This window comes from Meles meles, chromosome 16, assembly GCF_922984935.1.
Source record: "Meles meles chromosome 16, mMelMel3.1 paternal haplotype, whole genome shotgun sequence".
Lineage (NCBI taxonomy): Eukaryota > Metazoa > Chordata > Mammalia > Carnivora > Mustelidae > Meles > Meles meles.
This window is the reverse complement of record NC_060081.1, coordinates 18,577,671-18,638,618: the sequence shown is the minus strand read 5'-3', so window position 1 is coordinate 18,638,618 and position 60,948 is coordinate 18,577,671. Positions and strand designations below refer to the sequence as shown.

The 60,948-nt window shown below is 44.7% G+C and overlaps 1 protein-coding gene across 2 annotated transcripts; it reads left to right on the top strand.

Annotated features, from left to right (window-relative positions):
• The first annotated feature begins 14,883 nt into the window (after positions 1-14,883).
• IL1RL2 (interleukin 1 receptor like 2) lies at positions 14,884-51,373 on the top strand. Of its 2 annotated transcripts, none has more exons than XM_045981370.1 (11): positions 14,884-14,927; positions 15,669-15,730; positions 17,053-17,287; positions 20,469-20,664; positions 25,769-25,928; positions 28,761-28,835; positions 36,560-36,689; positions 37,459-37,595; positions 39,358-39,501; positions 48,006-48,167; positions 49,898-51,373. In XM_045981370.1, exons 2-11 carry the CDS (start codon positions 15,673-15,675, stop codon positions 50,263-50,265), a joined length of 1,665 nt encoding a protein of 554 aa, XP_045837326.1. In that variant the 5' UTR covers positions 14,884-14,927; positions 15,669-15,672; the 3' UTR covers positions 50,266-51,373. The 2 variants fall into 2 exon arrangements, with proteins under 2 accessions (XP_045837326.1, XP_045837327.1); XM_045981371.1 differs by having other exon boundaries at positions 14,910-15,214.
• The last annotated feature ends 9,575 nt before the right edge of the window (positions 51,374-60,948 follow it).

Sequence of the window (60,948 nt, the reverse complement as noted above, 5' to 3'; positions counted from 1 at the left end):
GAACTCAGAAATGCCTCCCTCGCCCAGAGACTGTTGTTTCACACCTGCCCTCAGGATGAGGCGATGAATCCTTGGAGGAATTCTTTCACTTGAGATAACAAACACAACAACAAAACAAAACAATTGGAAAGAGTCCTTTACCCATGGCTTGTGTCTAAGGGCATAAAACGTCCAAAAATGTTCTCATTGCAAAAATGTCTGCAATTGGGAAAGACTGTGAGGAGGAGGGGTCAGTGGGAGGATGAGAATCAACTGTATCCTCGCTCATCAAGTATCTGTTGCTCTGTAAAAACCTCTGCAAGGAGGTTTTTACAAATGACCTCTCTGTAAAGTGGGTCTAATCATCCCTATTTTATAGATAAGGGGCACCTCTGATGTTTGAATTCCCAGTCAGGAAGAGGCAACGAGATATATTTGTGCCTCCCTTTGAAGGCAACCACCTACTGGAGGCATCAGAGGTAGGACTCAGTGAGCTCTCTGCAAACTGACAAGACAAATAACTGGCCAGCAGCTAGGTGGGTAAAAGGCGACACACACAAGCAATTCGTAGAAAACACATGCATGGCTCATGAACAGAGACAGAGGTGTCCCATATTCCTAGGAATTAGAGAAATGTAAAATAAAGTCACAAAGTCACAAGACAGCTTCTACATCATTGGGCTAACAAAACTGGCAACAAGGCCAAGTCCTTCTGACATTACCAAATGAAAGGACGAAACTCCTATTCTCTAAAGGATGTTAATGTGGAGAAAATGGGGGATTTTTCTAATACAAAGATGCACTTACCCAAAGACACTGCAATTTTACTCCCTAGAGAACCTCTCAAAAATCCACACAAAAGAACATTATAAAAATATTTACACAGCACTGTTTTTTTTTTTTTTTCACCTAGAGGAAAGCGGGAGTCGGGGGGGGGTGTGCATGAGCAGGGAGAGGAAGAGAGAGGGAATCTTAAGCAGGTTCCTTGCTCAGTGCAGAGTCTGTCTTCGGGCTTCATCTCACAACCCTGAGATCATGACCTGAGCCAAAATCAAGAGTCTGACACTTAACTGACTGGCGCCCGACCACAACACTGTTTTTAAGAGCAAATATGAATTTGAAACAATGTCCAAAGGAGACAGATACATAAATCGCAGTACATTCATACAATGGCAAGTCATACAGTAGTGACCTTGCATGAACTAGAATGACTCAAAATATTTACTTATCTTACTTTATATTGCTTAAGGGACACACACACACACACACACACATCAGAATGGTAAGCACTAAATAGGATAATAGGGAGAGACACTTATACAGGAAACTTGGTCACTGTGGTTTCTGAGGCTGGGTCTTGATCACATGACCTAGGACTTGTTTTGAATTACTTAGCTCTTAACTATTGCATGATGCCCATTTAAAAGGAAAATTTTAAATGTGAAAATCAGAGAAGAAGAATCAAGTGATTGAATTCAGGAAGTTCCTGAACACACAAAAAAAACAAAAAACAACCAATTTTCTCAGGGCTGGAACAAAGCCAGTGTCGAAGCTCCATAATTAAATAGTTTGAATTTCTTCCTCCCCCTTTTTCATTAGCAAACAATGTTATCAGACTTCTCCAAACTTTTAAGGTAGTTGAGAGCCTGCAGTCAATATTTTGGTTTTCTATTGTTTTCAATTGTAAAGCTTATAATCCTGCCCACCCCCACCTCGCATCAGCTCTGCCTTCAAAGCCATGTGCTTTGTTCTCCCTGTATCAGGAAACACACTTGGCATAGAAACTGTAAGGTTTTAGAGGCGAGATAAACACGACACCAGGCGAGGTAGGCACAAGGCAAGATTTATTAATGAAGTTTCAGGGCTCAGGAGAAGGGGAGCCAGGAAAGTCACCCCCGGAGGAGGTGGGCATCCTCGGATGAGGTTCTGCGACTCTGGAAAGCGGAGTCAGGGAAGTTGCACTGGGAGGGAGTCAGCGGGGGGTCCTTTATCAGGCCAAGGCAGGGCATGGGCTCACATCCATATATGGTAGGGTATTTGGTGATCAGAGGGTATGGTAGGGTACTTCTGTTTCTGCATAGGTATCGGGTTACCTATGGAGACTGACCAGGGCATACATCCTTTTGGCGGGAGAGTTAAGGGTTGAGGAAGGAGGGGGGAGGGGGCTGGAAGATGGCGGCCCCAGAGGTCATTTCTATTGTTCCTCCTGCACTCCCAGAGCCACCGACCCAACATTCTGACCTTTTTAGTGTAATAGGGGGGCCATTCAGATCTGGCTACTTCCTGCTGGCAAAGGGGCGACGTTATAGGGTCCTTCGGATGTGGGTAGGCGGATATAGAGATGCAGGAGGAGTTGGTTGACAGTGTAAGACCTATTTAGAAACTGTCCCTGCCCCCCCTTCCCCCAGGGGGTTTACTTGGAAACAAGTCCCTGAAACCAGCTCCAGGTAACAAAGCCCAGAAAAAGGGTGGGTCTGGCCAGGTGGAAACATCCGATCAGTCAGGGGTTGCATACTGTCTCCTTAGCTACCAAGGGGTAGGGACCCCCCGCCCTCTGGGAGCCTTTTTGGTGCCAATCCTAATCAAGGTGTAATAGGCTGGGTCAAATGTCTACTAGGGTAAATTGTAATTCAATTGGTCACCTAGCATCACTGTGGAGTTTCCTGTGTGTGTTACATTTTCATTGGCCTCCTGTGCGTGGCCAGGCCCGACCGCATGGCCTTTGCCCTTAAAAGCTAGTCTGTGAAACAGAGAAGGGTCGCCCTCTCTTGTAACGGGTGCGGCCCCGAACGTTCGGTTAGATTCTTGATGTTTGGTGCGAAATAAAGCTTTGCTTGACTTTCGCCTTATATCAGTCTTGCTCCTTTAATCACGGACCCATTATTGGGGTACCCAGTTTTGGGGGGACCCAACATATGGGGGCTCGCCCGGGATTAAACGACGAGAACTGAGCCAGCATCAGAATTTCTGGGAAAAGCCTCGAGGTAAGATCTCACAGATTTTACTCTGTGGGATCCGCGGATCTCCAGGTGCTCTGTGAGATCAGTCGGTCTGTCTGGGTGGAGCTCTGGGTATAGCCCACCGGGGAGAAGCCGGACGCGGCCATGCTCCCCAGGGGTGGAGAGGAGGCGGGGACGCCCCTTCCCTCCACTGGTAGATCGCCAGGGGGTTCGAGTCCCCCTAGACAGTCAGGGGGCTCGAGTCCCCCTAGGCAGTCAGGGGGTTCGAGTACCCCTAGGCGGTCACCTATGCAGTCGGGGGTTCCAGTCCCCCTAGGCAGCCAGGGGGTTCGAGTCCCCCACATGGTCACCAGGGGTTTGAGTCCCCCTGGATGGCCAGAAGATCAAAAATTCCACCGGTGGTAGGTTCTGGGTAAGAACTGCTGGACCTGCAGTTGTCTTGGTCTTGTCTTTTTGTTGTCTGCTGTGCTGTTTGTTGTGTTTAAAGGAATGGGGCAAGCAGAGAGTAAGGGAACTCTGACTCTTAATGGCTATGTAACTGGAGCCAACTGGGGGTAGTCTAACTCGAGACAGAGACTTTAAGGAATATTCCCAAGCAGCTGCTGAAACAACTTTGTTTCGGGGACATTCCTTGCCCTTTCTGGCCCGACAGAGACTGCCTAGCCCTTCCTCCTTGCTGGCGGGAAAGCATGGCGTGTGCTCCTCTCTTGGAGCTGATGAGCCCTAGAACTGGGAACCCTTTCTCTGCATTCTGGTGGCACTTTGTTCTGTTCTTCACTGTCGGGAAACAAGAAGAGCACCCCCTGGACCTAACACCCCACACTCCGGATCTTCCCACGCGGGTCTTAGGTAAACACATTCGAAGTGGAGTGGGCCCAGGTGGAACGTAAATCAGTATTTGAGCTAAGTTAAGTTTTTTGTGTTAATTAGGATAAACGTCTTTTGAGTTAACAGTAGTAAATGTGAAACTTCAGAGATTTTACTTAAGGTCAAAAAAAATCTGTTAAAATCTGTTTGAATCTATTAGCAAAGAGATAACTAAACTGATGGGTAATTAGCTGTCTCGGGGGTTTTAATGGGTAATTGTTAAAGTAGCTTTCAAAGTCTTTGGTAACCTGAAACTTTAAACCGAATGGGATAAAATGCTAGAGTGCTGGTTGCTGGAACTAGGCTTGTGCTTTTGAAATCTGTTGGTAAACATGTTTTGTACTTAACTGATTGATAAATTTGCCACCTAAAGAACTCTGTTGTAACAGTTCGCAATTGGTTAATACTTAGTCTTCAGTAGAGGTTAAGGTATTCCTAAGAGTACAAAATTCTGCTAAGTATAATTAAGACTGACGAAAATAAGGAAAACAGCTCTGTTTGTAAAAGAGTAGGAGATATGTAAAAGGAAAATACCAGATGCCTGATTCTGTTTGAATAAGAAAGAAAAACAGGCCCAGGGCCACTGTCTGAGCTAGATGCATTCATAAAGAATGGAAGGGGAGACCCGGTGGTGGGGGGAGATGCCCAACCTGTTTGAATCTGAAGAGTGCCTGACTGTATGAATGTGTCTGTATGGCTCTACCGCTTCAGCTATGGAGTCTGAGTGGGCTGCACCCTGAGTCTTGCCAGGCGTCATAGGCATAACGGTCATCTACTCCATGGAGTAGCCTGGTCCGGGGTTTAAACGGACAGACCTTAGCTCAGACGCTCCTAAGTTCCCACAAGGGACATGAGCAGGACAGCATCTGGAAGATCCCCCTCCCTTTGTCTGCGGCATCATTCATGATGGGAGGGAAACACAGGAAACTCGTATCTTAAGACGGCACGCTTAGAAATAAAAAAAAAGGAAAGACACTGGTATAGAAAAGCTGGTTTTCTTTCGTTTAAAAGGGCAAAGTTTTCTTCGGTTAATTGAAATGTAAATGGTTTTCTCTTTGCCAGCCCAGAGTTGTAAATGAGATCTCTTTGGCTCAAGAGGCTTCCTTTATATGCTAAGTTAACTCAGGGAGTACTGCTAAACCAATGATAAACCTTGGGTTAGATTTGGGTAAGTGGTGTAATTATTCTAGAGGTTCTATACATTTCCTAGAGTTTCATGTTTTGACAAGGGTCACCACTTGATATTTAACCATATCTATTCTGAGTTTTTGTCATTTGTAATTGTTTTAATTCTCTTGTAAGATGAATTTCGCCCTAAAGGAAATTCATATGGGAAGGCTTTCAGGACAAATACCAGGTCTTTGATATGTTAAAATCCTGGGAACTGGAATGGGTAAAAATTTACAGAAGTAAGGGCTACATTCAGACTAAACCAGAATTAGTAACATGGAACTAGATGAACTGAAAGGTTGTAATGTTGTGTCTCTTATGAAACCTGGAGCTGTAAAGCCCTTTGAAACTATTGGCCTGATACCTTGCTTACAAAGTTCCCAGCAGCCTGACCAGGTGAGTAAAGAATGTCACTCCCTGGCAGGAGGAGGAGCCTCAGGATACTTTGGGCAGGACCTCAGGAAGGGTAATTTGCCCAAGTCGACAGGTATTGCAGCCATGTCTGATGGCAACTACGTGGCTTGGCTTCTGGCCCGGAGAGGCTACTAGAAGTTCAACCTAGAGATTCCTTATAAGAAGTTCCAGCAAAGCAGATTCTAAATCTATATGATCACTTACTGTTCTTGCTGAGCTTATGTAAATAATTAGGCCAAGTTTGTTAAAACTGGACTTGTTTTTCAAATGAATTAGTCCTGATTTGGCTGTCTCTGGAAATGAGGGTTATTTTAGAGAGAAAAATTATGTTTTAATAACATGCCTTTATGGATGTTAAATTCTAGATTAGATTGTTAAATGTTTATTTACCTAAGCTAGACAGCTTAAGGTAAACTTCAGAGAAGTTGCACGATAACTCGTGTAAACGATCTTGCTTTTGCCAGTCAGTCAGTGCCAGATATAAGGAGGAAACTTCAGAAAATTAAAGGATTTAAAAGGAAGAATCTGACTTAGTTAGTGGGAATAGTAGAAATAGCCGCTGAGGACTATGGGTCTTGCTTGCATGGGACGAGAGCTGTCTTACAGACTCTGCAGGGAAAAGGGTATTGGGTGTCAGCAATGAAAACACAGCTTTGTAAGAGCCATGCCACATATTTAGGGTTTGGTCTCCATGAGGGAGTTTCTTGGGACGCTGGGCTACTGCAGGCTGTGGATACCGCGGTTCACGGAAATGGGGCGACCTCTCTACGGACTGGCTAAGGGAGGACTCACTACGGTACAGTGGACAGCTGAGGCAGAAGGAGCATGGCGGGAATTACAAAGAGCCGCACTGAGGGCCCCAGCACTGGCCATCCCAGATGTCACCAAGCCCTTCCACTTGTATGTGGATGGAAAGACGGGAGTAACTGAAGGAGTTTTTACCCAGACTCGGGGGCCTTGGCAAAGGCCAGTAGCCTATCTTAGCAAGAAACTAGATCCAGTAGCGGCTGGGTTCCCCCCTTGCCTCCGCATAATTGCTGCCATGGCCCTCCTGGTCAAGGATGCAAGTATATTTACAGAAATGGGCTATATTAGACTATGAAGGAGATTGGGCTAAGACTAGAAGAAAATTAGTAAGCCAGATTCATCAGGGCACTCACTTGGGGACGGGCAAGCAGTTCTATGTTTCTAAAGTAGGGCGTATGGCTCAAGATGTGGCTGACAGATATGCTCAATATCAGGTGGTAAATGCGGGAAGAACTAGAATGGGAAGAGGGAGGAAAGAGGTTGCTATAGCAGAAATGACTGATCCGTCTGTACTCCAGTCACTGCAGGCATGACAGTCTGTCTGAAAAAGAGCCCATGCAGGGATCCGGACTGCCCACACTGGGACAGAGACCCAGGTGGAACCAATCCTCGCCAACCCAGGGACTTAGTTTGGATGCGCTGCTGCCAAGTGGGAGGCTTGGAGCCTCGCTGGAAGGGACCGTTTCCTGTCATCCTGACCACCCCCACGGCAATCAAAGTAGACGGCATCAGGGCCTGGATTCACGTGGGTCACGTCAAACGAGCCAAGGACAAGAACGCCCCCCAGAGGTGGATGCTGCTGCCAATGGACCCTGCAGATTGTGGACTAAAACTAACTTAAACAATAAGTTCATTAAATTCATTGTTAGCCCTGTTGTTAAGATATAGGTGGGAGGTATAAGCAATTGCGAAGAAAAGGGGGGCTATGGAACTGGCTAAAAAGTCAGATTTGACTAGTCTCCAAAGAAAAGGGGGGAATGCAAGGACCTATTTAGAAACTGTCCCTGCCCCCCCTTCCCGCAGGGGATTTACTTGGAAACAAGTCCCTGAAACCAGCTCCAGGTAACAAAGCCCAGAAAAAGGGTGGGTCTGGCCAGGTGGAGACATCCGATCAGTGGGGGGTTGCATACTGTCTCCTTAGCTACCAAGGGGTAGGGACCCCCGCCCTCTGGGAACCTTTTTGGCACCAATCCTAATCAAGGTGTAATAGGCTGGTTCAAATGTCTACTAAGGTAAATTGTAATTCAATTGGTCACCTAGCATCACTAGAGTTTCCTGTGTGTTACATTTTCATTGGCCACCTGTGCGTGGCCAGGCCCAACCGCATGGCCTTTGCCCTTAAAAGCTAGTCTGTGAAACAGAGAAGGGTCGCCCTCTCTTGTAACGGGTGCGGCCCCGAACGTTCGGTTCGATTCTTGATGCTTGGCACGAAATAAAGCTTTGCTTGACTTTCGCCTTCTCAGTCTCGCTCCTTTAATCACGGACCCATTATTGGGGTACCCAGTTTTGGGGGGACCCAACAGACAGTGACCCTGGAAACCTCGCAGATGCGATCCTGAATGAAGCGGAGAACACAGGGGCGATTAGTGCTAATAGACAGAGGAGAATAGGGGGACTTAGGATCGGAAGGAGCCAGGTCATTAAGGGGGAGAGCCACCATTCAGAGGGGTTTATTTCAGGGTGATGCTGGCCATGAAAGGAGTCACGGATTTTTGTCAGGGCATCGATATTGGTTTCAACTATACTGGATTCATTCATATAATAGCAGCATTCTTCATTGAGGAATAAACAGGTTCCTCCCTTGTCTGCGGTGAGCAGGTCCAGGGCTCGTCGGTTCTGTAGGGCTACCTGGGTCACTGAGGTAATCTGTCGTTGTAGAGATGCCAAGGACTCGGCGGAGGCCTCCACGGCTGTTCAGAACTGTTCGGATAAATCTCAAGTAGCGTCTATGGAGTGAGCTAGGGCCCTGGTGTTCAGTCCAGTGGCCACTAAGGAAGATGCTAAGGAGACCCCAATAACCAGGGGAAGAAACACAGCCCTTTTCTGTTGCAGGAGGGGGTGGAGTGGACGGCCATTTCTGCTAAGGCTGACACTCTCCGGGCTGGCAATCTGACTAGTGACCAGCTGACTAGACCATGTGGAGTCTCCATGGGTCCAAGTTTCCACTAGGAAGAAGTGCCACCTGGACCCAGGGTCACCGGAGGGGCAGCTATTGGGGGGTAGAAGGAGGAAGGTGAGGAGAAGAAGTGCGGGAAATCCGCAACCGCGTGGGCCCCAGGGTTTGGGAAGTCCAGCCATCCTGTGGTGGGCTGGTTTTAGATTGGAGACGTGTACCCACGGATGGCGTCCTAGGAGTTTTACCGCTGTGGGAGTTGTGAGAGTAACAGTATGGGGGCCAGTCCAAATGGGCTGTAAGGACTTTGGGTGAAGTTCTCAGAGGAGAACTTGGTCGCCAGGATTTAGGGCCTGGGGGAAGTCTCTGCCCAGGCTGTTGGGGGCGGGGGGTTTCATCTGCATGAGCCCTTAGGAGGGCTTGTAAGAGGGTCAGATAGGGCAGATAAGATAGGAGGGGTGGAGGAGAGAGGCAGGCAGCTTGTGATTGAGTAGGAAGGGCCTGCTGTACAGGAACTCAAAGGGGCTGAGTCCGGATGGGCCTCGAGGAGAGGCCCTAAGGCGGGTGAGTGCTAGTGGGAGAAGGGTTGGCCAAGAGAGGCAGGTTTCAAAGTGCGTTTGGTGAGTTGTTCCTTGAGGAGGCCATTGGCCCTCTCAACCTTACAGGAGGATTGGGATGATAGGGGATATGGAGTTTCCAGGTGATGTTGAGGCTCTCGGAGATTTGTTGTGTGACGTTGGAAATGAAGGCCGGTCCCTTGTACAATTGTAGGATTCCAGGGAGCCCAAACCTCGGGATAACGTGTTCAATGAGAATCGCGGCGACCACGTCTGCTGTTTCTCTAGCGGTGGGGAATGCCCCGATCCAGCCTGTGAAGGTGTCCACGAGAGTTAGCAGGTGTCGAGGCATGTGAGGGAAGTCAAGCTGCCAGTCCTCGCCCGGCTGATGCCCGTGGAGCTGGTGGGTGGGGCCCGGTCTGCCGAGGCCACCCTGGGCGTTGACCGAAGAACAGGTTCTGCAGGCCTGGTGAACCTCCTTAATGGTCTTTTGGAGGAGTGGGTGGTGAAAGAGAGGTTGGAGAAATTGGCATAGGGCCTTTGGACTGGTGTGGAGAGACTGGTGGGTGTCAGTAATGAGGGAGTGGATTAGGCTGATTCGGAAGGGCAATTTTGTCCTGGACATAATACCATCCCTTGTCACCCAACCTGCCTCCTAATGTTTTGAGGACCTGAGTCTCCTCATCAGTGTATGAGGAGTGTTGAGAAACAGGAGAGGGGCTGGAGAGGAGTTTAAGGCCATCTGTCGGGCAATAGAGTCGGCCTTGTTGTTCCCTAAAGAGATGGGGTCCTTGGAGGCCTGATGGCCATGCCAGTGGACAATAGCCACCTCGGTAGGGTAATCGAGAGCCTCGAGGAGTTTGGCAATAAGAGACTCATTGGCTATGGGGGTTCCCTTGGTCATGAGAAATCCCCTTTCTCTCCAGAGGACAGAGTGTGGGTAATAAGGAAAGCATATTTGGAGTCAGTATAAATAGTGACCCATTGGCCCTCAGATAAGTGAAGGGCCCTGGTGAGAGCCACGAGTTCTGCCTTTAGAGAAGTCGTCCCAATGGGAAGGGGGGCCACTTCTATGACAGTGTCCAGGGTGACCACTGCATAGGCCACGTATGGCCGTCCATCTGGCGCTATGAGGGAGCTCCCATTCACGAACAGAGTGTGATCGGGGTCAGGCAGTGGCCGGTCCGAAAGTTCTGGATGGGAGGGAGAGTTGTTCCAGGAGTTGAGAGCAGGAGTGGGAAGGAGTGGGGGTAGATGAAGGTGTTGGCAAGAGAGTGGCGGGATTTAGGCAAGGGGAGACAGAGAGTGGGACCTGGGGGTTTTCTGTGAACAGCAGGTGGTAGAGTTGGACATGGGAAGGAGTGAGTTGTGGCTGACTAAGTCCATCAGTCAGTGGGGGGAGAAGACCGTGATGGGCTGTCCTAAGGTAAGTTTGAGGGCCTCCTTTGTCAGAGAAGTGGCTGCCGCTAGGGCCCTGAGGCAGGGCTGCCGTCCCTGGGCGGTGACATCTAGTTGCTTGGAGAGTTAATGGGGATAAGGAGACTCTGCTGCAGGAGGTGGTAGATGATGGGCTTTAAGTCCTCGCCGGTGGGTTGCTACTATAGGTTTGGAAATGTCCCATACTTGCGGGTCTACAGAGGGGAGACAGTCTGGGATAGAGGACGAGTCAGAGGGGAGTAGAGGGAGGATGAAGTGAGCAGAAGTCGAGGGAGAGGGAGAGAGACCAATGATGGCCTGAAGTTTGTGGAGGATGTCCCTGCCTAGTAGGGGAACAGGGCAGGAAGGGATAATGAGGAAGGAGTGTAAGAAGGGGAACCCATCCAGGCTGCACATAAGGGGTGGGGTGGCCTTTGGAGTGGAGGAAGTACCATCAATTCCCATAACTGCGATTGGGGAGGGACGAGTAGGACCCGAGTAGGAAGGCGGGACAGAATCGGTAGCCCCCGTGTCCAACAGAAAGGAAATGGACTTACCCGCTACCTGGAGTGTGACCCTGGGCTCGGCATGGGTGAGAGGGTTGTCCGAGTCTGGGCTCCGTCAGTCATCCTCCAATCCGAGAAGTTGGAAAGCAGGACTTATGGTCTCAGGGTCTCCCCTGCGTGGAGGCGCCGGGAATCCCCCGAGACTGGGGCAGTCCGATTTCCAGTGGTCCATCATGCACCATTGAGGGCACGGCCTAGTATGTGCTTTTGGATTGGGGCATTGACGGGCCCAGTGTCCCTAGGCTCCACACTTGAAACAGGCCCCCAGAGGGACGCGGTTAGGTGCTCCCTTCTGTTGACTCCCAGAACCTGCCGGCCTCAGGGCTGCTACCAGGGCTTGGGTCTGCAGTTGGACCTTCTGTTGGAGTCTGGCTTGGTGCTTGAGTTCTGTTGCCTCCTCTCGGGAGTTAAAGACTTTAAATGCCATTTTCACCAGATCAGAAATGGGAGTTTGAGGGCCCTCCTCCGCTTTCTTTAATTTTTTTCCAAATGTCGGCGGCTGACTGAGAAATAAAGTGGGTAGCTAAAACAGTCGCCCCTGCCGGAGAGGCCGGGTCTAGGCGAGTGTATTGAGTCAGCGCCTCAGTAAGTCAGTTAAGGAACATGGCCGGGTTTTCACTGGGTTCCTGAATGATTTCCCTTCACAAATCTCCTACAACTTTCCTTTGCATTCAGGTTTTGTCCCAAGTCATTTCCTTCCAAACAACCACCTCCTTTAGGGCAAAATTACCTTCTTTTACTTTCAACAAAATGTACTCCCATTCCTTAAATCTTTCTTACGTATCTTCTACTTTCCTACATACAGAGTTGCTTTCTTTATTCCCATCAGTCTTACAGTTAGCAGAATTTTGTCCTCTTAGAAACACCTTTAGTTATTAACCAATTGTCGGCTATTAATCAGTTGTGAACGGTTACAACAGAATTCTTTAGATGCCAACGTGTGAATCAGTTAAGCACAAACCATACTTACTAACAGATTTAAGTGTTCTTATTTTCTGTGCTGTAAGAAGTCAAAAGCGCAAACCTATGTTCAGTAATCAATGACTTGGCATTTTATCCTCTTTGGAAAAGACCTAAATGTCCAACAAATTTAATTTCATTTGTTATCCAAGCAAAAGTTTAAACTTTCAGGTTACCAAAGACTTTGAAAGCTGTCTCAGCAATTACCCATTCAAACTTTGAGACAGACAATTAACCATCAGTTTAGTCTTTCTTTGCTAACAGATTTTAACAAATAACAGGAGCTTATTTGACCTTCAGTAAACTTTGATTGAAGTTTCACGTTTATTGCTGATAACTTTGTCAGGAGTTGGGATAGGAGTGGGGAGGGGGAGGGGTAGATGAGGGCGCCGGTTCAGAAATCCTGAACATAAGGGACCTTGGCCCATCTGCCTTGGTGTCTGCCGAGGTTATTTAGGTACACGAAAATCTGATAATTAAACATGCCTTCCGGAGGCTATTGGGAATGATTGTCTAATCGGTCTTGTGGCCAAGAGACAGTACAGTAACTGTAACATCGTTTTCGCAGGTCCTTGTCCAGTTCCCGGGTTTTAAGATTGGCCAACAGGCCTAAAACACCCCAGGGATATTTTAGGGTTGAATTTGGGTTGGGAGGTCCCCATGATTCGTTGTCGGGCAACCCGAGGGCTCGAGGAAGAAGTCCCCTCGTCCACCACTGGGTTGCGGAAAAACTGTGGACTGCCTTAGAGGTTAGGACGTCTCCCAGCCTCTCGGAGTCACGGAGGTCAGCTGGTGACTGGCGGGGTCCGCCCTGACGCGGCCGCGGTTAGGGCAGGGCTTTCCAGAGGGAAGCACGGAATCGGGGGAAACTCGCCACGGCTTCAGAAGTGGCCTTCGGAAAGGCAGGTCCAGGTCTGGCTAGGGAGAGGAGAGAGACTCCCCACCATGGGGTGGTGGGGGGGGAGCGGCTCAATCTCCTCCCAGGTTTTGGGCATCAAATGTAAGGTTTTTTAGGCGAGATAAACACGATACCAGGCGAGGTAGGCCAAGGCAAGATTTATTAAAGGTATTCTCTGGCAAGTTTCAGGGCTCAGGAGAAGGGGAGCCAGGAAAGTTGCGCCAGGAGGAGGTGGGCACCCTCAGGCGAAGTTCAGGGACTCTGGAAAGCAGAGTCAGGGAAGTCGCACTGGGAGGGAGTCAGCAGGGGTCCTTTATCAGGCCAAGGCAGGGCATGGGCTCACCTCCATATATGGTAGGGTATTTGGTGATCAGAGGGTATGGTAGGGTACTTCTGTTTCTGCATAGGTATCGGGTTACCTGTGGAGACTGACCTGGGCATACATCCTTTTGGTGGGAGAGTCAAGGGTCCAGGAAGGAGGAGGAAGGGGCTGGAAGATGGCGGCCCCAGAGGTCATTTCTATTGTTCCTCCTACATTCCCGGAGCCACCGACCCAAGAGAAACCATCCCTGAAAGTGTCAGTTTCTGGTTCAGAGCCTCACCTGCAAAAAAGAAATACCAGAAATGTCCCATAAGAGGTGCTGCCAGGGGGCTGGGTGACCCCCTCAAAACTTCGTAAGCTTTAGGGCAACTATACTGATTGGACTTGGCATTCATGCCTATACTCAAACTATAAAAAAGTAAGATAGGACCCACATTTGCTCATAAGGTAGAAACTGAAACAGATAATGAAAATTAAGAAAAATTCGGAAATAACTTCGAATATTGCTTGTAACAATAGTTCTATACGTGTATCATTGACAGTTTCCATAGTAACACCTTTGTTTTGTTTTGGGAGAAGACACAAACCCGGCAGAATACGCACATACAGAGGGACCTCATTTAACGCTGATGTTGGGAGAAATAAAGATCTCCTTTCATAGGTTAACAAAGTGGTCGTCGGAGTGTGAGCCGGAAGGGTCCCCCCAAGATCTGTGAAATCAAAATGATTTTCATGATAATATTCAGATCTTATTTGCCTTTTTAATTCTCATTCTCTCACCTGAGTATAGTGGTATAGTATATATTTTCAGAGGCTACCTGGCAGGTTCCTTCCTAAGAGATTTGATACAGAAAAAGGTCTGAGCGTCCAGCTGTCTTCTCTCAGGTTACACATCAAAGAGATTTGCAAACACTAAGTAGGGGTAGGAAATAGTATGTAGAACAGTAAAACTTTTCTCAATAATTTTGTTTTGGAAAGTTTGGTTATTTTTCATAAACTGTATGCTATTTACGGTAACATTTATAAGTTTATTTTTGTTATTCCAAATAAGTAAGAACATAAATGTTTTACAAGCTCTTCATTTTACTTTCAAATGTAGTAACTATTGGCAGATGTAACCAATGTAAACAAGCACTTTGGAATCCTTAGTAATGTGTAAGAGCATAGAAATGTGCAAACCAGGCACTGGCCTCGGGCCATCCCAGAAAGTGCTACTGTTAATGCAGGTGCTGAACGCCTCCTGTCCTGTTCCTGTCCTGCTCCTGCCTCTGTTTCTAAAACTACAAACACCACCAGATAGAGGTTGGCCTGGAATCTGCTGAATGGAGCTGGCATTTTATATATATTTTCTAAGTCCCAAAGCCCCGCGGGGATCTCTCTGGGCGTGTTTCCTGATGGCCAGCGCAACAGTCCTGGTTGGTACTATCTTATTTGGAAATTTCAGACAGGACCAGATCTCCTACTCCAGGTGGTTCAGGATCCTGCCGGGATGTCTGCTTTACAGAAGTTGATCACACGAATCAGGGAGATAAAGGCTATTCCTTGGAAGCCACTGGGATGGGTTCCACTTTGGGGACATTCCATATAAGCCAAGCAGAGCATGGAATCCCTGCTCAAATGGGGTTTGGAAAGGAAAGAACTGCTTTACGGGGACAATTAGAAATAGATTTAAGCAGACTTGTTAGCTGCCAGAAAATCAGGAAACGGGTCTTTAAACCCACTTATCAGTATGATGCCACCGTTCCTTCCTATGCAACCCCCTGGGGGAAGGCAAGCCCGCCCTGCCCACGGTGGCAAGGAAGTAGCCTGGTATGGAAACGCCACGCCTGGGTTCAGTGCCTGTTCGCAGGATTCTCCACTCTCCACGGGATCCTGCGCTCTCCAGGCCTGTCGGGCAGGTAGGCACCCGTTGGGAGTATGCAACTGAGCCAACCGGGTGGGGCGCCGAGCATCGGAAAGGTGTGGAGGGAAAGAGGTGGCTGGCAAACAAGTACGCGACAGATCCGGAGGCCAGAGATCAGGACTCCGGGGCCGCCCCGGACCGGCTGGGCGACCTTGGGGGAGCGGGTTCCGTCTCTGGGCGAAGGTGCGCAGCTCCGGTCTACCAGCCGGTCCGCCGCGTTCCGGCTTCCTCTCTCTTTTTCTGCCGGCCTTTGCCAAGTCGGCCTGAGCTGGCTTCTCCCAGGTGAGCGGGTGGCGGGGGTTCCTTTTGGACTGCCGGGCCCGGGAGGACCCCCGAGGCTAGGGACGCGAAGGGGAGGCTACGCGCGACTACGTGCAGGTGGGGATCCGGGGTGGGTGGCCTGTCTCCCACCGCGCGCAGGACGCAGACCCCGCCTCGCTGCCAGATGGTGGAGAAGGCGTAACCGGGGCAAGGGGTCTCTTTCCTGCAGCCACTATCCTGACCATCTGACCCCGAGGGCTCCTAACCCCTCCCTCGAACAGCCGGAATTCTGCAGGTCGGGCGCGGAGGAGGGAGTCTTTGGGGGCACGTCGGGTTAATGTGGGGCCAGAGGTGGAGGGCTCCCCACGAAGAAGGGAAGTCCAAGGGCCTGGGTTAGGATCTCTTGAGATTCATTGTCGCCGCTCCCGCCGTGCCCCATCCCCGCCCACCTTCTCTCTTCCTCGTAACCCAACAGGGGGATGCTGGCCTTGCTGCTCTGCGGACTGTCCCTTGCTCTCCCACCCTTTGTCCGAGCAGGTAGGTTCTAGGTTCGGCTGTCCTTAGGCCTCAGAGGCCACCCTCTCCTAACCCGCCTCCCTCCGGCTCTGAGAGAGTCCCCCTACTCCGTCCCTGAACCCCCCCGCCCCCACCCCCGTGCGGACCCCCCCGGGGGATCCCATGACACCCTAGCCTTGTGGTTATGCTTACTCCAGGGGACAAGACAGAATTCCCTCGGAATGATGAAAGGGCAAGTTTCAGTTCCCAGCATCTGACGCTCAGCCTCTAGGTCACCTTTGAGTTTTGAGGTGACTTTGGAGGAGTGGGGGAGGGGGAATAAGCAAATTTGGAAGTCTGGAGTCAAACCCTCTAATGGAAATAATACTATTTTATATGACAGAGGGTCATTTTATGACCCAGGGTTAAAATACAGAAGCCATCAACACAACATTTCTTCCGAGAAGAAACACGGTTTCTTCAGTGCAATTCAGTAGAAACGAACTTTAAAGTGAGCAGATTTTTTTTTTTTTTTTAAGCAGTCCTTTTTGGGGACGGTATACTTACCCCTTTTCATGAAGATGGAGTGAAATATCTGGGTGGCAAAGCAGAAAGAAATGGGACAAGGAAGGCCCAGAATAGGAATGTTTACTCTGAAGGAAGAGGATGAAGGGGATTCAGGGTCTTAGAAGAGAATGGATGGAGAGAAATCGTTCCAAATGGGGAGGATGAGCCGGTGTGTTTTTTTTTTTTTTTTTTTAAGATTTTTTATTTATTTATTTGACAGAGAGAGATCACAAGTAGGCAGAGAGGCAGGCAGAGAGAGTGAGAGGGAAGCAGGCTCCCCGCCGAGCAGAGAGCCCGATGCGGGACTCGATCCCAGGACCCTGAGACCATGACCTGAGCCGAAGGCAGCGGCTTAAACCACTGAGCCACCCAGGCGCCCCAAGCCGGTGTGTTTTATGAACACATTTGAAGGACTTCCAATTATGCCTTCAAATCAGCAGAAGGTTTACGGAATTCCCACAGAGGAAATTCTCCAGTAAAATTTTAAACTGACTAGAAAATTAAAGAGGCATTTTTAAAAAGGATTTTATGTATTTATTTGACACAGAGATAGAGATCACAAGAAGGTAGGGGCAGACAGCGAGAGGGGGAAGCAGGCCTCCTGCCTAGCAGGGAGCCTGATGCAGGGCTCAATGCAGGGCTCTATCCCAGGACCCTGAGATCATGCCTCCAGCGGAAGGCAGACGCTGAATTCACCATCTGAGCCACCCAGGTGCCCCTTAAAGAGGCATTTGCTAAAACTAATACTCAATAATGCTAGAGTTCTCTTTCATGATTGTTCCCCTTCCTTTCCCTAGATGCATGCAAGGATGTTAGTCTGCAAAACAAGGCACCTTCAGCAGGCCAACCTTTTGCTTTTAACTGTACACACCCACCAGTAACATCTGGGAAAGTACGTGTAACATGGTATAAATATCCCAACAAAATCCCAGTATCCAGAAACACACAGTCTAGAATTCACCAGGAGCAAAACTGGATTTTGTTTCTCCCTCTGACACAGGAGGATTCTGGGATCTACCAATGTGTTATAAAGTAAGTTTCTCATTTAAAATAGAGCTCTCTTTCTCTCTGATAGATCTCTACATGATATATGTATGTAAAAATATATAATGTTTTATATAAATATATATAAAATATTTAATGTATATATGTAAAAAATATAATACAGTATATTAATACCGTGTATAACTGTATACGTATACAATTCTTTTAGGAAAATTCTTAGTAAATGTAGAAAATTCAATGAGAAGAATAAATAATAGTTTTCTAATTGTTACCGGACGGTTTCCAGTGAGGAAACCTCCATCATGAGGCCACAGGCCAGACCAGCTTAAAAACCTGTTTCTCCCAGTATTACTACTACCTAATTGGAATTCGGGAAGGGTGTATGACTGGTGGCACAGCCAGATAGGAATAAACCTCCTTTGAGCTCTTTTTGTCCGGGCTCTGTGATAGGGACTTAATGGTGATTCGGCATCAGCATCAGCTGTGTTCTTGCCCCCGTGCTGAGCCCTGTGCTGGCAAGTAGTGCAGGGGAGTGGCACAGGTCTGGTGGGAGACAGTTGAGCCTGGTGGGGGCTGCGGTGAGCCAGAAAGCATATTAGTCCCACCAAAGGTAGTGGCCTATTCCGCTCAAGTCCATTTTCTAATTTTTCTGGGGAACATGGAAACTTTGTGCGTGTGTGTATGTGTGTGTGTGTGTAACTTTTCAATAAACTTTGTGTGTGTGGCTTAAATAAAACCCGTTTGTGGATCCATTTTGCCTAATGGCCCCAGTTTTGTTATTACCCTCCCTTATGGACGGGCTCGTCTTTAACCAAGTATTCGATAACTCTGAACCTTGATTTTCCCTTCTGTAAAATGGAAGTAATGCCAGCCTGGTAGAGGGGAAGGGACAGTTGGTTGAGATGATGTGTGGCACTGGTACTCCAGGAGGGTGGTCGTGCTCTCCCTCTGCTCTTGTCTGTGGTCTTCGCCTTGGCCTCTCAATGGTACCAGAGTGGGAATGGTCGTGAGCCCCCGTTTGCTGGTTCCTTCCCACAGTTTCACTCACCGTGTGGATCAGGGTGCTGACGTCTTGTGGCGGCATGCTATCCTTGGACTCTAGGTTCTGAGTCTGAGAGCTGCAGATTGTATGACACACAAATTCATATGGATGTCTAGGGTGAATTTAGAATACTTAAATCTGGGAGTTATAAACCGGGAAAGATAACCTTTCATAGAAGGTGGACATAGATGCTCTCTGTCATGAAATAAATGTGAATTCTCAAAAATCTTTAACATACAGAGATGAAACATAGTCAACCGCATATTTTTACTTTGAAGTAATTTCAAATTCATACAAAATTTGCAAAAATAGTATGAAGAAGCCCCATCTACCCTTTATCTAGATTGCCCATTATTTAACGTTTTGCCACATTTACCTTAGAATTCTCTCTCACTCTCTCCCTCCGTATGTGACTGACTCCTGAGTAACATGGGTTTGAAGTGCACAGGTCCACTTATACACAGATTTTTTTTTTGATAAATACATTACTATAAATGTATTTTCTCTTCCTTGTGGTTTTCTTTTCTTTCTTTTTTTTTTTTAAGATTTTATTTATCCACTTGACAGACAGAGATCACAAGTAGGCAGAGAGGCAGGCAGAGAGAGCGAGGAGGAAGCAGGCTGTCCGCAGAGCAGAGAGCCCGATGCGGGGCTCTATCCCAGAACCCTGGGACCATGACCCGAGCCGAAGGCAGAGGCTTTAACCCACTGAGCCACCCAGGCGCCCCTTCCTTGTGGTTTTCTTAACATTTCCCCCTCTAGCTTACTTTATTTAAGAATACAGTATATGTGGGGCGCCTGGGTGGCTCAGTGGGTTAAGCCTCTGCCTTCAGCTCGGGTCATGATCTCAGGGTCTTGGGATCGAGCCCCGCATCGGGCTCTCTGCTCAGCGGAGAGCCTGCTTCCTCTTCTCTCTCTCTGCCTGCCTCTCTGCCTGCCTCTCTGCCTACTTGTGATCTCTGTCTGTCAAATAAATAAATAAAATATTTAAAAAAAAGAATACAGTATATGCTACACATAACATTTAGAATATGTGTTAATCCACTGTTCATGTAATCAGTAAGGTTTCTTGTCAAGAGTGGGCTATTGCGAGTTCAGTTTCGGGGGAGTCCAAAGTTATATGTGATTTTCAAAAGTGCAAGGGAGCCAGCGGCCCTAATGCCTGAGTTGGTCAAGGGTCACCTCTATGTGTATATTTACATGTAATATTATGGTTTTCGGGGTTTCCTCCAAATTTTGAGCTGTATGCCTCATGTTCCTTTAACCTGAATAATTCAATGTGCCATTTGCTATCAACAAGGATATTCTCTACAGAATCACAGAAGAGTTAGCCTACTCCAGAAATTTAACCATCATGCGATATTTTTATTTAATTCCCCATTCATATGCTAATTTTGCCCCGGTTTCGATTTTTCTTTATACATTTTTTTTTCTTTGCTTTCCAGGGGAGGGTCCCAACCAGCCTCATGAATTGCATTTGGCTGTCATACCTTTTCAGTCTCTTTTTATCTGGAACAGTTCCTTGGTCTGTTCTTCATGACGCTGACATTTTTTAAGGACTACTTGGAATTATTTTATATACTAGCACTCCATTTGGGTTTGCCAGATATTTCTTCAGGCGTAGGTTGAGGTTGAGCCTTCTTGACTAGAATACCACGTAAGTAGTTTGTGTCCTCTGCAGACAACGCACTCCGAGGCTCGTGGTAACCATTTGCTCCTCACTGGTGCTGTTCAGCCTGATCCCTTGGCCAAGGTGTGGTCCTGCGTTTCTGCAACAGAAACATTTTTTTTCCTTTGTAATTAATGATTTGTGAGCTGCAGCTTGCCTGGGCTGGGGCAGAGCCTTTACTCAGTGTCTTTTTTTTTTTTTTTTTAAGATTTTATTTATTTATTTGACAGACAGAGATCACAAGTAGGCAGAGAGGTGGGCAGAGAGAGAGAGGGAAGCAGGCTCCCTGATGAGCAAAGAGCCTGATGTGGGGCTCGATCCCAGGACCCCGAGATCATGACCTGAGCCGAAGGCAGAGACTTTAACTCACTGAGGCACCCAGGCGCCCCTTTCCTCAGTGTCTTGACGATGATTTGGCAAGAAGTGAAGATGAACAGCTTCGGAAGATCTGGTGGTTATTTCAGTTCATGAGGTTTCCATTTGCCCTTTTCCTGCAGCGGCACAGACACCTGTCACAGAATACACATTAACCTCACTGTGTTAAGGAGAGACTGGTGTGGTATTTCTGGAAACAGCCAGCTGATTTTATCAGATGAATACAAACAGATACTTCACGCAGGAAGGGACGGCAGCCTTATCTGTCCTCTGAACTTCCCACAGAGTTGTGTTTTGGATTCACTGAAGTGGTATAAGGTAAAAAACCAAATAATTTTCCTATTGATATTTTTCTTCTTCTTTAAAACTTATCTGCTTTTTAGTTAAGTTGGTTCTTTTAGGGCAGAATTAGTGAAGAGGTTTGTGTACCCGAGACAGATTTGTTTGCCAGTGGTTACTGATAATTTTGCTCTCTAATTATTGTTTTAAAAATTAATAGTTATTACAGATTTATAATATTTTGTCACTTGGATTCACCATCTCCCTACAATGATTGTTTTCAGGCTACTTCCAGTATCTTTTTTTTTTTTCTGAACAGATTAATTAATTTCTTGGAATGCATACTACATGCCTGTGATTCATTAATCCCAAAGTATAAAAAGTCGCCCCTGGCAAGTGTCCTTCCCACTCCTGAGCTCTATTTGCCCTGGGCCCATCATACCTTTCCTAACCTGTGGCTGCCTTTGTTAGGGACTTGCCTTCTCTGCATTATTTCTGTATAATGCTATACAAGCAAATGAAACTATACCCTTGTCCTTCCATTTTTATGCAAACAGGGAATCCTAAACTCACATTTCTGCGCCTTCTGGCACTCTCTTTTCTTAGCTGTCCTGGCAGATGATAATGTCTAGGACATAATTCTAGGCATAGAGGGGCACAAGCTGCTTATTTAAGATGGGATTAGTTTTCCTGTAACTCTCTGCGTGTTGGCACTTGCCGGTCCAACCACCTGGGTCATGAGTTTTCTCTGTGGAAAGCTTTCTAGATGCTGATTCACATTCTTTAATGGAGAGAGCCTTATGCCAATTTCTTATTTCTTCCTGAAGAAGTTTTGGTAAGATTCCTTTTTTTGTAGGAAATCACTTGTTTCCTTAAATATTTCAGATACTCTGGTACACGACTGCTTATCATCTTTGCTCTTTTCGTGTCTAAATTCTGTGGTGAGGTTCTTCTTTTAATCCCTATTATGATGTATTTCTCACTCCTCACTTGACTAGTTTCATAACAGTTGTCTGTACTATTATTTTTCTTTTCCAAAGAATCAAGTTTTGGCCTTGTTCATCCTTTCTATTATATGCTTCATGTTCATTTATTTTGTTTCTACTTTTCTGTCTCATGAGGACTGTGGCAATGGATGTCCTTATCCCTGTTTTTTTTTCTTTAAGGTTTATTATTAATTTGAGAGAGAGCGTGCATATGTGTGCATGCATGGGGAGAGGGGCAGAAGGAGAAAAAAGAATCCTCAAACAGCCTCCTTGCTCAGCATGGAGCCCAAATGGGGCTCAGCCTCAGGACCCTGAGATCATGACCTGAGCCAAAATAGAGTCAGTCGCTTAACTGACTGAGCCCCTCGGGTGCTGCTTATCCTTCTCTTTTAACCCACGTTTGCCAGTGTGTGAATTTCTTAGGCTACATGCTGATTAGCCTTATAGCTGTTAGGTTGTAGAGTATGTATATGAATAAGGTATTCAGTTTTATTGATGATGCCAAGTTACTCTAAAAATTTTATATTAGTTTTTACTCTCCTGTGCAATATTCTGGGCTCCCTAAAACCTTATGTGGGACTTTGTACTATAAGACTTATATTTTTTAAATCAGTCTGGTGGGTACAATTGTTACCTAATTATTGTTTTAGTTTGCTTTTCCTTAATCATTAAGGAGGTGGACCAAATTTTCCATACGTTTATTGACCGTTTTGAATCCTCCTCTGAACTTCTGACTCCTATCTTTTGCTCTATTAATTTATTTTTTCTTGCCATTTCATTACTGACTTACAGGAGATTTTTATGTATTTGTATATCCTGGGTACCAATGTTGGGAATGCATGAACAGTTTTCATTGAAGTATAGTATATGTATAGAAAAGGCATGAAGCGTAATTGGACAAGCTTGATGGATTATCAGAAAGTGAACAAACCTTTTGGCTACTCCTTCCAACGGTAGAGGCCAAGAACGAAACCACCACCCAGACCTCAGAAGGCTTGCTTCTGCCATCTTCCAAAAACTATGCCTCCCAAATTCCCTGACTTGTCATAGCATAGATTACTTTTGGACTTTATTGAAATTGAGTCCTATGTATGAAGCATTTTGTGTCTGGCTTGCTTGGCTCAGTAGTAAACTTGTGAGAATCATCCTTTGAAGTAGGAATGGTTCAGTCATTTTTTAGGGCCATGATTTTAGTGGTTCAGTCAAACCATATGGCCATTTCACATCCCAGCTGACAACTTGAGAATTGGACGGGGATGTTCTTCATTGTCAAGCCCTGACTCTAGCTGTTGTCCCCTGCATGCATAGGTTTGTCAAAAGCACTGTCTTAGTCTGTCCGCCATCACCTTCAGAATAATTGGCGATAGTTCTGGACACCTACTATTCCATTAATGAAAAGTTCATCTTTATAGAGTTTAAAGCTACCCCCTGTGCCTTTTCCACTTGCAAGGCTAATCCCTGGTCCTTAGGTATTAGCCTTAGTTCAGGAAGTTTCTGCTGGCTAGATGGATGGCTTCCGAGTTCTTTCTACCTCCAGTGTTTTTCATTTTGTATATCAACTATTGGGCTAATGGAAAAACTACACAGTTATTCATTTAATGTGTGTCAGCATGTATAATCAATGCTCTGCATACTTTTTCTCATGATCCTCTTATTAACATTGGCTCTGACTAAAATTTAATTATTTTTTCTAAGATTTTATTTATTTATTTGGCAGAGAGAGAGATCACGAGTAGACAGACAGGCAGGCAGAGAGAGGGAGAAGCAGGCTCCCCACTGAGCAGAGAGCCTGATGCGGGGCTCCATCCCAGGACCCTGAGATCATGACCTGAGCTGAAGGCAGAGGCTTAACCCACTGAGTCACCCAGGCGCCCCTACAATTTAATTATTAACAATAATCTTGTTCCAGGGAGCTCCTTGCTGGCTCAGTCGGTGGAGAATGTGACTCTTGATCTCAGGGTTGTGAGTTCAAGCCCCACATTGGGCATGGAGCCTATTTGGAAAAAAAAAAAATCCCCTCATAGTATCCTTTTCTGTTCAAAGGGTATTGGTTGCCAGGCCACAGTCCCCTCTGTCTCAGTTGGCTCTGACTGTGACATTACCCATTTTCCAAGTCCTGCTTTAGCCTTCTCAGGATATGGCGAGTCTCAATTCCTCTCTGTAGCTTCTGTAGACTCTTCCTGAAGCATCCTATTTTCCACCTTACAGTCTTGCAACCATTCCCTCCTGACACCAGCATCAGGACCCTCTTGACAGTAGGACTCTTCTGGAGTTTTTTTCCTCCTGGCCTGGACCTGTCATGGTCATAGATTTAAAAGCACTTGACATCTGTAGAGAGGTGGATTTTTAGGATCAACTTGTTACTACCTCAGCATTAAGAGCAATGGATTTTTTTTTTTTTAAGCACTTGTTTGGGCTTGTCCTCTACTCATTGGATCAGATTATCCATGGATGGAGTTCAGGTATTTTTATTTTTATGAGACAGGTATTTTTATTTTTGAAATAATGCTCAGGGGCCCCTGGGTGACTCAGTCGATTGGGTGTCTGACTTTTTTTCTCGGCTCAGGCCATGGTTGATGGGACAGAATAACTCTTAAGCTACCAGGGCTAGATTTTAATATGATTAAATGTTTGTAATCTTGAAAGAAAGAATGAGTTGATCAGAAGGGGACTGGTCAATGATGGAAACATAAAAAGGGAGGCCCAGGCATTGCTCCTATCCAAGCTCTCTCCAGAGAAGAAGTTTTCATCGTCCGAGGACCCAGTGTTGTTTGTCCCAACTCTCAAGAAGGAGGCACCATGTTATTGGAATCTGATGCCTTCACCCATCTGACTCTCACTGGTAATTACCATTTTACTTGGTAAGCAATTGCCCAATTATAACTGGGTTTCCCAAATAAGGAATAATGTGAGACTTCTAGAAATTCATATTGTAAATAAACAAATGCTCATGCATTTATTCATGTGTGATTGAGTTTCCCCTTTGTGAAGAACGGGCTCTGATGCTGAACTAGCTATGGCTGACTCAGGGACAAGACAGCTGGACACGTGGGCAGTTAAATCTTTACCGGGGTTGTAAGTTGGTCTTCTACAGTAGGATTGTGAGCTTTCTAAGGACAGGGACTACATCCGCCTGACAGCGCTTCTCACAGCCTAGCAAAGAGCAGGAACCTGAATGCTTGAAAGAGTATGTGGACTCAGTAATCAGAGAACTTACTCTATAGAGCGGCACTTTCCAAAGAAAGGGGAAACATTTTGAGAGAGTTCAGGGGGATCTGTGAGACAGGAGAAGCATGAGAATCTGAGTTTGTGACATGTCCTGCCAGTGGACGGGGAGGCCTGCCCTGGGGGCGGTTGCTGAGGATGACAAATGAGAAGGGCATTCCTGAAACTAACCAGGCCTCAGACTGGTTTGGTGTGAGTTTGTTCTAGTTGATGCCGTGGCAGCACGGGTGATGTAATGAGTTAGGTGACGTCTGCCCATAAGCCTAGTCAGCATACTTTGACTGTTGTTCAGGCCTCCAAGCAGAATGTTCTCGAAGACTTATTTTGGACCTCTGTGAAGTCCAACCCGATAGGTGGAGAAGGTGTATTTGGGCCTGGAACACAATGGAAGAGCTCATTAATCACCTGGGCTTGCAGTCTTGGTATAGGGGCTTGGTGTCATGAGATGGTGGTTTACCGGGAGCTATGGGCCCCTGTGGGTGGAGGGCATTCCTGCCTGTTCACACCTACTGCACTCCTCTGTGGGCCCACACAATCCTTCTCCATGCGGTCTTACTTCTAGTTCCAGTTGGCCTCTTTCCTCTCAACTTCCATTAGACTTAATATTGACAGCGTGCACGATAGCCTCTAACATACTCGTCATATCTGTAGATATCTATCTATCGATCTACCCATTGATACCTATAGATATAGATATCATTTTCAGTTAGAATATGAAGTACCCGAGGTCTAGAGATCCCATGTTTCTTGCCGCTCCCCATGTTCATAGGGTGCTGCTAACCAGAAATGTAATGGATACACCAAAATACTCTTTGATTTAATTTAAGTATATATATATATATATATATACACATATATATACATATATATATATACATATATACATATATATATATATATATATATGTATGTATGTATATTTTTGTATTCAGGGCTGTGAAGAGATTAAAGGAGAACGGTTTATTTCCTGGGAAATGAAGCTTTCTGTGAGCAATGTTTCGGCAGAGGACGGAGGGAGCTATGCATGTCAAGCCCGACTGACACACACAGGGAAACAGTACACTGTTATAAACAGCATCACCGTGAATATCGGTAAGTAAGCTTGTAGCCATTGCCTTGGCTTCCTCTTGGCTTTGCTTGAGATGGCTGGCTTTTTGGGCAGCAGTGATTCTTTTTTTTTTTTTTTTTTTAAAGATTTTATTTATTTGACAGAGATCACGAGTAGGCAGAGAGGCAGGCAGAGAGAGAGGAGGAAGCAGTCTCCCTGCTGAGCAGAAAGTCCGATGCAGGGCTCGATCCCGGGATCCTGGGATCATGACCTGAGCCGAAGGCAGAGACTTTAACCCAATCAGCCACCTAGGCGCCCCATGGGCAGCAGTGATTCTTGATCTCGGTTTTCTTGATCTCAGACTTGCCATTGTTAGAAAGGAGAGGGCAAAGGGCATGAGCAGTTTTGTTTTCCTCATCTGGAAAAACAGAATACCCACCACTTGTTTTTTAAAATAGTTTATTTATTTATTTGAGAGAGAGCGAGAGCGAGCGAGAGACAGTGTACGAGCAGGGAGAAGAAGGAGAAGCAGGCTCCCCACTGAGCCGGGAGCTCGATGCAGGATCCTGGGATCCCGAACTGAGCCCAAGGCAGACACTTAACCGACTGAGCCACCCAGGTGCTCCTGAATATTTCTTTGACTTGAACCATCATGTCTGCCACTAATTTCTGTCCGACTTCATCGTACTAGGTGGTACCTAGCAATTTCTTGATGGTGTGCCTCTCTTGGACCATGTGTTCAGCATTGGTGGTTTCTTGTTCCTCCCCCACCAGAACCCTTTACTTAAGAAAATTAACTATTATATTTTGTGATCTTTATGTTCTTGGGTTTTATGTTACCTGTTATCTCTCCAGATGTAAGCAAAAAAGATCTTTGTCTTGTTCACAGTTGAATCTCCTGCATCTAGCCCAGTGCCTAGACTAGATTAGGCACAGACCCATTTATTAACTGAGTGGTTGCTGACTATCATGCTTAGTTTTCCATTGAAAAATGGAAAGGACTTCTTTGAAAGGAAAATGGAGACTACCTCAAGAGGTCATTGAGTGCAATAGTCTATGTTTTGTATCCTTGCAATAAACACTTATTTACGATCTAGTGTATGCCCCAATTGTTGGAACCTGATAATTAAAAAGTTTAAATAAAAAAACCATCATTTCTTCTATTGAGAAACTCTCAGCCTGGTGGTAGTCGAGCTGGAGATGTAAATGAATCGTTTTCACATCATGCAGTAAGGATAGAGTTATAGATGGTGTCTGGGGAGGAAAAGAATCAGATGTAGCCAGAGGGGAGGCAAGCAAATGGTGTTGGAAGGCTTCCAAGAGGAAATGGCTTTTCAGCTGAATTTTGAAGGATGAGTCAAATTTATAAAGGTAAAGAGGCAGAGCAGAGAGAATAGTCTAAGACAAAGCATGGAAGTGTCTACCCACATAGTTTGTATTGGGTCTAAAACTAATTTTGTTAGAGCCTTTGTAAGCATGAGGTAAGGAGTGATGGGAACTGAAACTCAGTCTTAACAGGGGTGCCGACAATCTGAACTTGAGTGGAAGTGGCAGGGGATTCTTCTTTGGGCAGTAGTTTATTTTTTATTTATTTATTTATTTATTTATTTATTTTTAAAGGTTTTTTTTCATTCATTTGGCAGAGAGAGAGATCACAAGTAGGCAGAGAGGCAGGCAGAGAGAGAAGCGGAAGCAGTCTCCCCGCTGAGCAGGGACTGAGAGAGAAGCAGGGGGGGACTGAGAGAGAAGCAGGCTTCCTACTGAGCAGAGAGCCCCATGCGGGGCTCGATCCCAGGACCCTGAGATCATGACCTGAGCCCAAGGCAGAGACCCAACCCACTGAGCCACCCAGGCACCCCCTTTGGGCAGTAATTTAGTGGCTCTCTACCAAGTGCCTAATAAGGCCAGGTCCTGTGGTTTGTGGAGAGAGCATGAGAAGAAGGAACCCATGACTACCGCTCTGACAGATCTTTGAAATCGGAGCAGGGAAGGGAGGCAGAGATAAGTCAGATAGTCTGCTAGTGAGATGTGTAATTACCAAAGAGATGAATGCCATGAGCAAGTGGCAAGTATGAGATCGAACAGACAAGGACTTGTTGAGAAAGCTGAGGGTCAGGGAAAGCTTCTTGATAATAGTGATGCTGAGGGTCAGGACACATTAACTGAGTGATGGAGTGGGCAAGATTTTTCCCAACCGAGGGAGCCCTGTAACAAAACAGACCATGGTATGTGTGAATAATGGCAAGTAGGCAGGTGGGCGGGAGCAATGTTGAGTGGGGGAGGTCATGCGAGGTAATGAGGGTAGAGAAGTAATCAGCAAATGGGGAAGGGAATAAGTGGAGAGAAACAAAGGGCTGGGAAGTCAGTATGAGGGAAGACAGTCTCACAGCAGGGTAAAGGAATGGGGGAACCAAAGAACAAAAGAGGACCAGATTTAAAGAATAAGGAAAAGCAGGGATGGAGGTTGGAGCAGTGGGACCAAACATAAAACTTTAGGATCATTCTCTGTCCCTAACTGGGACCTAGACCAGAGCTTGGCTTGGAGCCACTGCTTACAAACCGTATTTGGATTATTAGGTAATCAGATTTTATTAGACAGTCTCATCAGTTTTCATTTATGTCAAATACAGAATGGTGAAGCGGAATCTCCTGGTAGCCCAGGTTTTAGGGTTTTTGCTCAGCAATGCAATTTCTGGTTTAAAAATATGCATTTATGAGGCAGTAGCTCATCATGCCAGGAGTTTTGTTCTTTTCTTGACTCATGTTTATGGAAGACCCGCTCAGTGCCACATTTTCTTTACACTGTTATTAGATAAATAGTTGGGAATGTATCATCTATGATTCTAATGCAATTTCATGTGGGTATGATTTTTTAGCAGAAACAAATGGATATGCAGGAAGAATTCCTAAAATCATTTATCCAAAAAACAATTCAATTGAAGTACAACTTGGTGAGTAAAATTATTGAAGCCATTGAAATCACTAAGGGCAGATTAATATGTTTAACATAAAACTAGTTAAATTTCATGGAATGTTCTGAAGCTTGATGAAGCATTTTAAAAATTCATGTCAAAAAATGTTGGAAAATTTAGCAGGAAAATAATTGAATAGAAGAATAAAGAGAGATCTTTTCTAGTAAATAGTAAAGTATGTTTAATTATAAAGCAACAATACGTAAATACTGGTATTTGTATACAAATAGAAAGATTAAAGCAACATAATGGAAAACAATAGGCATATCCTAGAATATACAACAATTTAATAAAGGAGATTTGTGGCATTTAAAAATATGTAGAGAAGGAGAGATATAGTATATGTGTGATATGAGTGTAACTTTTTAAAAGTGAAGAATATGTAGTTCATTCTTTACCTCAGACATAAAAATACATTTTTGATGAATTAAAAAAACTACATATAAATATAAACCCACAGGGCGCCTGGGTGGCTCAGTGGGTTAGGCCGCTGCCTTCAGCTCGGGTCGTGATCTCAGGGTCCTGGGATCGAGTCCCACATCAGGCTCTCTGCTTAGCGGAGAGCCTGCTTCCCTTCCTCTCTCTCTGCCTGCCTCTCTTGTGATTTCTCTCTGTCAAATAAATAAACAAAAATCTTTAAAAAAAAAAGATTAAAAATAAACCCACAGAAATACCATTTAAAACTGAGATAAATTTATACCTAACCTCAGAATGATGTACTTTCTATGCATAAAATCAGTGGAAGAAATCACAGAGGATTAAAAATTATACTCACATAGAAACTGTAAGTGTCTATATACAGGAAAAATGGTAAAATTAAAATGTGAATGACAAACTAAGAGAGAATGTTTGGGACAGAGACATCAAAAAACAGGTAACATCATTTCTGTATAAAAATATCAACAAATCAAGGACTAAGAATAATCCAAATGAGGCAAATGAATAATTCATAGAAGGAAAAAAAAGACTAACAGAATATGAAAATATATTCATCTGAAATAAAAGAAATGTATATGAAAACAATGATATGTATCTAAGAAATTGGTAAGGATTAAAACATGTAAATAGCAAATATTAGCAAGTATAACATAAAGGGTGTTCTAATGCATTACTGGCCACAAACATGAGCGATCCCATTAAAACATTTGTGTTTAAAGCTCCTCAACAGTTTCCCATCTCACTCAGAATAAAATGCAAAGTCCCTGCATTCCCAACGTGGCCCTCCACGGCTGACTTCTCCTTGCCAGTGCTCACACTGGTAAGCTCACACTTGATCTCCCTGATATACCTGCGGTTCCTTGAACCTCTCAAGCACATCTCCACCTCAGGGATTTTGCATATGCCTTTCCCTCTGCTTGAAATGCTCTTCCTGACACAGCTCCATGGTCCCTTCCTTCACTTCCATTGGGTCTCCAATGAATGTCATTTCACTTGACCACCACATTAAAACAGCACCCTTCTGGGTGTTTGGGTGGCTCAGATGGTTAAGCGCCTGACTTCTGTTCAGGTCATGATCTTGGGGTCCTGGGATTGGGCCCCACATTAAGCTGAGTGGGGAACCTACTTCTCCCTCTGTCCCTCACTCTTTTCATGCTCTCTCTCAAAGAAATAGATAACATCTTAAAAAACAAAAACAAAAGCAAAGCACACCCCACTCACTATCATGCTCTATCTCCTGAGCTCTGTTTTGGGTAAAGTACTTATCACTACCCCACATATTTTGTCTTGGTATCTCTAATTCTATTTGAATGCTCCTTAGGAGCTGTCATTTTTTCTGGTTTGTTCCTTCCTATATCATCAGTGCACAGAACAGATTCTAGAACAAAGCAGATGCTCAAGAAATAGTTGCTAAGTAGCTAAATAAATGAATGGGCTGGTATCAGCTTTGTAGATGGAAATGCCAATATGTGTTCAGAACCTTCACAAATAACCTTTGACTCAGTATGTTCTAGATGGTAAACCACATACAACGGAAACAGATCCCCAGGGCCCCAGATAGCGATAGATAGATAGATAGATAGATAGATAGATATTGTGCTTACTATGTTTAAGGAAGGAAAAGATATGATTTCAACTTTCAAAAGACAACTGCAAACTTTTAAAAAATGACCATATCAGGTTTGAAAAAGAACAAATCAAATACCAGAATTGATAAATATAATAACCAAAACCAAAAACTCAAAGAAGGGTTTAGAAGCTTATGAGACCCCTGAAAAAAGTTACCAAACGAAAATATAGGTCAGGAAAAAATGCCTAGGATTAAGCATAGAGAGACAGAAGACTAAGAAATACAGAGGTTAGAGAAAGAGGATACAAAGAGCTAACACATATGTAATTGCAATCCCAGAAGAAAGAGAAAAGAGAAAATGGGAGCAGAGACAGTATTATTTAGGTGATAATCTGAGAATATTCCAAACTGATAGACACGTTAATCAAAAGATGTCGTAAGCTAAGGAGACTCGGCAGGACAAATAAAGGCAAACCTATACCTTGAAATACCAAAGTGAAACTGCAGAAAACCCAAAACAAAGGAAAAATATCTTAAAAGTTAGGAGAAGAGGAAAAAAAAAACCCCATCCTCTATGCGCAACAGTAAGCCCACTGTTTGAATTTTTGATGGAAAGAGTGGAGGTTGTCTGCTGAAAAAAAAAAAAGCGCTGCTAATTTTATAATCAGTGAAAATATGATAAACTAAAAACGACAAAATTTGTTGAGCACAGTCTTACAGTAAAGGAGCTACTATAGTGTTCTTTAAGCAGGAGGAAATATTTTTAGATTGTGAATCAGCTATGGAGGAGGGAAGGAAGGAGCAAATGTTCGCAAAAATAAGTGAGTAAATCCAAATGAATCTTGACTCTGTGAGGCAATGGTGATGATGATTGTTCATGGAATTTAAATTATATATGGAATTAGAATTCATAACTGCATTTGCCTGTCTGTTGGGAGAAGGCTAAAGGCAATTGCATCCTAAGATTTTACATTCTCTTAGAAGAGGATAGAAATAATCCATAATATCAGACTTTGATAAGTTCAAGGATCTCTGTTTTAATATTTAGGTTAACCCTAAAATAATAATAATTTAAAGATAGAGCATTGTATGGAATAATTAAAAAATAATCAAGAGGAAGGTAAGAGGAAATCCAAAAGATGGAGTCAAAAGACAGCAAGAGAGAAAAGACAGATATAGGACAGATGCTACAAAAAAAAAAAAAAAATATATATATATATATATATATGATAGTTGATTTAAATGTACATATGTCACCAATTTCAGGATGGACTAAACACTCCAAATAAAGATTGTCATACTGGATTTGAAAGAACAAATCAAAACTCTGAGCTGTTTACAAGATGCTGGAAGAGAAAAGAGTAGAAAATGATATGTGGTAAAAACACTGACCCAGACAATGTTGGTATAATTATATTAATATCAAAGTAGATCTGAAGGTAGAATCCATTATTAGAAGTGAACAGAGATCCTTCAAATGACTACAAGTTCAATAGTGAACCTGCAGATACATAATAACATGGCCTTAAAAGTGTGTGTTTGTGCATGTGTGTGTATACGTGCAGAAAGACATAGCCAGTTCAGGATGAGTCCACACTAATAATGGAATAATAATAATGACACTTTGCAAGGTAGCTGGTAGAACAAAGCAAGCAGAACACCCTATCACAACAAACAAAATGTGCCCAACAAATGGCCTAATGTTCATATCATAGAACCCCGAGCCCAGCTGCTACAGATTACACATTCTTTCTAAGCAAAATGAAATGTTTAATAAAGGGAGGCCTGGGTGGCTCAGTTGGTTAAGCGCCTGCCTTCAGTTCAGGTCATGATCCCAGGGTCCTGGGATCGAGCCTCACATGGGGTTCTCCGCTCTGTTCCTTCTTCTCCCTCTGCCAACGCTCCCAGCTTGTGCTTGCTGTCTCTCAAATGAATTAATAAAATCTTTAAAAAGAAAAAAGAAATGTTTAATAAAATCAACTGTATATTGGACTGTAAAGCTAGACTTTATAGAAAACAATAGAATAAAAAAATTCTCTAGATAGCCTATGGATAGAAGTAGAAATCAGAAAATATTTTGACAATGAATACTCATGAAAAGTTTACACCAAGACTGGTGGGATACAAAAATTTGATCAGAGCACACTTGATAGACTGAATTAGGAAAGGAAGATAGTTGAAATATCCATGAGATGCAAGCTCAGCCCTGAAGACAGAAAAGGAGAAGCAAAATGAATCCCACAAAATGGGAGAAACGAGGTGAGCAGTAATCACAGACAATAGTGAAATAGTAAATGAACATGCAATTGAATGATTAACAGGAAAGAAGTTAGTTTTCTGAAAAGTGGAACATGATTGCTAAGCCCCTGAATGATTAAGAAAAGAGAGAAGGCACAATCTGAAGGAAAAAGAGACCATCACCATAGATCATATACACATGAGAAAGTTCATAAAAGAACATTCTGGAAAACCTAGTGCCAAACAATTTGAAAATCTAAAAAGAAATGGGCAGTTTCCGTAAAAACCAGCACACAGGATCTGCTACAAGAAGATACAGATTTCAGAATTGGCATATGACTAGAAATAAAAAATCCTGTCATGAACAAAATTCTAGATCCACTTGGCTTTACTGGTGAACTCTACGAAACATTTAATAAAGAAATCCAACAGATTTAAATAGTTTCACAGAGCAGAAAAAGAAGAAACAGTTGTTAACTCATTTTATTAGGTCAGGAAAATCCTTGACACTTGGATCCAAACAAGGAAGTCGTTACAAAGGAAATTTCAGGCCAATCTCATTCATCAATACAGATGAAAAAATTTAAGCACATTCTTTTTTTTTTTTTTTTTTTCAGTGTAACAGAATTCATTGTTTATGCACCATACCCAGTGCTCCATGCAATACGTGCCCTCCATAATACCCACCACCTGGCTCCCCCATTCTTAGCAAATTTATTTTAGCAGCGTACCCAAAGAGTGATACACTGCGGTTCAGTTGGGTTTATGTGAAACAATGCTAACTTGCCTCATATTATGTAAGTCATCCTTTTATTTTATATAACAAACCAAAGGAGAAAAAATAATACACTTATAGATACTGAAAAGTCATTTAGAACACCTGAACTAGGAATTTATTATTTAAAAAGAAAACACTCTTTTAAAACTAGGAATGTAAGGGAATGCCCTTAATCTAATTTTTAAAAAATCTATCTTTAGAAGCCTATAGAAGAAACAACACGCTCAAGACTGAACTATTAAACACATTTCCTTTGTTTTGAGGGTAAGCCAAACAGATTTTAGTTTTTGCTGAATTTGATAAGTTGGTTATAAGTGGTATGGAAAAGTAAAGACTGAATAATAGTCAAGACACGTCTAATGAAAAAGAACTAGCTGAGGGATTTGTACAACCCGGTTTCAAGATTTAATAAAAAGCTACCGTGGTTTACAGAGTATAGTTCTGATACAAGGGAGACAGTGGGTTAGAATTGAAGGCCCGGAAATAAATCTGCCATATTATGCCCTCGATTTTGGTGAGGCTGACCCTGTACTAGGAGAGGTGTGATCCCTTCAACAAGTGGAACTTGACAATGGGACAGAATATGGAGTAAAATAAAAACTTGACCCCTTTCTCACACTGTTTATAAAAATAATTTCAAGTGAGTTGTAGATCTAAGTATGGAAGTCAGAACGATGCATTTCTAGGAAAAAATCCTTCATCCTTCATGATTTGGGGTAAGAAAAGATTAAAAAAAATAAAGACATATTAGTCAATGACTAGTCTTTTTTTTTTTTTTTTTTTTTTTTTTTTTTTTATGTATTTGACAGAGAGAGATCTCAGGTAGGCAGAGAGAGAGGAGGAAGCAGGCTCCCCACCGAGCAGAGAGCCCGATGTGGGGCTCGATCTCAGGACCCTGGGATCATGACCTGAGCCGAAGTCAGAGGGTTTAACCCACTGGGCCAACCAGGCGCCCCTCAATGACTAGTCCTGAGGTAGAATTTGATAAGCACGACTACAGCAAACATAGGAACTTCCATTTATTGAAAGACAAGTCAACCTACCAGAGGCGAAGCAGACCACTGTGACGGTTTACAACAGAGGGCACCAACACGGCCGAGGAAGGTCTGAAAACGTGGGGGAGCAGGTGCCACCTAGGGCAGCGCAAATTCAATCCAAGGTGTGAGGTCATGACACGCACCGAGCTGGCGAAAATAAATAGACCGACAACTCCTCATACTGCTGAGTCCGCCCTCTTACACGTGCTCGTCTACACCGCTGGTGGGAGCGTAAATCGGTACAGCCGCGCTGGAAAACGATGTGGCAGCTCTTTTAATGTCGAAGATACGCATCACCTACGATCTACTGATTTTACCGGTAGATGGGCGTGTGTACCGTCACAGACGCGGGCGCGTACACGGGACAGGTGTGTACCGGCGCCCCAGGAGGTGCGCAGCCGGAGCTCACAGCAGTCTTCGCACTGAGGCAAACACTACAGCAATGCAGGTGTGTGCAGAGCAGCAGTGCAGGAAATGGAGACGCACTAGAGTATTCTCGTCACTGCGTGGAGTAGAGCTACGTGCAACAGCACAGATGAGCATCACAAACGAAACGTGGGGCAACAGAAGCTACAGATCAAGTGGGCATGAGGAAGTGTTAGAGTATAAGGCGGGCAAGGGGCGGGCATGGGGGAGGCTTCTGGATTTCCGGCCAATCTACTGTTTCCTGACGGGGTCAAAGGGGTATGGACGAGTGCTTTGCATTTATGTCCTATACTTTTTACTCTACATGGGTTGTACTTCATGATTTAAAAAAATAAATAAATAAAAAAGCCTTAATCCCACCTAGAATAAAGAAACATAGATTGTGTAGAAATAATTTTTTGTGTAGAATAAATAGATGGAAGGTATTAGGCTCAGGGAGCAAAATAAAATAAAAATAGAAAACCAATAAATATAAAAATTTAATAAAAATATAAAACTATTAAATATAAGGGTGCCTGGGTGGCTCAATGGGTTAAAGCCTCTGCCTTCGGCTCAGGTCATGATCCCAGGGTCCTGGGATCGAGCCCCGCATCAGGCTCTCTGCTCAGCGGGGAGTCTGCTTCCTTCTCTCTCTCTGCCTGCCTCTCTGCCTACTTGTGATCTCTATCTGTCAAATAAATAAAATCTTTAAAAAAACTATTAAATATAATTTGTGACTATGTGTGATGGGGTCAAAGAGGGGTCACGATTGGTGAAGTTGAAATATCACTGGATTTGGAAATAGAAAAACCAGTGTTCATGTCTCATTTCTTTCTCTCACATGTGACCTTGGGCAAGTCACTAGTCGATCTGAATTTCAGTGTTCTTGTCTGTAGAACCTCCTCTTTCCTGATTGTAGGAATGTTTTGAAGGTGAGAAAACTGAAGGAGATGATGTGTGTGAAATACTTTGTAAAGTTCTTTGCTAAGTTTCCTAAGACTGGTGGTAGTGTCTGAGGCCCAACCTGGTGATATCTGGCCGCACATGGATATCTCTTTACAAAATAGACATTCTGGAAGTTTCCTTGTCCCTGTGATCTCTGTCCAGGTAGAGAATAGGGTAGAGGAACATTGGCCTCTGGGGTGAATTTTTGGTAACCAAATGATATTCAGGATGTTGTTTAGGTGACCACTTTTTGGTAGGCTTTTCACGTAACATTTATGAATTTTTTTAATAGGCTCCCCCCTTATTGTGGACTGCAATATCACAGACACGAGGGATAATACAAATCTCCGGTGCTGGAGAGTCAATGACACATTGGTGGATGATTATTACAGTGAATCTAAACGTATCAGAGAAGGATTTGAGTAGGTGTTGTGTTTTTCTGGCTTCCCTAAAAGCCTACAAGAATTTCCTCACTTACCTTATTTTATTGCTAGTACTACTTTTGTAGCTGCTTCTCAATGACTCCTCAACCCTCTTTTTGGCTTTGTCTCTCAAAGATCTCCTCAGCGCTGGGCAGGGCCGAGCTTCCGGTTCAGAGAAGTGTGAGGCCCATGTTATCAACCTTCTCACGTCCTAGTCAGACACATGAGGCAAAACATCAAGTATGGGCTTCACGCAACAAAATCTCTTTCTCTCAGTTGGTCCTTAAAACCAGCCTCATTCCTATTTCGTTATATCATTATATATATCGTTATATCATGACCCATAGATCCTCAAGACTTCAGTAGCAAAATGGGCAGCAGCACAGGGACTCTTGGGGGAAATAGGACTTAATCATGAGCTAATTTCATGGTAGAAACCCAATCTGTGGTGGTCTAAATGGGGTGGCGTCAAGCAAGACTCACTAGTCTGAGGGATGGAAGAACTGGTGTTGGGCCCTTGCAGGGTAGGTAAGTTAGCCTAAGTGGAGATGACCAGGGGAAGTCTCTGGAGGGCTGAGGATGCTGTCTGTCCCTGTCCAGAAGAAAATGCAAGTCCGGAATGGCCACCATCCACACACCTTACCTAGATAGTCCATGGAGCATTCTCAGGGTAACGTGGGGAGAGAATTTTATTCTCTAGACTGAAGGTGTTACACTATGCTGGGGAACTGGGACTCATGTATAAATGATTGGCTCCTTTCTTTTACAGATCACACATTTTTTTCCAGAAACATATTTTTTACACAGTGAACATAACCTTCTTGGAAGTGAAAATGGAAGATTATGGCCATCCTTTTGTCTGTCACGCTGGAGTTTCCGCAGCATATTTTATTTTAAAACTCCCAGGTAATGGTTCTGAGGGTTACACGCTATTCAGAGGGTGCAATATGATGACAAGGAGACAAGTGTCTTCTTGTAGCAAAGTGATATTCAGTAGGGAAACTCAGCATTAATTTCTTGTTTGGCATTTGATGGTTTTAATCTCATTTCCAGAGCAGAGGGGAGGTCACTGCTCCTGAAGGCAATGAGTGACCAACTCAAGAATATCGGGCCGTCACTCCTGTCTACTTACCAGGGACTTTATAAATATTGCACGGCACGGTCTTCTTACTGTGACCATTGCAGTACCAAGATCCCTGAAGTCTATACGTTACAGGTTCCCAGACCTGGGTCCTCCCAAAGGGGAAGGTGGCATTGTTGTTCCAAGAGCTGGGGAAGGACAGAGAGAACTGGCAGGATGGGAGGGAAGTGTGGATCCATCTAAGAGTTAGAAGCTAGAGGCTCAAACATGTGGTCAGGATCAGATCAGGGACCTGCGTGCAGAGAAGATCCACTTGGCTGTGCTGGGACTCAATCAATGGATTGCTATTTTGGTTGATCCAGAATGCATTTTAGTTTTTGTGCTTCATTGTGACATTTATTTAAAGACATATAGTAGTGCATGAGGTGTCTTTGATCTCAAACTGTTTGCAACATGGCGTGACCTAGGGCAGGTCGTGATAAGCTCCTTAGGGAGTATTTAAAAAGAAATATGAATGTGCTCCTTGAACACGTTTGAACGCAAGAAAAGAGAATTTTCCCTTCTACCCCCCTCCCCACAATACACACATACATACATACACCCCTTCTTGTGGAGACTAGAACACCAGAAAGGGACTAACGACGGAAGTGGTGTATGCGGTGGGTTCCAAGAATGGAGAGACTTTCTCTTCCTCTGTCCTTCTGTCCTTCTTCCTCTTTCCGAATTCTCTCCTTCCCAGAGCCTCCTTCCGTGCCATCACTGGTCTTGGGCGGTGGCAAGGGAGAAAGCTGTGCTGTTCCTCTTCTGGGATGTGTAGGAGCCTGAGCCTGTTTTCAGGGACTTGACATGCTAGGAGAACCGGTTCTCCTTCTTCATCATCTCCCACCCACTGCTTTTGTCATAATCGCTCTGCCCTGTGTTTGCAAAGCAGAGCAGGGGCAGTAGATGCCCTTTCCGCCCTTTCCCAGACTGTGCCTTGCAGACAGGCCCCCGGTGCAGACCTTGTTGGCACAAGGAGGATAAGGGGGGAGTTGGCTCTCGGCCAATCTCAGGGAGACAACAAGGGTTTTCAGGGGAGGCAGCTGATGGCTCTGTATGTATGACAGGCATTGTGCTGTCAATTTTGAGGGGCTGTGAAAGCAGTTATGACAGTAAATCTATCAGGAATGGGCCACAGAACTACCGGGGAAGGTCTTCCAATAAGCATGTTCAAGGCTCTGCATCGGGAGAGTCTAGTAGTGTTGGCTAAGTGAGACCTGGCAGTGTGTGTGTTTTGAGAGCAGTCCTCATGTCCTCAAGCCCAGCTGTGGCCACCCTGAGGAGGCAGCCTTCTGCAGAATTTCCCTCCCCAGGTTCCCAAGAGCACGTTTCCTTCCTGAAATTCACGGGCTACACCAGATTATTCTACTCCCATATATACCTATTATATTTAACTGTAAAAAAATACTTACACAGAATCCTCATCGATCTCTAGTACCTGTCCATCTGGCATTTGTAATGTGATCTGTATAAGTAAAGAGCAGAGTTGACCCTTTTTATTATCATTATTATTGGATTATTCATATCTTTATTTGCTGTCATCTGTAGCTCCGAATGTTCAAGCTTACTTGATAGGAGGGCTTCTCGCCTTAGTAGGCACAACAGCATCTGTCATGTACCTCTACAACATTTTTAAGATCGACATTGTTCTCTGGTATCGAAGCGCTTTCCATTCTCCTGGGACCAAAGAAGGTAAGTGTGGGCAACCATGGCAGACCGCCTCCTCCTTGGCTTCCGCTCCTCTGTATCACCATTGTAAATACACTTCACTCTATTTTACTAGCTTGCCTTTCATGTTGTTGGCCAATTGGGAGGAAGGGCTCTCCCTGGAATGTCTCATGCTTCTCGGAAACCATTGGTTCATGGCCACAGGCATTGTTCAGTCAAATGGGGCTTGCAGCCTAGTCATGGCAGAGCAAATCTTTGCTCAGGAGGAGGAGCACCTCAGCTTCTGGGCCCCACTGTGACCATTTTGGAGAATTCTCAGACGTACTGCTATTTTCCAAAGAAGACAGCTTCTCCTAGAGTGACAGAGGGCTTTCCACCCGCACTGCATCTTCAACGCAAGGGTGGGGGAGGCATGAGCAAAGTTGACCTTATGGAGGGGGACGAGCTGCCTGTGGCAGGAGTGCTTTCTAGAAAGATTTAAGTGGCTGACTTGCAAGGCTGGGGAGAGACCTGGGTTTGCATCTTAGTCCCATGTGGACTAAGTCCTTAGTGGGTTCTCCACTTAGTCCCATGGGATCTCAGAAAATGTTAAATGTTCTTCTCTTTCTTGGCTATAGAATGAGAGAAAAAAAGAAGCAAGGAGGGAAGGAGAGAAGAGAGGGAGGAGGGGAGGAAGGAAGGAAGGAAAGGGAGGAAGTGGGGAGGGAGAGAAAATGTTCAGAGCCTGCCTCACAGAGTATTATAGGAATAACTGAGTTAAGGTGCAGGAAGGCACTGAGCAAGGACCTGGGGCCCGCGGGGCACCTTGGAGTCTGAAGACCAAGGCCAGCTGCCTCGGCCACTCCACCCCAGGTTTCAGTCTGGTCTGTGGAGCTCCCGTCCTGCCAATAATCTCAACACACAAATGCCTCAGTGTGATCCTGAAACTCTGAGGAGCAGGCACTTCCCACCATTGTGGTGTTTTTTCGTTTCTGTTTGCATTTTATAAGTAGGCTCCGAGCTTAGCCTGGAGCCCAGTTCGCGACTTGAACTCATGACTCTGAGATCAAGACCTGAACTGAGATCAGGAGTCAGATTCTCAACTGACTAAACCACCCAGGTGCCCCTACCCCCAAAACCCAACCCCCCCAAAAGTGTGTTTTTTAAAATTCTGTGCTATTTTCTTGTTGTCTCAGAATGGTTGTGATCTATTAAGGCCTTGGAAAAAAGTAATAGTCTGCTTTAATGTCCCCTGATTGCATGGAAAATTAACACATGGTGGAGAGAAGTCTATGTGCTTCCCGTGCACAGAAATACGTACATCTATGCCACTCAGGCCCAGAGACGAGCGATGAGGACTGGAGTGGGAATTCAGGGATGTCTAAAGCATACAAAGCATGCAGCACAAGTTGCTGTCCATCGGTTTGAGAAAACAGCTGTCCTAACTCAGACTTTATTCTAAGCTAAATTTCCCAATTCAAAATGGTTAGTCCCGGGGCAGTGTAAAAAGCAACATGTTCTTTCTTGAGAGCCAAATCCAGTCAGGGAAACGTGACTATGCCTGTCCAGTGCCGCTGAAATCCCCTCCAGTCCAGAGGCCCTTCGGCTGGATGGGGGGTCTCTCTTTGGGGCTGTGGTCCCCATGGGGCCTCCCTGTGCCTATGCTCCCGCCTATGAATGTGACAGAGGAGACCTGCGTGCCCCCACTTGTCTTTTCTGACACACACACACGAGTGGCCCGCCTGCTTTCTGTTTACTGACAGACGGGACGCTGGGGACACTTCAGTGGTGTTCCCATATCTCCGGTCCTGGTGCGTGTCTCACTCCCTGACTCAGTGGGACTCCCAGGAGCATGAGAGCCCAGGCCTGCCGGTGAGGCGGAGTTTAGCAGGAAGAGAAAAAAGGAATAGTGACTCAACCAGAGCAGGGGGAGCTGAGCAGAGACAGACTCAGGGAGCCCCACCCTCTGCGGAGACCGGGTTCCACCCCAAATTCCGTCTGAGAGTTTGGACATCAGAGTTCAATCAGCCAGGGCTCCCCTTTCTTTTCCTTCCTTCCTTCCTTCCTTCTTTTCCTTCAAAGATTTTACTTATTTATTTGACAGAGAGAAACACAGTAAGAGAGGGAACATAAGCAGAGGGAGTGGGAGAGGGAGAAGCAAGCTTCTTGTCAAGCCCGATGTGGGACTTGATCCCAGGACCCTGAGATCATGACCTGAGCTGAAGGCAGACACTTAAGGACTGAGCCACCCAGGCACCCCTCCTCTTTCTTTTTCTTAATTTAGATAAGTGCTTGTATACTTTATGACTAAGTGTCTAATCTCTACACTTCCATCTATGAGAACAACCCCTGTAAATTCCTCTCTGAGTGTTGGCTTTGGCAATGAGCTTGTGATGAGACTTAAGATTTGTCCCAGTTGCTATCTCCAGCATTGTGTCCCTGGGGGATGTTTTCTAAGTTATGGGGGGAGCTTGTGGAGTTAGGGGTGGCAAATAGGAATGAAGAAATAGACAAATTGTGTCCTTCTTGTGATAAATTTCTATCCCAGCTGGATGAGTTAGGCTTTATAACATGAGTAACAGGTGGATATAGCTCAGTTTTATTGAGTTATCGCCAGCCCTTGTCCATGGGATCTGTATATTCTCTAGTAAATTATAGGAGTGACTTAAAAAATTCTCTTTCCAGGTGTGCATGCGTGTACAAAAATATAAGGGTCAGTTTAAACATCTAGAGAGATTTGCATAGGTCTCACCACCTTCCCGATAGGTTTATGGAGAATATACGTGTAGAACACAACAATTAAAAAAAAAACTGCACCTGGGTGGCTCAGTGGGTTAAAGCCTCTGCCTTTCGCTCAGGTCATGATCCTAGGGTCCTGGGATCGAGCCCCGCATCGGGCTCTCTGCTTGGCAGGGAGCCTGCTTCCTCCTCTCTCTCTCTCTCTCTGCCTGCCTCTCTCCCTACTTGTGATCTCTCTCTGTCAAATAAATAAATAAAATCTTAAAAAAATAAAAACAAAAACAAAAACAAAATAGGGACAGTGAACAGAGGGTAGAATGGTAAAATAAAGCTTGGGGGTAGAACTGATGACCAGTCTTGGACACTTTCTGAAGATGAGTTGGCTTTCGAAGTAGAGGCAAAAGCAAGGCAAGACGCACTGTGTGTTGTTCACAAATACTCCTCAATTGCTTATGACAGCGTGTGGCTTCTTCTGGGACCATTTTCCGAGGTAGAGTTTTTGTGGGGAGTCCTCATCTTTAAAGGGCGTAATACAATGAATCTCGTCTACGACAACATTCCTGTGGTAAAAGTGGTAGCATGTTGAATGTGACTTTTCTTCTAGTGTCTTCCATGTTAGGGCTAAAAGGCCAAACCTCATGAAATTATGTCAAAGCACTTATGTGAAGGCCAGATTGATTCTGTCTGATTTTTCATTGGGTCCAGTTTGATTAGGTTTGAATTTTAGCAATAACATAAGAAAAGAAATTAAGGGGTTGAATGATCTTTAAGCAATCTCTCATAAACATGAATACATGCCCATAAACTCTTGTATTTCTGCCAATGGCCCATAAAGGCACATGCAGACATTTTAGCATCAAAATTAGGGCTTGGCCAGAACCTAGATGAACTGTCTACGTTTATCCACTATATAGAGGGAGACTGCGGGAGTATCTGCCAGCAGACCCTTTCCTTAAAAACTTACCAGTAGGTCTACATTTCTATAGTTATCTGGGTGAAATGACAGTTGGGGGGGAGGGGCATGTCAGACTCATCTTTATCTATTGCCATTCATTGTTACCTTCCCAATTGCTGTTACAGTTACTATGGCTGGGAAGCAAATTACCTCAAAACTTTATAGCATAGAGCAGCCATTTATTTTGCAGATGGGTTCTTTGGGTCAGGATGTGAACAGGCACGGCAGGAATGGCCCGAGCCACCTCCACAATGTCTGGGAACCCCGCTGGAGGACTGCCTTTTGATTTTGGCTATTAGTTGGTGGCCTCAGTTTCTCTTCCCAGTGTCCTCTCCATGTGGTCTCTCTTGTGTGGGCTACTTTGAGCTTCCCCACAGCACAGCGACTGGCTTCCAGGGGCTAGTGTTTCAAGAACAGGAGAGCCAGGAAAACCCATACTTTCTCTTATGACTCAGACCCTGAATTTCTAGAGTCAGTTCTACCACATTCTACCTGTCAAGGCAGGTACAGAGTCCTAGTCAATTTTAAGGGAGTGGAAATGGATTCTACCTCTTTATCGGGGGTGTGGTTGGTTCTGAAAGAGCCTGTGGAACTGGAAATATTGCTAGGGCTATTTTCTTAAAAAAATGCAATCTGATACACTTGCGCAGGACTAATCAGGGATACGCTTTGTGACGTTTCCTCCTCTCAGTTCTCATTTCAGCCACACCAGCCACACCAGAGGGAGTGGTAGACTTGGGTTTGAATCAAGGCTGGCCACTTAGCTGCTCAAAGGCCAGAGAAATAATATAGCCCTGTCTGTCTCAGCGTTCTTTCCTGTAATCCGAGGATACCAATGTGACCCTCACCGTGACTATGACAGCCAAAACTGGCAAGTAGTTGTCTGAGAGCGCCCTTCAAAACCACAGGCTGATGGGAAAAGCAAAATGGCTTCAGCTTGATTTTTTTTTTTTTTTTTTTTTTGCTGTATTGGTGAATAAATGATCGATTGATCATTTGAAAGTTATGAGAACCCACTGCATTTTGAGAATGAGCCACCAAGGTTAACATTTCTACTCAAAAGCTTAGAAAGAAAAAAAAAAGATGACCAAAAAGTTGGGAGCATTTTGTATTTTTACCTTCTAAAAGGTGTGAGAGTCGTTCACTACCCAGCTCTCTTTTGTCTCTGAGTCTGCACCTCTCTTTTCTTTGAAAAACAGGGAACACTGAACACTGTCAAAAGAGAGAATTCACTTAGCAAACATAGGTTTTTGTTCTGTATTATTTTTTTAATGAGTAGGAAGAAAGAGAAAGAGCCTGAGAGAAGAGAGACGTGAGTGGCAGGGTTTCTGGCAGAGACGGTGATAAACACAGATTTATAGACAAAAATCACTGTATTCATTCAGGAGGTTCTGCTATGTGGTGAGAAGAGTACCAACGCAACCAATCCTTTATCATAAAAGGATGAAATATTATCAAGATTTTAAGGAAATTTACATACTTTCTAAAATGTTTAAAAAGAAAGCCTTCATGAAATTTTAATATTTTTTTTCATATAGCCTCTGGCTTTAGAAAGTCAAGAGTATGACAACAAATTTAATTCAGAAAAATACCCTCTTGCGGAATGGCGGTTTAGACTAGTAACGTTGAAGACGTTGCAGAAGGAGATTTAGCTGGGTTGGGTTTCTGCAGACTCCAGAGACAAATTCATCATCCCTTTGGTACCTGCTTTATGACCCCAGTTTATTAAAAAGCTGATTGGCTCATGATCTAAATCTTCTCTCTCCCCCTTCTAGATAGAACATCCTTGAGCCTCTGTAAATTCCAGTTTCATTCAGACATTTGGCAACTACTGATAGAGACCACCTCTGTCTCAGGTCCTTAAAGGTGGTGGTTGGTATGAGAATTTATGAAATGAGAAAAGGCTACATGTAAACTCTAAAGTTCTGGACACATTTTAACTACAGCTCTTCCTTGATTTATGATGGGGTTATAGCCTGATAAATGTGTCATAAGTTAAAAATATCATGATTTTAAAATGCATGTAACCCACAGAATATCACAGCCTATTTTTAATGTGCTCGATACTTACATTAACATACAGTTGAACAGAATCATCTAACACAAAGTCTGTTACAATGAAGATTGACTGATGTGATTGATTGAATACTGTCCTGAAGGTGGAAAACCGCATGGTGTGTGGGTACAGATGGTTGTCAGTATATGGACTGTTGAACCTGGGGATTGCGTGGCTGACTTGTAGCTATGTCTTTTTACCTTGCCCAGCATCAAAGAGAGGATAGGACCACACATCGCTAGCCTGGAAAAGATCAAAATTCAAAATTCAAAGTATGGTTTCTCCTTAATATGTATTGCTTTTGTACCATCATAGAGTAAAAAAAAAATCATAAATCAAACCCTCCTATGTTGGGGGCCATCTGTACCATTATTTAGATGAAAACTTGAAGTATACAAGATTTTCCCTTCTTTCTTTGGGCTCAGAGCCACCCTTCTTTTCAAGTCTGTTCACTCAAAAAAACTTCCATGAACGGGGAATAAAAGACAGTCTTCCTCTTGGGTTCCCTTAGGTTGGCTGTGAATTTCCTAATAGCCTGGGGCTCAAAAAATCACATTTTCTAATAAGATGTTCACTAGAACCTTCTATCCCTCGTAGAGCGTCTTACTCATTCACATGACCCCTGAGAGAGCATAAGCATCCCCCTTTCATGCCCTTCTCAAGCTCTCCCCCTTCTTGGCCTCTTTCTCTTCCACTTCATTTTTTTCTAAACCCTTTAAAATCCAGGAACTGCCCTCCATCCTTTATGAATTTTCCCCAAAAGCTCCAGGCTATGGAAGTTTGATTTCTTTCCATCTCTCTTGTTCATTCTGCCATGTTATCTGGTAGCACCTCAAGTTTTTATTTCCAAGTCTCTGAATGATCTTTCCAGTTAGATCCTGTGTCTTGTTCATCTGTTCAGGGGTGAGCACGGTGACTGTTACTTGCGGTTAGTTACTCAATAGATGCTTAGCTCATTCGGTGATGACGAAATGTGCTGTTGTGTGGGACATCTCCGTACTGCACAACAGATTCCTGGAGTCTACTCAGAGGCTTGGTCTCTGTAATGCCATATGCAATTGCAGTGACGAAATTCACTAGTGGGTCTGAATCACGAGAGACTGGACCCATGTTGCCTGGTGCAGTTATGACGGTCCACCATTGCACAGGACCTATCCAAAGTGACATTGATGGAAACTCCTGCTTTCAATTCTCATTTTCGCCACGTGGTGGACTTAGAGTCAAAGGAGTCAGGTGGGAATTGCGGCTATGTGATCTTGGAGAAATGATTCTCACATAAGGGGGAAAGGACCATCTTCCTCATAGAATTGGCATAGATCAATGCCAATGCATTAGGAATGCAACGGTAACTGACAAATCATTGAAGGTTCAATGTGGGCAAATCTGAGACTTACATTCTACAGGGGACCTAGTCATAAGGGGTGGAAACCCACACTTTGGGAGTTTTCCCTCTAGAAGCCTGGCCTGGTTCTGACTGTAAATATCGAAGAAAAAATTTCTTTGTGCTTCCAGCAGGGGGAGGAGAAAAATCATTCTGAAATATCCTAGAGCACTATGTCCTACTAACAAGCCTAGCCCTCAGGATAAACTAGTTAATGAAAGCCTTACCTGCTAGGCTATTAGCAGAGCCTAACTGACCTGTGCAGAAGGAAATAGCCAATTCCAGCTCAGTCAGGCCATCCTGCCCCATCTAAGTGGGGATAAATGACTGAGAAAGGCTCGCAAACTTCATAGTCCAGAGTCACCAAAAGATCTAATCACAGTACCATAGGTCACATCCCCTCCCTCCACACCTCACCGTCATGTTACTAAAGGACAGTTTATAGCACTTTCTTTTACTGGCACGTTCTATCTAGCTTCAGAGAAAAGTATAAGACATACCAAAAGGCAAATGCACAATGTGAAGAGACAGAGCCAACATCAGAGTCAGAAATGGCAGGATGTCGGAATTACCAGGCTGGGAATTTAAATCATCCCTGATTAGTGTGCCAAGGAGGGATCTAATGCATAAAAGCAGATAGCATGCAACAACAGATGGGCCATGTAAGCAGAGAGATGAAAATCTTCAAAAGGACCAAAGAGAAAGCTGGCCATTAGGAAAACAAAACAAAACAAAACACAAAAACTGTAACAAAAATGAAGTCTGCCTGTGATGGGCTTGTTAGTGGAGCGGACATGGCTGAATAGAGAATCTCTGGGCTTGAGGCCATCACACTAGAAACCTCCAAAACTGTAAAGCAAAAGGAACAAAGTCTGGAGGAAAAAAAGAACAAAGTATCCAATGAGTGTGGGACAACCCAGAGAAAGTGTGACACACGTGTAGTGGGAATACCAAAGGAGAACGAGAGAAAGGAAGGCAAGTATCTGAAACACCGGTGATTGAGAATGTCCCCAGATTAATGTCAGACACCAAACTGCAATCCAGGAAGCTCCGAAAATACCAAGCAGGGCGAACAAACAAAAGCCTAGGGGTATCATTTTCAAATTACAGAAAATCCAAGAGAAGGAAAAAAATCCTAAAAGAAGCCGGAGGTGGGGGGGACAACGTACCTATCGTGAAACAAAGATGTGAATTGCATTCAGCTTGCCCTCAGAACCTATGCAAGTGAAAGAGTGTGAAGCGGAATAAGTGAGAAGCCTCGTGTGGCAATGTTGGCACCAGGAGAGCCAGCTGATCACTCTGAAGTCACTAAACCCAAGGGAAAAGGATCTCATGGGAGCAAGCCAGATTTTTGCTCCTGTTAACCTAAGAGAATTTGGTACGAGCACTTCTGTGAGTTTATCCCATTTCCTTTCCAGATGGCAAGATCTATGATGCCTATGTCTTATACCCTAAGCCTCAAAGAGAAATCCAGAGCCATGAGGTAGACACTCTGGTGTGGAAGATTCTGCCTGAGGTGCTGGAGAGGCAGTGTGGCTATAAATTATTTATATTTGGCAGGGATGAATTTCCTGGACAAGGTATGTTTTGAGTGAGGTTTCAAAGCCACGAGTAAAAAGGAAAGGGAAGTCTCTTTTCCTTCACTTCACAAATGGGGGTGGGGAGGGCTTGGGAGACTCTGCTCACCTTCCCCCACGGAACCATGGGGAGTCTCGCACCTCCTCAGCCCACAGACCATGCGCCAAGTTGGGACCAGTTCTCTTCTCTCTGGGGCTCATTCTTCTTACAGGATAACTGGGATTCCTGGTTGAAATACTGTGACTCTCACTATGAGTAACATGAACAGTTGACCAATGACAGCCTTGGCCAAGAGACCACATGGTAAAAAGAGGTCATTTGCCCTCATGTCCTTGAGATTAACTGCTGAGTATCCTCCATCAGTTCAAATATGTAAATCAGCTCATATTTAAAGATGATTGTATAAACCTTAACTACCCAGGTTTCTCCTACATAAATAAAATAGAATTTATTTATTTATGTCTGCCATTGAACAAGAGTGTAGCTTTGGGCACTGTGGGTGATATCTCTGAGCTTCAACTGTCTCATCTGTCAAATGAGGAACAGAGTGCTTCCCTGACTCAGGCGAGAGAATGAAATGAGATAAAATCGGAGTGGAGACCAGTAGGGAGCTTAGTGCATGTTAAACATCTGACAGATAAAGTTTCCCTCTTCACCTATATGTTTTCTTTCTTGGGCCGCTGTACAACAAAAGGCTAAAATTTGAAATAAACCTCCTTCACTGGTCAAGAGGAAACCAAGAGGACTACATTAGAGCATTTGGTAGCGGCCCACTCTGGGTTGTTTGGAGAGGTGGCCAAGTACTTTGGATTTGTAAGTTGCTTATCTCTATGGTGAGAGACAACCACATCTCAGCCCACATCTTTTCGAGTTATAAGATCAGCCTCCATGAGGAAGTGAAAATCTGATTTAGTGCTCGCTGTAACCATGGGGAAGACTTCAAATTTCATAAGCATATTCTTTCACTCACTTATTTAGCAAATATTTATTGAGCACCTGCTATGTGACAGGTAATAGTCCAGGCACAAGAAATAGAAAAATAAACTGAAGAGAAGAAGAACATGAGCTTGGAGAGGTCACAGTCTATTTTGATATTCTAAGAATCAGGAGGATATAAAAGTTACTTTTTATTGCTAAAAAAGGCCAAGTTTCATCCATAGCTGGATATTTCCAGAACTTTCCCCAAGAAATCATCAGGCAGTGTTACTAATTTCAAGTTAGTCCTATAAATCCTGGGCATTTAGCTAGCTACAGCACAAGAAGAAAACACAAATAAAGATTAATACAACATTTGATCTAGCTGCATTTTTCCTGTCCCTTTAAAATACATTTATTTTAAAAATGTGTTTATCATTTATCATCTACTATATACTAGACCTTCAGTTAAGTTGGTGATAGAAAGTTAGGCACGATAAAACCCTTTTTCTGAGTAGGTCACAGTCTGAGTGGGTGCAGCCAGTGATCTGAGATAAGTAACCTCACCGCAACCAACTACCAAAAAAATACGACTTATGAACACAAAGGGCCAATTTTTTTCAGGGAAAATCAGGAAGGTTTCACAGAGGATATGATAAAAGGTAAAAAAGCAAAACAAAGCCACTTTTGTTATTCATTCCTAAGTGACATTTATTTTAAAATCCATGTTGTCCTTCCAGGACCCATTTCTAATATTCTCAGAGATGAATCAAAGCTCTTTCACTCATGCAATAGTCTGCGTCTTCTTTATTTCCAGCGGTGGCCAACGTCATCGATGAAAACATCAAGCTATGCCGGAGGCTGATCATTGTCTTAGTTCCCGAATCCCTGAGCTTTGACATGTTAAAGAACATGTCGGAAGAACAAATTGCAGTCTACAATGCACTCATCCAGGACGGGATGAAGGTCATCCTGATTGAACTAGAGAAGGTCAAGGACTACACGGCCATGCCACAGTCAATTCAGTACATCAAACAGAAGCACGGGGCCATCCAGTGGAACGGGGACCTCACAGAACAGTCACAGTGTTCCAAGACCAAGTTCTGGAAAAAAGTGAGGTACCACATGCCACCCAAAAGGCCTCCACCATCTTCTTCTGCCCAACCGCTGAAGCACACGTCCTGACGCCTCCCGGTTGGCTAGTGGGGGGCCGACATGGAGTTGGTCACCTGTGACGGCATTGTTGGCATGAGGTGGTTCACGGATGGCATGGATGTCTGGCATTTGGGCCGCCGGCTTGAAGCTTGTCGTCGTGTCCTTGTTGTGGCAGGACCTCTGTCTGTTGCTTGTTTGGGTCAGAGCTCCCTCTTTAGGGAAAGATGTCACCCTTCCAGAAGGCATTCATTCACTATGGACTCTAATGGGCACTCCCCAGACACAGAGCCCCTGGGGAATGGGACATGGAGGACTGTAGCGTGGCAGGTGAGATGTCAAGAAGTTTGGTGCATTGGTGTGGCATCCGTCGGGCCGGAGACGGAAGTTAGGGGATGGCAGGAGGCAATCTGTGGGCTCAGAGAGGGCTGGCAAGGAGAACTGCAATTTTTCTTGACCATAATCTTAGCACATGGATACTGGAAGCCATGTAGTGGTCACATAGACCAGTGGGGACCAAGTGTGGCCCCACTGGGATTGCCCATTAATCACCCTCCTGTTGGGCCCCAGCCTTGAAAGACTTGATCTGTCCAATCAAAGTAAGTAACACTTCACTTGTTTCTCCAGCTGGCCTCTGAAGGCCCGGATTCTGAGCAGCATGAGAGACACAATTAGCACACCGAGATGATGCAATTCTAGTCCACATAAAACAAAGAAATCTTTAGGTTAGCCAGCATCCCCTCATCACATGTACATTTATGATTTAATAAGGCACAAGGATTTTTGACGCTAAAACTTAGCTGGAAATTCATCACTACTTTCAAAGACCCTGACCTGAGGAGCTGAGATAGAGTCCAACATTCTCATTCCGTGGTTGAGGATGTTGAGTCCTAACAAGTGGCCTGCTGGGGTCAGAATGTTTGTGTCGCCCAAATTCACATGTTGCCGTCCTAACACCCAGTGTCATGGTATTGGGAAGTAGGGCCATCTGGAGGTGATTGGGTCAGAAGTGCAGAGACCTCCTGAATAGGATTAATACTCTCATGGAAGATAGCCCAAGAAATCCTTTGCCACTTTGGCCATGTGAAGACACAGCAAGAAGTCTGTGACCTGAAAGAAGGTCCTCACCTGACCACGAGGGCACCTGTTCTCAGACTTCTTGCCTCCATCACTGTAAGAAATAAATTTTTTTTTGTTTAGAAGCCACTTGTCCTATGGTATCTCGTGATAATGGTCCAAGCAGTCTAAGGCATGGCCCTAATGAAGGGTCCATGGGGACTGGATGGAGGTCAGCCAGTGGGCAGGACAGGGGAGGCGGACTGAGGAGGAGGAGGGGTGAGTTGGGAGAACAGGATGCCCAGCCTGCAGAAAAGAGTGGAGTGCATGGGCGGGGACAGAGAGCAGGAACAGGTGGCCTTCACAGGCTGTAGATAGCATAGAGTGTCTGGTGGGCTCTGAGATGATGAAGAGCCTTCTAGCATCTGTGCTCCCAGGTGACCCAACATGACACACTTCTTTCTTTCTTTTCTTTTCTTTTTTTTTTTTTTTTTTTGGTTTAAAGATTTTATTTATTTATTTGGCAGAAAGAGATCACAAGTAGGCAGAGAGGCAGGCAGAGAGAGAGGAAGGGAAGCAAGCAGAGAGCCTCATGCGGGGCTGGATCCCAGAACCCTGGGATCACGACCTGAACCGAAGGCAGGTTCGGTTTAACCCACTGAGCCACCCAGGCGCCTCACATGACACATTTCTTTGTCATCATATGCTGGTTCTCACTTAACATGAGGCCACTCTTCATTTTATTTAACATTTGCTCTTTAAATATTTTTTTAAAAGATTTTATTTATTTATTTGACTGAGGGAGAGAGACAGCGAGAGAGAGAGAGAACTCAAGCAGGGGGAGGGACAGAGAGAGAAGCAGGCTTCGTACTAAGCAGGGAGCCCGATGCGGGGCTCCATCGCAGGACCCTGGGATCATGACCTGAGCCAAAGGCAGAGGCTTAACAACTGAGTCACCCAGGCGCCCCTGAAGATTTTTTAAAACTGTTGTTAAATATATGTCATGCAAAATCTACCACTGCGAGCATTTATAAGTCACAGTTCTGTGGTAAGAAGTCCTTTCACCCTGCTGTGTGCCAACGTCCGCACCCTCCGGTTCCAGAACTTTGTCATCTTTCCCAGCTGGAACTCTCTCCCCATCAAACACTAACTCCCCCTCTCCCTTGCCCACAGTCCCTGGCAATGTTCTGCTTTCTTTGTCTATGATTTCGGCTCCTCTAGGCTCCTCGTGTAAGCGGAATCATACAGGACTTGTCCTTTCGTGCCTGGCTTATTGCACTTAGCCACAGATCCTTAAGATTCACGTGTAATATTTGCTTTTTGTCTCATTCTTTTTATGTAGTCCCGCCTCCCTTCTTTCTTTCTTCCCTGGGTGAAGGATATCAGGTAATCTTAAGGGACAGGAGACAACCACCAAAAGTAATAAGCTCATCGGGGTCCTTCTAGTCAGATGCTGGTGAACCCTTTGCTTCTTGGTTTCTCTCTCCAACATGGGAGTCACGATTCCTCATGGAGGATTTGCCAGCTCAAGTAAAGGAAGCTGTTTCTCTTGGTGCACCCAGAAGCGAAGGAATGGCCACTGTGTATTCCTCATTCTGTTCCCCTCACCCCTCAGTTTTCACTCCTCTGCTTGTACCTGGAGCTTGCTGCTGATGCTGGAGAAGGCTCTGTGGCCGCACCCACAGAGTGGCGCTTTGCCTTTCACTTTGTCTTATCCCATCCCCTAGAGACTCCCCCTTCCTCCCAAGCCGTTTCTCTCTGGAGGATGAAGACAGGCAGAGCAGCCCCATGAGTCAGGAGACAGGCTGAAACCCTAGGATGTGTCCTCTGTTAGGCTGTCCTGGTTGCCTGTGAATTTTAGAAAGAGATTCTCCAGGATTCTCCAGTGACTAACTTTTTATAAATGACTGTATCCACACAGCACAAGTTGAGGCTGTCCGAAAAAAGAAAGCCAATCCATCAGGGGCAAAGGGATTTTCTGAAAACTTAGGAATACTGGGAGGCCAGCACTGTTGGTGAGTTTCTTAGTTGGAATGATTTTTTGTCAGAAACTTCCCTCCCCTCCAACATGTGCCCTATGTTTCTTTTTGTTTAAAAATATGTAAAGGTGTTTTATTAGTGCAATGGCAATCGATTATATTAGCACATTGTAATTTTATTGTTACTGCTTCATGTCCTATATGAGAGGCTCCTTTTCTTGAGGGTTCCGTCCTTTCACGTATTTGGACACAGGGCTGATGTTCTCAGGCGTGAATATATGCTCCTCACGACAGACCATGTGCTCTGAATCAAGATTGTATAATAGGGCCACATGTTTTCACAGATGGATAAGACTTGTCTTATCCCGATGAGTTCTGTTCTTTTAAACAGTGGCTCTTTCTGACAATTTGAGGAACAATGTGGATATCTCCCTAGAAAAAATGTATGTACACACAAAATTTTGGATGCAGTTTGAGAACATTGACAGAATTTTTCAAGTTCCTCAAAGGTACCTTACACGAAAAGGTCCCCAGGCCCTGAGAAAAGGACCCCTTTCCTAGAGGGACTTTCATTTCTGTACTTATTGGATTTTACACAATTTTACACAATTTACACAATTTACAGAATTTTACACAATTCTACGTAGAGGTCCAATGATAAACGTGCTGAGTGAGCCATTCGGGGGATCCTCTTGGAAGTTGTTTGGAAAGGAACTCAGACTTGGGATTTTTGTGGTATTCTAGTCATCATCTAGCCCAGGACTGCCTTACTGGTCTGCCACCAATGAGATGTAGGTCTTTGACGACAGTGACTCCTGAGATGTTTCCTCATGGTGTGTCTGGAGCTGTAAGCCTTACGTGTGTGCGCGCCATGATGTGAAAAAGACGGGAAACAGATCCTAGTCAGAGAGGGCCTGGAAGAGTGAAGGGAGTAAACCGAAGACGTTCGATACTTGGTGGCAGAGCTGGGACAGATGCCTGTGTCTTCTCACTGTGTGTGGCTTATGCTGTGGCAACTTTTCTTACCCTCTCAGTTCTGTGACACCAGCCACTCATTGGAACTGACTTCTAGAAACCTGGGAATAGACTTCTGGCAGTACGCAGTTAGGGCTTCTGAGTGATTTCCCTTGATTTACTCTGGGATTTTTTAGGAACACACACAGATTTTGCTTTGTTTCTTTCTGTCTTGTTTCCACCCAGCAGAAAGAAAAACTGTAGCATTTTTGCAGGAAATTTCACATTCAGGATTAAGAAGTTCTTCAGTAAATTTTACCTTTCTTGAATGGATCTTTCTGAATGGCTGGAGGTTTTAGATGAGAGAAATCAATGAAGGAGGCTATGTCCTTTCCTGGGACAGCTTTATCACATCTATCATAAAGCATTGGACTTCACTGAACTCCACTTCTTGCCTGGAGCCTCACTACCACTTGGGAACCTGGGGGTCCAGGCCTCTGCCTAGTGGGGAAGAGCTTGTGTTTGAAACTCAGATTTTCCTATGGGGCCTTTGAGAAGCCAGTCAGCCTCTCTGAGCTTGTCGTCATTTGGGGATGACACGGAAAAAGGGTATAACACAGGTGAGTATGCGGATGATAAGTGGATGTTATTTATGGACGGGTTTCACACATTTGATAGAACTCGGGTCATGATATTCAGGGACAAAAGTGTAATTGAAATGGAGAAAAAAATCCATGGGCACTGAATGTTTTGCAGTAGGCAGCTCATGGTTTTTGGAGATTCCTAAATTTTCTACTAGCTTCTTAAAGTCACACACACACAGACACACACACGCCCTGGAGATGGGGTGCTCTGTATTGGCATCGATGGGGTCTATGACCATGCCCTATGCTGTGGACTCTCGGCTGGACTGACCTTCCAAACCATCCTGTCCGGTCTGCTGGCCGGTGTCCTCTTCCACTTATGCGGGGACCCCCAGGCTTCCCGATCCCCTGGGTATCCACACAGGGATATCTGCTCCCATGGAGCCCTTGATTATTGTCCTTGTTTGCTGCTTGGTCTTGATTTTGGGGGCTCAAGGAGTTTTGAAACCTGGTCCTGGGAGTTCTACCATCCAGTAGCCCAGGCCAGAACCGAAGGAAGTACCTGAACTGGGAGATCCAATTGACAATACCATCCCTCTCTTAGGTCTCTGGAGGACAACACTGTTACCCCTCCTCTGGCCTCCAGCGAGTCCTACCACCTCTCAGACCATGTTCCGTTATCCCTCAGACACTCAGCTTCTGTGATTCCAAGCACCCTGCTTGGAATCCCTACTGGGGGATTGTTCACTTCTTGCCATGATTCCATCCAAACACTCCTGAAATGAGACTTTGCCCTGAAGACCTCTTCCCTCAGAGCCTTCCAGAATTTCTGTAGCAGGGGCCCACAGGCACTCTTTGGCTGGGGTGGTGGTGGTGGGAGAGAAGGGCTTGGAGTAGCATTGGTGTAGCCCTTGGCCAAAAATGGAGAAATCATTAATGGCTCATGTCAGAGAATGGGTGATTCCTAATGGAGATTTCAGGAAAGGGGTGCTGGCGTTCCACTGAGCTCCCTCCATTTTATTCATAACACAGTCCCTGAAATGTGCCTTACCACTGTTTTGTAGGTGTTCTTTAGCATTTTGTCTCAGCATTAAGACCCATAATTAAGCTGCTAGAGACCATTAAGCATCATACTAAATATTTGCCATTTTGAATCTTGGTGATACCCATCTCATTGTCAATTTTATTGTTACTAGTTTACTAGTTTGAGCAATTCCATTGTGAATTTCCATGAGTTTTTATGCAATAAAGAGATACAATGTGGTAAAAATATAAGTAATTGAATTTCCCCTGAAGTGGCGGTTGGAAGGTAAGATTCATTTGCCAGCTGAGGGACTCATGTCTAAGCATGGAAAAGAAAGAAAGTTTAGATGTCCATGGATAACAGAAAGAAAGGCAGATTATATGAAAACTGAAGGCCACCACTAATTCTCTCATGTCTCCCCAGCAGGGCTTCGTGAGGTAAATGGGGGCCTTGCCCCCATTCCTTAGGGGTGGGCCCCAGGTCTCTTGGGATAACCTGAGGGGGCAGGACTGACCTGGGGGCAGGACTGACCTGGGGGCAGGGGTGAGAGGTGAACCGGTCAGAGAAAAGATAAAATACAGGTGTTGAACCCCTCAGTTACCTTTTGGCTCACCTTCCTATAATGACTGAGTCAGCACCAGAACCCACTTCCTTTGGTTTCTCCCCTCAAATACCGTGAGTCTGCCTGTGAGAAAATCTTGGGTGAAGACTGAGTCATATCAAATAAAGGGCCCAGGAAGGTCTGGTCTTTCCCCCGAAGGTCAGCCGAGATGAAGATACATGCGAAAGTGCTTGGCAACTTCATAGAGCTACAAGGAGATGTCTGACCTACATGGGGACTGGGGGGGCACAGACCCTCAGTGTCTTCTACCCCTGCTGAACCCCACAGTGACTCAGAGAGCTGCTTGCTGTGGTCCTGTCTGCTGACCTTTCCTTGGCTCTTGATCTTGATTCATAGTTTCATAAACTTCCCTTCAACATATGCCTCCTTTGGTTGATTTATCCAGGGCTGTGTCTGGAAAATTAAGAAAGTGGAAAATTCCTCCCTGGATTCCCTCTTAGAATAAAGACTATTGCAGACAAATCCATGATGTTTAGAATAAGTGACTGGGCGTGACCGTGGCTCTCACAGCTGCAGAACATCCGGTCGGAATGGCTGGAGGCCACACATCTCAGATGGTGTTCTTCTGGGGCCCTCGATGGATGGCAACCCTTCTCCCCTCCACACCCAGGTAGCTTTGAAAGGGTGCTGTCATTTCTCTTAATAAAAGTCAAACCTTAGTCCTCTGAAAGAGAGAGAGATTCTCCCCTAAAGAAGGGAAAGTAGACCTTGTAGCCCTGGTTCTTGTCCTCCAGAGTCACTTTTCTTCAGAGGCTCTCTTATTAATGGCAATTGCCGCAGCCCACCTTAGATGCTCTGGCCTGCCTACCATTGACTAATTCCTAGGAGCACAGCTGACATTTGCAAGGACAGACAAGATTTTACAGGAAGAGAAAGGATAACAAAACAGAGTGGAATCCATAGGGACATACCATCAGTTGGCTTGGACTATACGATGGAGGTTTTCTTGTCTTCCTCAGGAGACGACTCGGCCCTCACCTCCTATCACCTCAGAAGAGGAGAAAGCACATCTTTTCCAATTCAGGCCCAGAATTGTCAAGGGAGACACCCAGCTGTAAGACATTGTACCAAAATGTTTTGCCCACATATGCTGTGTTTTGCTCTGTTTCTTTTCTCCTATAAGACAGCGGTTTCTTTTTTTTTTTTTTAATATTTTATTTATTTATTTGACAGGGAGAGATCATAAGTAGATAGAGAGGCAGGCAGAGAGAGAGAGAGGGAAGCAGGCTCCCTGCTGAGCAGAGAGCCCGATGCGGGACTCGATCCCAGGACCCTGAGATCATGACCTGAGCCGAAGGCAGCGGCTTAACCCACTGAGCCACCCAGGCGCCCAAGACAGCGGTTTCTTGCTGTGTGGTGGGGCTGGTGTGGGATTCTGGAAGCTCAGTCATGGGGGTGTGCTGGCCATGGTAAGACCTGGTGGAGCATCACCAGGCAGCCTCAGTCCTACACGGAAGCCTGTACCCAAACGGTGTGTCCACCTTCCCCTCTGTCCACAAGAAGACAGTAAGCTGCAAGTCTTGGAAATCTCAGAAGTCCATCAAGTAAACTTCATTCTCAATTTTGAAATATAATTCATAATTTTATGTTTAGAACTCCTATGAAAATGACAACATTTTTATGAATCTAGAGATAAAAACCCTTTTCTACAACAACCAAGTCACCAGTTTGTCACCATTCAAATATTTATAACTTGATGGCACTCCCCCGGAGGTTGTATTACCTGAACATTTGGGTGAATCCCAGACTGTGATAATAGTTGTAGGAAAATGTGAGAATGATGCATAGTAACTTTTTTCCCTCTTACTCAGTGGCTGTATTACTTTTTAATCTGAGTCACTGACACTTACCGTTTTATTTGATTTATTCATGCTGTCCCATGACTTACCTGGAGAACCCTGGAGACCAAAGGTTTCACTGTGATGGTTTTGTGGTCACACCCTCATTTCTCTCTGCCCTTCGTTACTCCCTATTTACCACCTTCTCTTTGTGTACAAAGAGAAGTACATCAGCGGGATGTGCTTGCCTTCTCCCTAATCATCACCACCACCACTCTGGTTAGCATCTTTCTAGAAAATGAAAACATTTATAAGGCGAGAGGGTTGCACGTGGTCTGGATGATTTTTCAACACATCTATCAAATGTGGCCAGCCTGAAGACCCACATCTTAGTCTCACCCCACCCCAGATGGAACCACGTGCAAGACAGGCCAGGAGTGCCGACCTTAAGAGTCCTCAGACTGAGGTTATAGGTGAAGTGCTGGATTTGCTACCAAAGGCATTCATATTTTGAAAACTGTGAACTACCCAGGATTAATTACACTGGAACTCAGTATAGACACACAAACACATACACATACACACATACACACACAGAGGAGGAATGGAAAAGAAACCCCATTTCTTGTTATGGGCTCAATTCTGTTTTGTTCTAGTCTGGTTCAATTTTTCAAAATGCGGGTCACAGCCCACCAACCTGTTTCATGACCACCTTCTGTGTTTCCAAAGCAATTTGAGAAACACAACACCAGTTTTGCATACTGCTGGTGACCCAGTCAGTCATGACATTCTGCTTTCTTTAATCAACAAGTCTTTATCAGGAACTTATTATGGCTCTTCTTTGATTATCTAACTTCCAGGTCAATTAGCTTTGTTTGTTATTTCAAATGACCACAGGACAGCAGAAATCTCCCCAACAGCAGTTTTAAATGGAAATAATTTCCTGCCTGTGTCAAAAGATGACATCAAGAGGAAAAGAAAGCAGCCCTGTGGGTGACAAACACTGGGAAAGAGAAAAGCAACTCCTCTCACGAGACACAGGACAAAATGAAGTCACGCCTTAACCTGGAAAAAAAAAAAAAAAAGGAGACAACGCAGGTGCCCCGACCCCTCATGGCGTCGCTGCGCCCTCTGCTGGAGGCCGAGGCAATGCCCTCCAGCCCACCCCTCACCCAGCCCACCTTCCCAGGCAGAAACGGGTTTCACAGGTGTGCCTGCAAGGGGACACCTTTGGCTTTCGGAAGGTTTTAACTTAAGGCCAAGAATGTCTTTTCTTCTTCTGGGGCCGTGGGAAGGGGTGAGGTAGGGACATTTTCTTTGCCACCGTGCTCCTACCCCTTGGGCTTCCGAGACTACGGCAATCTGCCCAAGAATTGTGAGGGAGGCCAGGAGGTCCTCCTTTTTCTGTGTCCCCAAGCCACGGTCTCAGTGTGGTGGTTCCAGAAAGGAGGCCCTGACCTCAGACAGCTTGGACTGCAGTCACAACTCGCTAACTGAATACAGTTGCCAAACTGGTGATTTTCTCAAGCAAGTCACAAACTCTGTGCCTCAGTTTCTTTATGTGTAAAAAGGGAATAATAGAAGTACCTTCACTGTGGGATAACCAGCGAGTAAAACTTATTGGCACCAGTAAGACTTCAGTGAACATTGGCTCTTATTGTATTGTAATAATAATCTTGTTTTTACTACACTGTCCTTTTTACTATAATTATTATTTTGCATTTACTATTGTCATGACTGCATTAATGCTCACAGTGATGAGGATGCTAGTTAGCATTTGCGGAGTACTTAAAACTTTTCAGAGACTCTTCTACGTGCTTAACGTGCATTGATCTGCTTTGCAGAGGAGGAAAGAGAGGCAGAATATGAGTTCAAGGGATCTAAGCTCTCTATTCCCTCAGCCACATTGTTTCAGCTCCAGAACCCAGGTGAGAATAATACTTCCTTCGTAGGGTGGTTGTCAGTATATGTGAAAAGCATTTTGAGCCCTAGACAAGAACTGGTTGTTGGTATTGCTGTGAATATGGTAAGCCCAAATTATCTTATATACCTTAAAGAGCTGATTTGTAGAAGAAGTTCTACCTTAAGAAAAATCTGATTCTATAAAAAATGTAAGCTCATGAGTTAGAGAATGATTACATTGTGTGTGTGTGTTTCTAAACAATAGATTACAGGGTTCATTTAAAAAGTGTTTCTCAAAGTTTATATGTGCCAAATTTAAAAAAAAACTAGGAAATCACAAAATACTAGAAAATATAGGTGTATCTTCTATTGAGTCAAAACAAAAGAAAGATTGACATTTAAAAAAAGATTTATTTATTTATTTATATGCCAAAGGGAGAGAGTACAAGCAGGGTGAGTGGAAGGCAGAAGGAGAAGTAGGCTCCCCACTGAGCAGGGAGCCCGAAGTGGGACTCAATCCCAGGATGGCAGGACCATGACCCGAGCAGAAAGCAGCCACTTAACCGACTGAGCCACCCAGGCGTCCCAAAAGATTGACATATTTTACTATGTAATCATAAGTTAAATAAAGGCAGGAAATAAACTGAAAAGCTGGGCAGAAGTATGAAGTTAAAGACTGATGTCCTTAGTGCCCAATAGAAAAAGGGCCAAAGTAAATGAACAGGAAATGTACAACATAAGGGCTAATTCATGTAAAGGCCTAGTGAGTGAGAAAGTGTCTAACATCATAAATCATCCAATGCTACTAGTTAATATT

Excerpts from the sequence above, each read along its gene's own strand:
- IL1RL2 (XM_045981370.1), top strand. The coding sequence starts at position 15,673 with ATGCTGGCCTTGCTGCTCTGCGGACTGTCCCTTGCTCTCCCACCCTTT. Across the intron at positions 20,665-25,768 it reads ATTCACTGAAGTGGTATAAG|GGCTGTGAAGAGATTAAAGG; the intron begins GTAAAAAACCAA and ends TTTTGTATTCAG. Across the intron at positions 37,596-39,357 it reads TTTTATTTTAAAACTCCCAG|CTCCGAATGTTCAAGCTTAC; the intron begins GTAATGGTTCTG and ends TGTCATCTGTAG.